This window comes from Perognathus longimembris, chromosome 11 (genome assembly GCF_023159225.1).
Source record: "Perognathus longimembris pacificus isolate PPM17 chromosome 11, ASM2315922v1, whole genome shotgun sequence".
NCBI classification, from domain to species: Eukaryota; Metazoa; Chordata; class Mammalia; order Rodentia; family Heteromyidae; genus Perognathus; species Perognathus longimembris.
The window spans coordinates 7,378,199-7,450,287 of NC_063171.1; the positions used below are offsets into that span (position 1 = coordinate 7,378,199).

Here is a 72,089-nt window from a genome sequence, read left to right on the forward strand (position 1 = left end):
GAAATTGAAAGAGAACATTCACTACCAGACACTTTCCATGAAGCCAGTATAACCCTCATCCCAAAACCAGGCAGGGACTCATCCAGGAAAGAGGACTATAGACCGATTTCCCTGATGAACATAGACACAAAAATTCTCAACAAAATTCTGGCCAATAGACTTCAACAGGTCATTAAAAAAATCATACACCACGATTAAACTGGATTCATCCCAGGGATGCAAAGTTGGTTCAACATACGCAAGTCAATTAATGCAACTCACCACATCAACTGGAGCAAGGTAAAGAACCACATGGTTATATCACTCGATGCGGAGAAAGCGTTTGATAAAATCCAGCACCCATTTATGCTAAAAGCCCTGGAAAAACTGGGATTCCAGGGAACATTCCTGAATATAATCAAGGCAGTTTATGACAAACCAACAGCAAGCATAACTCTAAATGGAGAAAAACTAAAGCGATTCCCTTTAAAATCAGGAACAAGACAGGGATGTCCACTCCCTCCCCTTCTCCTCAACATAGTACTAGAATTCCTAGCTAGAGCAAATAGGCAAGAAGAAAATATAAAGGGGATCCAAATAGGAAAAGATGTAGTTAAACTCTTTCTTTGCAGATGACATGATCCTATACCTAAAGAACCTCATAGACTCTACCCCCAAGCTACTAGAGCTGATCCAAAACTTTGGCAAAGTTGCAGGATATAAAATAAACCCTCAAAAATCAACAGCCTTTCTCTATGCTAACGACCCAAAGGCCGAGGCTGAAATCAGGAAAACAACTCCTTTTGCAACAGCCTCAAAAAGCATAAAGTACCTAGGAATAACCTTAACCAAAGAAGTGAAAGACCTCTTTGAGGAGAACTTTAAAAACAGGAAAAATGAAATTAAGTCAGAACTAAGGAAATGGAAAAACCTCCCATGATCCTGTATTGGGAGGATTAATATAATCAAAATGGCAATATTGCCAAAGGCTATCTATAAATTCAATGCTATACCCATTAATATCCCAACACCACTCTTTAATGAAATAGAGGAAGTAATCCTGAAATTCATATGGAACAATAAAAAAACTAGAATAGCAAAAACAATCCTAAGCAGAAAGAACGGTGCTGGAGGAATTACAATACCCAACTACAAGCTGTATTACAAAGCTATAGTAATAAAAACAGCTTGGTATTGGCACCGGAACAGGCCTGAAGAGCAATGGAACAGAATAGAAGACCCAAAAAAGAACCTACAGAACTACGCCTGCTTAATATTTGATAAAGGAGCTAAAACAATAGTTTGGAAGAAAGATACCCTCTTTAAGAAATGGTGCTGGCAAAACTGGTTCAACACATGCAACAAACTAAAACTACATCCTTATATATCACCCTGCAACAAAATCAATTCCAAATGGATGAAAGACCTAGAAATCAAAACAGACACCATGAAAACCCTAATCAAAGGAGTAGGAGAAACACTTGGGCTCCTTGGCACAGGACGGAACTTTCTTAACAAAGACCCAGAAAGGCAACAAATCAAAGAAAGGTTAGACAAATGGGACTGCATCAAACTGCAGAGCTTCTGCAGGGCAAAGGACATAGCTTTCAAGATAAACAGAAAGCCCACAGATTGGGAGAAGATGTTTACTGGCCATTCAACGGACAAAGGTCTCATATCTAAAATATCTGCAGAACTAAAAAAAATACCTTCCTCCAAAACAAAACCGCAAAGAACCAATAGCCCCTTCATCAAGTGGGCTAGAGACTTAAAAAGAGACTTCTCTGATGAGGAAATGAGAATGGCCAAGAAACATATGAAAAAGTGCTAAACAACACTGGCCATAAAAGAAATGCAAATCAAAACAACATTGAGATTCCATCTCACCCCAGTTAGAATGTCCTATACCAAGAAAACTAACAATAACAATTGTTGGAGGGGATATGGCCAAAAACGAACCCTACTTCATTGTTGGTGGGAATGTAAACTGGTTCAGCCACTCTGGCAAGCAGTATGGAGAATCCTCAGAAGGCTAAACATAGAACTCCCCTTTGACCCAGCAGCCCCACTTTTGCGTATCTATCCAAAAGACCACAAACATAATCACACTAAAGCCACTAGCACAACAATGTTCATTGCAGCACAATTTGTCATAGCTAGAATCTGGAACCAACCCAGATGCCCCTCAGTAGAAGAATGGATCAGGAAAATGTGGTACATATACACAATGGAATTTTATGCCTCTATCAGAAAGAATGACATTGCCCCATTGGTAAGGAAATGGAGGGACTTGGAAAACGTTATACTAAGTGAAGTGAGCCAGACCAAAGACACATGGACTCTATGATCTCCCTTATTGGGAATAATTAGCACAGGTTTAGGCAAGTCACAGCAGAGGATCACAGGAGCCCAATAGCTATACCCTTATGAACACATAAGATAATGCTAAGTGAAATGAACTCCATGTTATGGAAACAATTGTTATATCACAGTTGTAACTACTTTCAACATGCCATATGTAACTATAGCCTCTTTCATTGATGATCTTCTTGTATCACCATCCTGTGGTTGTACCTACACTTTCTCTGTTTCTTATCTGAGTATATTGGAAACCATGTATACTGGTATTAGAACTAGGAAATTGGAAGGGAATACCAAAATCGAGAGACACAGGGTAAAAAAAGACAAACAACTACAAAAGCAACACTTGCAAAACTGTTTGGTGTAAATGAAATGAACAACTCATGGGGGGGGGGGATAGGAAAGAGGGAGGTGGAGGGGGGAATGAGGGACGAGGGAACCAACAGTACAAGAAATGTATCCAATGCCTAATGTATGAAACTGTAACCTCTCTGTAATTCAGTTTGATAATAATAAAAATATATATAAAGAAGATATCATATAATAAGGATTTAAAACTATGACAGCTCAAGCAATAAAAGTCAACCCAAACTTTTAATTAAAATTTTTCATGCAGGTGTGTGTATGCGTGTGCACATGTGTGCCAGTACCTGGTCTTCATCTCAGGTCCTCTAGCTTGCGTGGCTTTTATTTATTTATTTTTTTTGGCATTTTACCATTTGAGCAACATCTCCACCTCCAGCTTTTTGGTGATTAATTTGTGATAATAGTCTCACAGACTTTTCTGCATGCACTGGCTTTGAACACTTATCCTCAGATCTCAGCCATCTGTGTTTTGAACTACAGGTGTGAGCCACCAGTGCCAGTTCATTTCTCATATTTTAATGGGTATGTAACTTGACAATATATTTATGTAAGATAGAAGGTTTGTGAGTTGATATTATATAGAAACTTACAAAAGAATTCTTTAATAAAGATATATAATCTTGCTATTTATACAATCTTTTGAAATGAAAGAAATTAAATTTACTGAAATTACAAAACAGTATTTTATTTTGTTGTAAATGTGCTGTACAAAGTGGTTACAGTTACATAAGTAAGGTACTGAGTACATTTCTTGTCGAACATTGTTACCCACTCCTTTGTTTTTCTCCCATTATCCCTCCCCCTTGACTCTCCTCCCCCAAGTTGTAAAGTTAATTTCCAACCTAGTGTCTTGTGAGTGTAACTAACAACTATTTGCCTTTGACCAGAGATTGTAAACTTTCAAGTGGATTTTAAAAATTAATGCTAATCGTAGCTGGCATATTACAACCATGAACATTTTCTCTTAGTTTTGTGAAATAATTATATTATGCAGAAAATATTTTCTTTCAGCTCAGAAATTATCCAAAACTATCATATGTTATTGTGAAGCTAAGTTGTGAAAAAGTTGAGATATTTAGATGTTAAGTGTGTACATATAACTTGTGGGATACAGGGATAATGGTGAAAATGCCACAGAGAAGCAATAAATTGCATAACTCCTTTCTTTTATGACAATATGGTAGCCAAAGAATGGGCTGGGGCTTGAAAAGGTATATTTGAAATGGAGATAGTAGATTAAAATGTTATACATGGATCTGGCCAAGTAAAGAAATCCACATCTAAATAGTGTAATGAGCAGTGAGTTCAGTTAGGGAAAGGTAGATATGATAAGAGGTGAAATAGCAGAGCAGTAGAGCTTTAAAGAAAGGGATGAAATTATAAGACAGTAATTCTAGATTTTTCTAGATTATAAAATTAATTTGTATTAATGAATAAATATGTCCAGAGAGTGACTCTGATGCAGGAAATGCCAAGCATAGAGAGGGATCAACTACCCAAGAGATGAAGAAGGTTTCTTTATTATAAATGAGGGAAGGAGGAACGACACAACAGAAGTAATCTCACTTTTGATAGTGTGTGGTTTTATCAGTGTTGTAAAACTATGATGGATTCTATTTCCTTTAGGAAGTAGGAAGGCTCATAGCTAAATTCAGGGAAGAAGGACTATATCACACTAGGGAAATGTATGTCTATTCTCCTTGGGTGGGACCCAGAAGTTAATCAGTTCATCAGCTAATTGCTTGGTAGGGATGTTGGCTTTCCCCAAAGAGTTATTAATCATGAACAAGTCATAACCTTCTCATGAGGTTGTTGATTTTCACACCAGTTTTACCTTCTCACAATTCACATAATTAATATAGGGTTTTATTTCTGGTCTGGCTCGTGTTAGAAATATGAGTCTTCAATAGATGCTGTATTTCAGCCAGCTGTCTTTTTTGTTCAGGAATTATTTAGACATAGGAACACAAAGCTAGAAAATGTTATTTAACATATTTTCTGAAGATATTAAAAGCTGAACACTTTTAACTATCCCTGAAAGTAAGTAAAATTAATTCTGCTTAACCTTAATCCAATGCTCTTGTGCTTTGATGGGATTTATAAAACTTGATGTAGAAACCTTATAATTCCTTTCACAGTTGAATATGATTTATCACCGAAGTAATGATCATGTTTGGTGAGACAGGTAAACTATTTGAAACTCAGGTTTTTCCTATTGTGTAGATGAATGAAACTTTCTTGATATTTTCCATAAGAAGAAGTTGGCAACATATGACTAATGAAATATCAACATGTTTGAATTCGATATTTTTATAAGAACATCACAGATGATAAGAGTGATGATGACTATGATAGTATTATAGATACACAGTTGCATAGATAGACATATAGACAGATATAATTCCAAAGCAAATCAATTGTGAGACTCAGTGGGTCTCTAAACAAATCCACATTTTAATCTCTCAAATCTCAGCTTGGTCAGGAGGAACAGGTGGGGCTTTACCATACAGGGAAACACTGCACACTTCTTCTTCTTCTTCTTTTTTTCCTTTCCTTTTTTATTGTCAAAGTGAAGTACAGAGGGGTTACAGTTTCATACATAAGGCAAGTACATTTCTTATTCAACTTGTTACCTCCTCTCTCATTTTTCCCCTGCCTCCCCATTTTCCTCTCTGCGTCCCCCCCCATGAGTTGTACAGTTGATTAACTCCAAGTGATTTTGTAAGTACTGCTTTTGTAATGGTTTGTCTTTTTATCCTTTGTCTCTCAATTTTGATATTCTTTTTCCCTTCCCTAGTTCCAATACACATTTATGCAATATCCAGGGCACTAAGGTCAGATATAGTGATAGCAGGGGTAAAACCACAGAAGGGAATACAAGAGAGAAAAATAGGATACAGTTTCACATGGCATGTTGAAAATAATAACAACAATGACATACTTCTTGTTTCCATAAATTGGAGCTCATTTTGCTTAGCATCATCTTATGTGTTCATATGGGCATAGATATTGGGCTATTGTGATCTTCTGCTATGACTGTCATAGACACTGCATACCTCTGAAATGAAGAACTCTAAGCTAGCTAAAATTGAGGTACAAGATTAACATAGCTAACCAGAATGACTGGGTGTTTAAGTGATCTGAGATTCTTTAGGTATATCAGCCAGGACTGTACTAATCAACACCTCTCAGTTAGCCAGTTCCATGGTAATCTGGACAATGCCAATGATTTTTAGTTTACTCAGAGTTAAAATTGGAGCAGTCTGTGTATAGAATTATCCAAGACTTATAAAGACAACCGATTATCATTATGAGACTGTTTTTAACACTTCCAGTGAAAAATTTAAAGGGGAAAGAAGACAAAAGGAGGAATCAAGGGAAATAGAACCTAAAATTTAACTGTATCACATCCAAGTCTTACTTGTTGTGTTACTCATTTGCCATTAGATCATTGGCATTACTGTTGCTGATGACCATTGCTCCTTCTGATGCTAAATCTTTCCGTAATGCCAAACAGAATACCTTCAAAACAAACAAATTCAATTCTGTTGCTGTGAAATGCATTCTTTTCTGTTAAAATTATAAACCCAAACTAATCACCTAGGAGCTCGACTGCCAGAGACTGAGTGGCTGTTGTGGGTGGGAAGGTCTAGAGGTCCTCTGGGCTGCTGACAACCCTTGCTCTTTTGATGAGTCTTCAGACTGTTCTATAGTTGTAAATATTCTTGATTTCCATTTAACTGGAATGTAGAAATACAAAGCCCTATCCCTAGTGAGCAATATAGTGAAAAAGAAATAGTTTGGACAAGCCAGCTTCCACAATCACCTCAGCCCTTGCATTTTGTTATTCTACAATAAACCATCTCAAAGGTACCTGTTCCATTCCTCCTTTTGTAGGCGCAGGAGGGATGGAATGGACCAATACAAGTTCACTGAAGGGTTTCATCCTTCTAGGCTTCTCAGATCACCCTCAACTGGAGTCTGTGCTCTTTATATTTGTCCTTTTCTTCTACCTCCTAACTCTTGTGGGGAACTTCACCATCATCATCCTCTCCTATCTGGATTCATCTCTCCACACCCCTATGTACTTCTTTCTCAGAAACCTCTCCTTACTGGACCTCTGTTTTACCACCAGCCTTGCCCCTCAGACTTTGGTTAATCTTCGAGGACCAGAGAAGACTATCACTTATGGTGGTTGTGTGGTGCAGCTGTACATTTCTCTGGCACTAGGTTCCACTGAATGTATCCTCTTGGCTGTTATGGCCTTGGATCGCTATGCTGCTGTCTGCAAGCCCCTCCACTACATTGTTATCATGAACCCTCGGGTCTGCCAACAGCTGGCTTCCCTCTCCTGGCTCAGTGGATTGGCCAATTCTTTGATCCATGCTACCTTTACCTTGCAGTTGCCTCTCTGTGGCAACCACATGCTGGATCATTTCATTTGTGAAGTCCCAGCTCTCCTCAAGTTGGCTTGCGTGGACACTACTGTGAATGAGCTGGTGCTTTTTATTGTTAGTATCTTGTTCCTCATCTTCCCACCCACCCTCATCCTTATCTCATATGGCTTCATTACTCAGGCAGTGCTGAGGATCAAGTCAGTGGATGCCAGACACAAAGCCTTCAGCACCTGCTCCTCCCATCTCACAGTGGTGGTCATTTTCTATGGCACCATCATCTACATGTACCTGCAACCCAGTGACAGTTATGCCCAGGACCAAGGAAAGTTCATCTCTCTCTTCTACACTATGGTGACTCCCACCTTAAATCCCATCATCTACACATTAAGGAACAAGGATGTGAAAGAAGCATTGAAGAAACTTTTCTCAGGAAAACTGTGCACCTTAAGGACATGATATGCAAAGAAGTGATTATGAGGTTCAGGGTCCCTCAGCTTCCATTTAGTCCAATTTAGTTCTAAATTTCACTTCAATAATGTTGCCACACATTTACTTTATCTTCCTTGTAGATCTTTCCCTCTTATGTCAAACTAAGAAGACTGTATGCATGTTCAGGGAAGAATATAGGACAGAGAAAAGAGATGGACATGTGTGTAATTGTGATATTCCCACAATGTCAAGTTTTACTTTTGATAGTTGAAAGGATTAAAAGAATTAAATTAGTAAATGTTTTCCAACTTTTTTTCTAAAAGAATTTTTTAAGTTTCAGAGAAAGCCTCAGTTTTTTCCCCAAAGAACAATCTTAGAAAACAGGCAATTGGGCATATACTTCCCTTATCAGTACACTTCATTGTTCTCATTTACTGATAAGGAAAATACTATCTTAAGTATTCTTTTCCATTAGTCATATCTTACTTTAAAAGACATTTCAAATTGGGAGTAGAAGTGTATGTCTGTAATCCCAGTCCTCGGAGAGCTGAGGCAGGAGGATTAAGAGTTTCAGGTCAGCCTAAGCTACATATCAAGTTCAGGGCCAGCCTGAGCTACATAGCTAGACCCCAGGTAAAAATGAACAAAAAATTCAAAATAAAGAAGGTAAAAGAGACAACATACAATGAACATGTTACTTTTCAAAACTTAGTAAGTACATCTCCTTTGTGGACCAGAAGACATTGTCAGCATGATAGGCACAAGCCTTTTGAAAGAAACATTTTTTGTTATTATTTAATGCCATTTCATTAGATCAGTAAGAATGAATAGAATTCAACAGATACTGCTAGCCTTTTTGAAAAGTTGCTGTATTGTGGTATAATTGACATACAACAATGGTATAAATGTTGTGAATGAGTTACTGTGTGTATACATATTCATGAAAAGACTCCTACAATAAAGGTAGTATGCATATCCATCTCTGTCTCTATGTCATTGTATTGTAAGAACCCAGCATGAGATCTGCCCTTATACTGAGTGTATATCTGTGAGCACAGTGTTGTTAGCTGTGAGCACATTGCTCAGCCATAGTACAACTCCTTCATCTCATACAGCTAAACTCTGTATGGAAAAACAACTTTGTGATCCATCCACGCCAATCAGCATTCTGTTTTCTACCTCTCTACTATGTCTAATTCAGATACACTATTTAAGAGAAATCATATGGTATTTTCAGTATCTATAGATCTTTCAGTTTTATCTGCATGGTCTGAAACAGAGGGATTTAGGCCACACATAGTGTTTGGATGACTACTTGGAATACCAGCCTTTGGTAGGCTGAGGCAGGAGGATAACAAGTTCCAGGATAGTCTGGTCTTGGTAGATCATCCAAGTCTTTAAGAAAAGGTATTAATGGCAGCATTTTCTTTTATGTTTTTTAAGGTAACATTTTGACCTGAAAATATATCACCTTTAGTTAATATATCTGCTTGTATGTATATATATATGTATATATATATATATATACGTACGTATATATGTACATATATATATCTTTAGTGAAAAAACTACAAAGAACACATGATTCTGAATTCATATCTTAGTAACTATCCACACACCCACATACAAAACGAAGCTAAGTTGTTTTTTTTTTTGGTCAGTCGTGGGGCTTGAACTCTGTGAAGTTAATTTTAAATGAGAAAATATCCGAAAAGCAACAGAAATGACAACAAAGGCCTCAATCAATGTATGGTAAGGAATGTCAGCAATTGACACAGCCAGCTAAATCAGAGTCAAGTCATTCAAGTGACAGCTAAATCAGAGTCAAGTCATTCAAGCGACACAAGTTTTACATTTTGTCAAAAAAAGTCCACTGACAGTTTTGAGGACAAGTGTAATAGGTGATTTTATATTTAGCACAGATTTTTATAGTATTCAATTGATTTCCTATCTTTTATTTTTAATTACAAAAGGAGATATTGTCTTATTTGCTCTCCATGGGGAATAATCAAAATTTTGCTTTATTTCTTTCTCTCAAGGAAAGTATTTTAAAACAGTAGACATCTTACCTCAGAGACTTTAGAACTGTGAAAATTTTCCCTCAGGAAACTTCAGCTATTACCCACATTGTTTTACAAACATAATCAGCTAAATCATGGGAAAATAAAAACCAGACGTGATGCTTACCAAATTTAGAAATATTTGCAGTCTTAACCTAAGGCTGAGGAGACACTTTGCAATTGGCTCTGATACACAATCAGATACTCTGAGATTCCTTCTCAGACAAAAATCCCCCAAGAGTTTGGAATTTGAACAACCAATATTTCTTCATGACTCACTTCAATAGAAATCAGCCCACATGCAGAAAGCATGATGCCATGTCCATAATTGTAGGGGATGGCTATTCCTTTAAGACCTGGGGCTGTGGCTAGCTGTCCCATCCCACCTCCTTCTGGTTCCGAAACCTGAAGAGAAGCCAAGCCAGCCCCCACCTCTCAGTGGCGAGCACATGTGTGTTGTGATGGTGCCCTTGACCCAGGAGGCGGAGCCAAGAGGTCTCCGCCTCTGCGGAAGGTCCGTGACATCACCGTGATTGACATGCTCATTAGTCTAACGTTAGCGCCTGGCCAGTTCCTCTCCCTTGCATGTCATACTGGTATAAGACTGTTAGCCCCTCCCTTGAATAAGCCAGAATGCTCATTGAAGCTTCTCCAGGAGCCTACACGTGCCTTGCTTCCTTGGCGGGGATAGGGAGGAGGCGGGCTTCCCACAACCACAGGCTGACGCTGACTGAGGCTACTCATGGACCTCGCCACCGCAGTCAATTCCTACTGGCCAGAGGATATGTGTGAGGGCGATAGGGGACCACACGGAGGAGGCAGATAGGCCCAGGATCTCTACACGGAAGGAGGTAGAGCTTAGCCTGGCAAAATGGCCGCCCAAATGTGGGGTGGGGTGGGAATCCCACAAGCAAGGTCCGGAGCTATCGGTAGCCCTCAGGAAATTGGAGTGGGTTCTCAGGGGCTTGCTCGTTCCCCCATTGGGCAACTAAGGCAGTGGGGCAGAATAGATTCATGTTCTAAGAGACTGGATTGGACTTTTGGGACATTCAGGCCAAGTGCCGAGGGATCTCTGCTGCCCACGGAGATGGGCGTGCAGGGGACCCGCCGTAGTGGCTGTGCAGTAGAGAAGCATGGAGGGCGTGCAGGGCAGGAGCAGCAGCATGTGAAACAGTTGCTGCTGCCCCGGGCCGGGTGGCCCTCCACCCGGGATTTCTAGGTCCCAATTTGCGAGCGGCAGTGGCTGCAGACGCTGGGCTCCCGCGAGTTCCACAGCGGTGCTTGGGGCATGGCGGGTGCGGAGGCGATGAGGCACTGGGGGATTCTGGAGCGGCTTGCCCTTGTGCTGGCCCCCTCCCTTCCCTTTCCACTTCTGGGGCCGCTGGAGTAAGGCGCCTGCGGCTGCTTCGCATAGGCGGTTTCTGGCCTGTGCCCTCTGTACCTCGCGCCGGCCCCCTCCTTCCCTTTCCGCCTCTGGGGCCACCGTCGCGTCGCGTGGCGGGGGCGGCAGTGGCGCCATGGAGCGCGGGGTTTTGGGGCTGAAACTGCCTTTGCACTGGCTCCCTCCCCCTGCCTCTGAGGCCTAGGAACTTACTGGGCTCGCTTACCTACCATCTAAGGCTGGCTAATCTGCTTTAAAGGAGACCAAAGGGTTCTCGGTTTTTGTCAGTGTTCGCTAGTTGGAGATTCGTTAAGCTCTGATGTTTTGGACTAAATCCTAAACTTGGTTAACAGATAAAATGGATTCTAACAAACAGCCCCAGGTGCCAAATTCCTGGAGGCTGGGCAGGGCTAGCAGCTTGTCTGCAGCCCCGAGGATGCTCTGTGAGAAAGGAGTCCTGCTGTGACCCTGCAGTCTTTCCTGTCATTTCCCTCTGTTAAACTTTCCCATGCAGCTTACAGGCAGAGTTAAAACAAGAGAAAGCCCCAGGTTTCCAACTCAAGTGGAGTATTTGGGAGACAAATGGTTCTGATGCAGCAATAAGTAACTTGAGTGGATTTTCTAGGCCTGCCCCTTCAGAGATACTAGAAATTAAAGGAGTTTTTCTTGATGGTTGGAAAGTTTGTCTGATGTGATTTGATCCCTGTGCTACTCTTACAATGTGGAGATATTGAAAAAGCGAGGTGCTGAGGCCAAATCTCTTGTGCTTTATAATTCTGGTAAACATGGTTGAAGGTACTATTGTCACAATTGTCTTGGATATCAGTCTAATGATTCGGTACTAAATTCTGTGTGAGACTCCTAACTATCTTAAGTTACATATAATCAGGCAAGTGTTTTAAAGTATGTATAACTAACTGGTGGGGAGAAAAGTAAATTCTCATTAACCCTGTAGGTAAAAAAGTATGGCAAAGCAAGCTAATGGTCCTCACTAATTTATTGGAAAGCAAAATGGATAAGTGTTTCTAAATTTGTAATTGTAATTCCTGCATTAAGAAAACAATTGTCATTTGAGTTCAGAGTCTTTCGGATGAAATTAAGGCTGAGGCAAGAGTTAGATTACATTCCTAGATGGAAATTTAAACAACCAGAGTGCTAACATTTTGCCAGATCAAAGGCATCGTAACTGTTGGAGGCCACAGAGTTATCTTGGGATTTTGTGACTAGGAAAATCTCTTAAAGTCATCACCCTGCTTGAGCCAAAAGGGCATCAGCCTACAAAAGCCAGAGAATACCAGAGCAACCAGCCAGGAAATGCTGTGGGATTTTAGATGTCTTTAACCAGTCTGTGCAGAATTTTGCAGGCAATCTTGCAGGAAGTGTCTCTGAGATCTTACTGCAGCCTTGCCCAGATCTCTCCTGCCTGACTCCATCACATGGCATGAAGCCTGCTAATTTGGGATGGAAGACACAGCCACTGCTAAAGCTGAGACTTTCACACTGTTTTAACCCTTTGCCCTCAATTGTCATTTAGCTATGCTCTTTTCCACCTGCCAGTAAGATCAAATGGTATGATTTGAATTGAAGGCACAGAGACCTCATGTTCTCTAAGTGTTACAGCAAAACTTTGACAAGTGGTTTTTAGTCAGTTCTCAACAAGTTACAGATGGGCTATTCCTGTTGCTTTCCTCATTGCTAATTGGACATAAAAAGGGCTTTTATATCTAAGACTCCTTGGATTACAGTTCAATGCCAGCCCGGGCAAAAGAAAATCTCTCTAAAACTCCATCTCCCAATTAACCAGCAAAGAGCCAGACTGGGAGCTTGGCTCAAGAGAACCAACAAAATGCTGAAAGCGGCAGCATGGCTCAAGTGGTAGAGCACTAGCCTCGAGCAGAAGTATTCAGGGACAGTGCTCAGGCCCTGAGTTCAAGCCCCGTGAATGCGGATGGGAGCATGCCATCCCAGCAACAAGTGCCTGAGCTCCTGGGACTCAGCCAGTCCAGGAGACAGGGATGTGGAGAGGAGTGAGAGGAGAATGGTGTCACATCCTAAACAGAGTTGCCTTGTCTCGCCCTTCCAAAACTAATGACCGGGAGGTCAAAAGGAATAATACCTGTCCATTTTCCTGTTTTTCTGCCAGTTGTATATATGTATACATATTTATCTTAGCCTCTGACTGGCCACTTCAAGCGGGACCACTAGCACTGGATACTTCCTTCAGTTATTTCTCCTTCTTTGTAATTAGCCACAATTGGGTTTATGCTCTAAGTGGAACTTTTCTGGCTTATGCCCAGGGTATCTTCTATGTCATTCATGCTAACTAGCTCTGAGAACTTGTCAGTCTTTTGCTTGATCTTTTCAAAAGTCTTTTAACAGAATAACACCTCTCACTGAGGTCATCACCTGAGAACTTGCGGTTCAAGGCTATCATTTCTCCATGCTGCTGTGCCAAGCTACAGAGGCTGGCCAGAGGAGACCATAGCACCCTCTGGCCCTAGTGACCATTCTTGTGGTAACAATAAGGACTTTTGCCAACCACACTGGATGGTACCAGGCCATATGGCAAATCAGGGGCCCCTGACTACCTCGCCCCCTTTTAGCAGGAAGTAGTTTCAGAAGAAATGACCTTTGCCCATACTCCCAGCCTGGTGCCCTCCTGTGTCATAATTTAAAAAAACTAAAAAACAAAAGAGGGGGGAGCAGCACCCATGACTAGTTAAGGATTGCTATGCTTACATTAAATATCTTAAGAAATATCTTAAGAAATTTTAAATCTTCCCAAATCAGTGCGGGAAGGAGCCTTGTATGTGCCTTTCCAGATTGGGAAATTAAGCCCAGAGCACTCGCTCTGGAGAAATGTCTTCTTGCTTTCTCTAGGAAAACAAGAACCGTGCCAGATTTCTTCTGCTCTTCCATGGGAATATGGAAAGCCTGCCTGCATGCAATAGCGGTAAACTACACCAAAGGCAGCCAGCTTCCCTTTCTTGCTTGCTTTCTAGACTCTTCCTTGAGCGTCTCTCATGGCGCAATGTTTTTTCATGGCGATATTGCCTGCGGCTTTGCACAGGGACTGAAATAGGGAATTGCGCTGTTTCCCTTTTGCCTCTCCCCCTGCTGCTTGGTTTAGGGAATCCCGTTGGAGGGAAATAAGAGCTGAGGGTTTTGACACCTTACCTCAATGTTTCATGATAAAAATGTTTTAAAAAGTAAGCGCAAGGGTTTAGTGCCTTGCCCTCAATGTTTATGAGAAAAATGTTCAAAAAATAGGCGTTAGGATAGTACTTCACCTCAATGTTTATGAAAAAAAATGTTTTATTAACTACATGTGTTAAGTTATCAGCTGCTGTGGACTACTAGGATTGCCAGAACTTAAACCTGCTTCTACCTCACCGCCAAAAGAGGGAATCATGTCTCCATTTATCCTGAGTGGAGTGGAAATGGACTAAGGACTCCAACTTCTCTGGACTGAGCCAAATGGATGGCCCCTTCATCTACCCCTTTTGTGGAAGAGGCCCCATATGTATCTTATGTCAACATTTGCCTTATGCCTACATATGCCATATGTTTACAACATCCCCTGCTAATTTAAAAAATAAAAGAGAGGGAGATGTAGGGGCAGCTGCTAGCCGGCCCATCCCACCTCCTTCCGGTTCCAAAACCGAAAGAGAAGCCAAACCAGCCCCCCGCCTCTCTGTGGCGAACACATGTGTCATGATGGTGCTGGTTGACCCAGGAGGTGGAGCCAAGAGGTCTCCGCCTCTGTGGGAAGTTCCGTGACATCATCGTGATGGACACACTCATTAGCCTATCGTTAGTACCTGGCCATTCCCTTTCCCTCACATGTCATTACTAGTATAAGACTGTTAGCCCCTCCCTTGAATAAACCAGAATGCTCATTGAAGCTTCTCCAGGAGCCTACATGTGCCTTGCTTTCTTGGTGGGGATAGGGAGGAGGAGGGCTTCCCACAACCACAGGCTGACTGAGGCTACTCATGGACCTCGCCCCCGCATTCAATTCCTACTGGCCAGAGGATATGCGTGAGGGCGATAGGGGACCACACAGAGGAGGCAGATAGGCCCAGGATCTCTACACGGAAGGAGGTAGAGCTTAGCCTGGCACATAATTCTGTGAAAAAGATTGAAAATATATTTAATTTTTTTTTTTTTTGGCCAGTCCTGGGCCTTGGACTCAGGGCCTGAGCACTGTCCCTGGCTTCTTCCCGCTCAAGGCTAGCACTCTACCACTTGAGCCACAGCGCCGCTTCTGGCCGTTTTCTGTATATGTGGTGCTGGGGAATCGAACCTAGGGCCTCGTGTATCCGAGGCAGGCATTCTTGCCACTAGGCTATATCCCCAGCCCTAATTTTAAAATTATTTTTTCAATTATCTTTAAATAGTTGTACAAAGTTGTTTCCATTGAACCTGTCAACTTATATGTACACTGGATCTTGATCAGTGTCATCCATTTGATATTTTGTTTTTAATGAATGAATTGTACTTATTAATTCCTCTATTTGAGATCTAGGAGTATGCAGTGAATTTGAATATGATGAAGGCATGAGGAAGAAAAAGTATTGTTGAATATTCATCTTTAATTATGAGTCTATTTTTTCAGTGGTAAAAGTTGATGTATATATGTGAGGGATGTTGGATAAAAATAATATTTTGTATGTACATTACAGCATTTGCACTGATTTATATTAAAATAATTGAGTGATGAAAGAATTGTTATTGATTAAGATGCATTGTAGCTATAAATTGAAATGCTGTAAGAAGTTATGGACATTTTAAAATTATTATGACAATTTCTTAATATATTTATATGTCTTGGATCCAAATCCCTTTGTAAAACTACTTGAGGATAAATAAAAAATTTAAAAAAATTAAAAAATAATATTGATAAAGCAGTTCCAATGATTTAGACCTCAACTCTTACATGTTAGCCCTGGGAGTGGAATCCTTACTATCTGTCTTGTTGAATCATGTCATAATGGAGTTAATTGTTTTGAGCAAAACAATTGTGCCTTGATGAGTTGCAATGAAAACAAACATGCAGAATGAGATTGTTTTTCCTGTTTAAGCAAGAATTTTATGTCCTTCTAACAATAGGTGAGTAGGCAATATAAGGAGCATGAAAACCCAAAAACTGTTAGAAATACAAGATTTCCATTTGAAAGACATTCCATTGATTTTTTGTTGGTTTTCTTTCCAATTTTGTCGTTGACTTGTTTAAAAAGGGAATGGAAATTGGCAGTTGAAAATATTACACACCAAGAAATTTAAGGGATATTTTGATAGAATGTAAACATTTTGTTCTAACTAGTGGTGCTAGACTGCTGGGATTGTACAATTGCTCAAGGCCTTAGAATTGCAGGGGATAAATTGATACTTATTCTCTCTAGATTTTTTTCTCTACAAACTTTGAAAGGTAAAAATTTATTTCTGAGCTTGGATTACTATGTTATACACATTTAAGAACTAAATTCAGATACACATTTATAGAATTAAATCAAAGCAAAGAAAAACAATAAAATAAAGAAAACAGACACTAGAAAAATAACTATAACAATTTCTCTGTCTGTTTAGATGTCCTGGATATAATTAATACTCTGGTAATGCTAGTGTTGGAAGTACAGTCTGAATTCCAAATCCATATCTATATTCTAATAATAGAATACATACTTTTTCTTAATGTCTTTATTTTCTGTGGATTCTAAAATCACCAATCCAAAAAAATCATTGTGTAATGCATATCTCAATATCTAGCACTAATATAGTCTTTATGTTTCCTCTGATTGACAATACCAACAAAACCAACCATTCTCTGATGCAAACAACTGTGATTTTCTCATCCCTTTTGGTGTGTGTGTGTGTGTGTGTGTGTGTGTGTGTGTGTTTGTGTGCAGGTATTAATACTTGAACTCAGGGCCAGAGTGCTGACTCTTAGGGTTTCTTTTTTGTTGTAGTTTTTTGTTTTGTTCAAGGCTAACACTCTTCCACTTGAGTACAACAACACTTTTGACTTGTATTTTTTTTATTTTTTTGCTGGTCAGAGGCTTGAACTCAGGGCCTGGGTACTGACCCGGATTCTCTTTGTGCTCAAGGCAGAGCTCTAGGACTTGAATCTTTTTTTTTTTTTTTTTTTTGGTAGGTAATTGGCAGTTAACAGTCGAATGGATTTTCCTGCATGGGATGGATTTGAATTGTATCCCCATATCTCAGCCTCCTGAGTAACTAGGCTTACGGATTTGAGCCACCTGCACCTGGCATTTTTGACTTTTTGGTAGTCAATTGATAAGTCCCAGAGACTTTCCTCCCTGGGGATGGCTTTGAACTTTGATCTGCAGATTAATGCATGAATAGCTGGGATTACAGGCATAATCAATCTGTGCCTGGTTCCTTCCATTCTTGTTAACCAGTCTCTGCTGATTACTCGGTTGTCATTAACTTGCATAAATTTCTACTTATTGCTCCTTTGGAACCATTCAAACCCAAGGTCATGTCAATATGTTACTATATGAAATATGTAATTGATGTCTTGGTATTTTTTGAGTTTGTGACTCTGATCTCACTGAATAGTTGTGAAGTAACGAATGTTCATAGATTTTTATACTACTTTTTCTTTGCTGTAAAACTGAGAACAGTTACAAATGATTTGCCATTCTAGAGATTAACATAGAAATTAACAATAAAATTCACAATAAATTTATATGAAAATAGGAATAATATTTAGATTTTCTTCAAGTTGGAGTGCATCAAGTTGATGTTATACATTTTTTTGTAATTATTAACTTTTGTATATACAAGAATATCTTATATACATATCATTGAAATTTGAGAAAGATAGCTTTCACATTTGTGTATGTACAATATTGATTTAATTATTATAAGTTTAAGTGCTTCAGGTAGGTCTGTTGGGCATAAGTATAATCTATTCCCCTCTATTCTTAGGTAGAAATGGAATGGTTTCAAATGATTGGAACTGAACTGATGCTGTTGAGTTCTTCCTCATGGGATTCTCAAACTCCTGGAAGGTTCAGATCATACATGGCATTTTATTTTTGCTAGTTTATCTGGCAGCTCTCATAGGAAACCTGCTCATCATTGTGCTCACCATGCTGGATGTCCATCTGCAAACCCCTATGTACTTCTTTTTAAAGAGCTTGTTTTTCTTAGATTTTTGCTATGTCTCTGTTACTGTTCCTAAATCGATTGTCAATTCCTTTACTCATAATACTTTCATTTCTTTCTTTGAATGTGTTCTGTCAGTATTCTTTTTCATGCACTTGGCATCTGCTGTGAAAGTCATTCTTGCAGTATATCCTATGACCACTGTGTGGCCACCTGCTGGCCGTTGCACTGTGAGGTCATCATGAACCAAGGTGCCTGTGTCAATATGATGGTCATGTCATGGCTCAGTGGGGGCGATCTCTGGGTTCTTACATGTGACAGCCACCTTCTCATTACCATTCTGTGGGTCCTAAAGAATTTATGATTTTTTTTTTCTGTGATATTCCATGCTGTTAAGCCTCTTGGGCTCCAAAGTAATAATCAGTGAGATTAGAGTCATGGTTTTTGTAACTAGTCTCATGATAATCTGCTCTGTTTCTATTACTGTTTCCTATGTATACATTTTCTCCACCATCATGAGGATTCTATCCAAGGTGAGTAGATCGAAAACATTTTCTACCTGCATTCCACACCTTGTGGTGGTGACACTCTAGTATCTGGTAGCATTGCCTATATGAAGCCAATTTCAAATTCCTCTTCCTTTCTAGACCTCCTCATGCCTGTGTTCTACACAGTTGTTTCCCCCCACCCCTCACTGAATCCTGTCATCTACAGTTTGAGGAATAAGGACATAAAGGCAGCCCTGAGAAGGCAGTTTGGTAAAGGAAATTTGATCAGGGACTCATATTCATGATATTTTGTTCTAACCAGGCACTTGGAAAGCTTCCTGAGCTTATATTTCCAATATATTGCCAAACCCTTTCCTCATTGTTAATTGGACATTTTCTGTAATCTAGAAATACTCTCTATATTGGCATAAGTCCAGTCCTGTATTAGAGTAGAAAACAATTTGGATTATGAAAAATATTAGATCTTATGAACAAATATTCATCTTTATCTGTTATGAACTTAAACATTTTATTAATTGCAAATTTCCTCTTTAAGTATTTTAATTAGACTAAAATTATACTTGCATTAATTTTGAGTTATTTATATATATATATTAATCAAGTAAAATAAAATCACATATATATGTATGTAATAAAAACATCCAAAAAACCTAATTTTAGTATGTTCTCAGTTATTTTCCTTCTTTGGAAAGTGTGATCAAATAGGCTAGAACCAATACTTTTAAGCTCAATTATTACACTTACATAGTAGGAGAATTTTATCTTCAATAGTCTGATAAAGAATAAGTATAAAGGTTTGTGTACAATGAAGGTTCAGGTGAAAAATATTTGTTTTGATTTTTAATGAACATAATATTGTGTTCAGGTAAGATGTTCTCTATATTTCTTAGCATTTTATTTTTTTAGAAAAGAAGTACTGTTGTTGTCACTCCTAAAATGCTTTAATGTACCGGTATTTGTTCACTCATACAATAAACAAAAGCATTGTATGAATTAATATGTACAAGTTTATATGATTAGTGTTCCTATTGTCTCAGTTAAACTATTTTAAATTTTATTTCTAATATACAAATAATTGTATATATTTATGGAGTATGGTATAATGTTTTAACAGATACTTAACCATTTCCATAGTTTCAAATATTTATTATTTTTTTCTAGCGAAAGTATTTGCAATTCAATTTTATATATTTTTGAAAGATACATTTGTATGAACTAATATTGCTAAGAAATGCAATAGGTCATCACAAATTTACCTTCTTACTTAACTAAATGCTATAACATTAAGAAAAATCTTATTTTTCTCTCCATCCTCTGGTTATCAATACTCTATGTTCTTTTTGTGAGTTTTAATTTTTATAATTCCATATACATATGAGAGTGGGATTCTTCCCTCTATGCCTGGTTTATTTCTGCCAATACAATGTCCTGTGGAGTCACACATTTATGTCATAAATTTCAGAATCCCCCACCTCTTCAAAGCTAAGTGGTATTCCACTGTATATGTATTCCACTTTATTTGTGCAACTCACCTCTCAGTAGGCTCCATAGATTGGTTCTATACCTGAGACATTGCATACAAAGTTGCAATGGACAAGAAAATTTATGTATCTGTTGGATGTACTGATTTCAATTCCTTTGGTTATATGCCCAGAGTGGGATTCCCACTTTTAGCTTTTTTGGCTTTATGATTTATATACATACTAACACGTTTTTCCATCTCTTCACCAATGCTGTTAGCTTGAATATTTTTGATAATAGCCACTAGAATAGGTATGAAGTAATATTGTGCTTTCAGTTTGGACCTTGCTGATGAGATTAGAGATGATGGAAATTTGTTCACAAATATGCATATATTTAATTTTATTTCTATCTTTAAGTAGTTGTACAAACAAGTTGCCATTCAATAAAGTAGTATATGAATGCATATACTTTCCTCTTCCATCCCTCTAAAACCCAACCTTTCCTTCAATTTTCTTAATTTTGTAGAATATGCATTGATTTATTTTTTATTTTTATTTTTTGCCATTCCTGTGTCTTGGTCTCAGGGCCTGAGCACTGTCCCTAGCTTCTTTTTGCTCAAGGCTAGCACTCTGCTGTTTGAGCCACAGAACCACTTCTGGCCTTTTCTGTTTATGTGGTGCTAAGGAATTGAACTCAGGGCTTCATCAATGCAAGGCAAGCACTCTACCGCTAAGCCATATTTCCAACCCCAGGATATGCACTGAAATTTATGACCATTTTCCCTCCTGCCTCTCTTCATTCATCTACCTTTCTTCTCTTGATCCTACCTCCCCTACCTTCTAGTAACTAATTCCAGGTGTTTTGTTGTTGTTTGTTTGTTGTTTTGAACTGTGAGTTAGCCTTTCTAAGGAAACATGTTGCTTAGAAGTCCGCCATGAATCTATCATATTTCCATTAATACATTTATTTACATTTTGGCTACGATCCCAAAGTGTGTATTTATTTATTTACAGATTAATTCTGACTTTCACATATGAGATAAAACATTTGTTCTTTGTCTCTTTGGGCTTGACTTATTTTACTTAACATGATTTTTCCCCAAGTTGTTCATATATTATTGGCCATTTGTAACAACTTTCTTCCTTCCTTCCTTCCTTCCTTCCTTCCTTCCTTCTTTCTTTCTTTCTTTCCTTTCTTTCTTTCTTTCTTTCTTTCTTTCTTTCTTTCTTTCTTTCTTTCTTTCTTTTTCTCTCTCTCTCTTTCTTTCTTTCTCTCTTTCTTTCTTTCTGCCTGTCTTTCTGCCTGTCTTTCTTTCTTTCTTTCTTTCTTTCTTTCTTTCTTTCTTTCTTTCTTTCTTTCTTTCTTTCTTTCTTTCTTTCTTTCTTTCTTTCTTTCTGCCTGTCTTTCTGTCTTTTTTTTTTGCCAGTCCTGGGTCTTGAACTTGGGGCCAGGACTCTGTCCCTGAGCTTGATAGCGCCACTTCTGACATTTTCTGTTTATGTGGTACTTGGGCTCAGGGCTTCATGCATGCTAGGCAAGTACTTTACTACTAAGCCACATTCCCATCCCTATTTGTACCAATTTCTAAAAGTAAGTTTTCTGATTTATTTTGCCTATTTGCAGCAGGATGCTTATTTCCTTGTTTTACAGTATTTTGATTTCCTTACCGGCTTTGATATTAGCCACTTCACTTGTTCCCCTTTTATCCTTAATGCAGTGGGCCCTGCCCTTCTGCTAAGACTGGCTGAGCTCAGATTCACAATCTGCAACACCATGGTTTTAATCAACAGGTACAAGGTTTCTTAATCAAAGTGTAAAAGGAACATTATATAACAAAGCACAACCAACTAAACCAAACCATCTGACCAAAGCAGAAGCTTTTCATAAAAACAATCCTCACAAGACTGACAGAAAGCAATATGCTTTGATAGAAAAGATGGCTTTTCTCACATAATAAACCTTAATGGCTTGAATATTCAGAATTGTTACCATCCAAAGTGTATAGTAATTCCTGCAATTTTGACTTTTGAAAATTCATTGTGTTTTATTCTTTCCTAAACCTCATTTTCTTGTCTACTCATCTGGTGATGATTAGCTCTTCATATTTTCACAGTGTTTGCCTCTGCTTCCCCATATAGAATCCTTTCAGCATATTCTACAGTGTTTGCTTAGTGGTCATAAATTCCTTTTATTTGTTTATTACATAGATTTTTAAAAATTTCTTTTTCAATTATGAAGGATAGGTTTTGTGTGTGTTAACATGTAGATGGGAAGAATTTTTCTTTGTTTCAGGCCTGGTCTCATTGTTCATTTTTATATCTATTTTTGAATCATTTGAAATTTCATCCCCTACACTATTGTTGATGTCCTTTACTGTACAGTTGTTGATTTTTGGGTCATGTTGTCTAGATTTTTCATATTTCTTGTGCTTATGCACTAGGACTTGTGCTTCTGTATTCACATTTTGAGGAAAGTGTTTAGTGTTCTGGGCAAGGCTGTGTAGTGGAAGAGTTAATGTGTAGTCTCTCACCACTGGACTAAGGGGTAGCTCAGTAGCTGAACTTTCCCATTCAAAGAGGAAAACTAACTGGAGAGTTTCTTGTAGCTCTTAGTGTATGATTTGGTGTGGTATGTGGGTTGGAGATGGGGCCAGTCCAGGGTCAGTTTCTGCTTCCATGCTTTTTCTCCTTAGAAATTTCCCATAGTTTATTGGCATTCAAAGTGGACCACAAAGCAGTTTTGAAGTCTGTGCACTAGACAAGTTCCTACATGATGCATAGACCCCCATGTCTGTACCTTCAGTGTCATTGACGCTTAGGGGTATCCCTTGAATGTACTAGATAGTAGGGGAGTAGAGCATTGAGTTCTGCCCTGGTGGTAGATAATTGAGGGACTTAGGCAATCTGACTGATCTGTCTAGCATTTCACTGCTCTGTGGGATGGAGGGGGATAGAGAAAATCATGTGATTCCTCAAGTCCTGTGCTTACAGCCCTCATCCTCACATAGGAACAATCATCCACAGCTGAACTCCAGTTCCTGGGGGCTGGGCATCTGCCCACATCTGGAGACCTTGAATTTTTCTTGCTGCAATCTTCAGGCAGTAAGGCCACAAAACAGATTTTCACTGTTTCTAGTGTTTCTCAGCGGGAATGCATTAGATAATCTATTTGTCCATGGCTACCTTTTAAGGCCATCTCCTGGCAGACACTATAGCCACCGTCGGCTGAGGTTGATCCTATTTTCAAGTCTTCCAGTTTATTCCTTAACCTAACTACTATAAGCACCCTGCAGCCAGTTGGCTGTAGGAACTGGAGAATTCTGACAGCCATTGTTCATTGTTCTGTTTCCATGACGATCCTTAGCCAGAGTTGTTCTTTTCCAGGAAGGAAATAGCAATTGGCTACCTCATGCTCACTGCCTATGATTTCCTCCCCCTTAAACTTCTCAGCAAGCCCATATCAGATTCATTTCTTCTCCAGGATAGTCTCATGTAGCTGCCTTTTTTTTTTTTTAATTTGTTGTGAGGTGATGAATGGAACTTACAGTTACATAAGTAAGGTAATGAGTACATTTCTTTTTTTCTCTTTTTCTTTTTTCTGCCAGTCCTGGGCCTTGGACTCAGAGCCTGAGCACTGTCCCTGGCTTCTTTTTGCTCAAGGCTAGTACTCTGCCACTTGAGCCACAGCGTCACTTCTGGCCGTTTTCTATATATGTGGTGCTGGGGAATCGAACCCAGGGCTTCATGTATACAAAGCAAGCACTCTTGCCACTAGGACATATTCCCAGCCCCAGTACATTTCTTTTAATGTGATAACCAGCGGGGCAGGACGTTCCCCCCCTCCCCCGTCACTGTGACAGTTGGCATTACTATCACAGTGACACTTCCAAGTGGGCTTGTAAGGGGTGGGGCATTAGAATGCCAGGGCATCAGGAGTGGGGGCAGCAGCTGTTTGTACAGAGGAGAATAGAGGGAGAGAAGCGAGTGGTGGAGAGGTGCTTGCCAGAACTGAAGTGGAGCTGAGTTGAGCTGTGCCTGAGCCTACGTAGAGGCCTAAGGCCTGAGGCCTGAGGCCTGTAGTGGTGCCTGAGTCCTTGACAGGCTTGAGGCCTGAGGAGAGGCCTAGAGGCCTGAGGACTGACTGAGGAGGTGCCTGAGGCCTGAGGAGAGGCCTAGAGGCCTGCCGGAGTAGAAAGAGTCTGGCTCCTTTGAAAGTCTGGAGTTTGAGGCTACTCTGGTTTCTGGGTTCTGGGTTTGGGGACAAGGTAGTCACAGGCCAGTATTTGAAGGTGGAGGCTGTTCTGATTCTGAGTTTGGGGTTGAAGTACAACTCCTTGGCCACCTTTTGCTGTGCCTCCTGGATTTTTCTTGTTCTCAGGACATTACATTAGACACGATTACTGCTTTCTGGACACTGTAACTAGGCATCTCATGGATCCTTGAGTCAGGTTTGTTTTCAGATCTTTCAAGGCCTCAGACTCAAATAGATCCTTTCTCACCATGGTACCTTTCTATAGCTCTGTGAAATATGGGGATCAAAATAAAGTATCTCTTGTGATTCCCTAGTTTGTCAAACAAGGAGAGTCACTTTCCACCAAGTCCCTCAATGGGCATATATCTTGTAGGAGATTCGGAATTGTCTCAGTCTCGGCCTAGAGCTGCACACTTTTTGCTAATTTATCATGTCACTTTTCTGTTTCGTAACACTTTTTGGTTCTGCTATTTCTCAATTGTAATTTGGTGCCTCTATAAGAGGGAGCAGATTCAGACCTTATTATTTCTGACATTTACTACTACAACTATAAAGTTGTCTGTGTGTGTGTATGTGTGTGTGTAGTACTGGGGCTTGAACTCAAGGGACATGCTTCTTTGCTCCAGGCTGGCACTTTGTACTTGAACCACAGCTCCACTTCTGTCTTTTTGGTGGTTAATTGGAGATAAAAATCTTCCTGCCTGGGCTGGTTTCAAAATATGTACCTCAGATCTCACCCTCTTGGCTTGTCCATAAAATCTTGAGTCAAATATTTATTTTTTGAAACAAAGCTGATCAGATTTTCATTATATCTGAGTAATATATATATGCTAATTTGAAGAGACATATGATATTAACAATTTTGAGGCACTCAACACAAGAAAACAATCTTAAATTTCAATATATTCACATCTTATGTAATTTTCTGCTTCTCTTTTTTTTGTTTTTCAGTTAGTTAAGGTTGTAAAGCTGGGACCGATTGTTACACTTCACAATAAATCTGAAAGAAAGCAGTTCAAAACTAATTGCGCTTTCTCTTTTAAATGTGAACACATCAAAGTCTTTCCATCTTACAATTTCTTTTTTGATTTCTTCAGTGTTTTATAGTTTTCATTATAGAGGTTTTTCACCTTGATGAAAGTTTATTTCTAGGTGCTAATGGTTTTTGAATGGGGTTGTTTCTCTTGATTTCAATTTCATCTTGCTTCTTGTTAGTGAACAAAAAAAGTACTGAATTTTGTGTGTTGTTATGTATGTGGATATAACAAGAGAATATGTTGGCACATGCAGAATATATTTTTTAATTTAATTATATATGGGCATATATAGCTTATATTACATTTACATATGAGTATTACTTTTGATACAGGATTTTCTTATGTAGCCATGTTGCCCTTGGACTCACTATCTTCCTATTTCATTTACCATAGTGCTGAGATTATAGGATTATGCTATCAGATCTGGCTTAATTTATTGTTTTGCTAGTTGTTAAGAAGAAAAAGAGCAAATAGCATAATTTTTTTTTGAGTAATGGGAGATTTACTGGAATAATTCAGAGCTTTGCCATTTTTAAATGTTGTGGGATTTATTGGATAGGAACATATAACTTCTGAAATAAAGAAAATAATAAAAACAGGTTGGATGTTCCCTTAAAATAAGTTAGCCACCCTATATGTAGGTGTTTATCCAGGAGAAACTAAATCAAGATTACTTTTTATTTTTTGTGAGTACTTGTGATTAAAATGAGGGCCTAGTGCTTCCTAAAGAAGTTCTCTATCACTTAAGCCTTTCAGGTCTATTTTTCTTGTTTTGGTTTGTATACCAAAATGGTTTTCTAGTTGTCTTCCTCTGATTTTCCCCTGATCTTCCACTTTTGCACAGATGGGCCTCAAATCAAGATTACAGAATAGCTAAGATTACAGGGTAATATTACAATTCCCAGCTTGAAATCAGGATATTGAAGAGATATTAGTACTCCTAATGCTCATTGAATCATTATTCACAATAGTCCTATTAGTATTTTAGCATTCATAGAAGTAACTTCATTTCTCATACTTATTTTGAAAATTCTTAAAGTAATAAAAATAATGAATCTTTATAACAAATTATTTTCTTATTTAAATAGTTATCAAGCATAAAATTCAGCATTAATTGATTTATGTACCTTGAAATAATGAACACACTTCATGTTGAACATGAAGAGAGAACATAAAGACAACAAAATTAGAAGAGTTTATTTCAGAAAATTATTTTAAATATATTGAATATTTTCTTTAATTGTGAACTACTTGTGAACCATATCAATACTTCACTTGGGAAAGCAGAGATCAAACTGCAGCAATTTAAAATGCACCTTCTTGAATCATTGCACAAGCACTCAAATAAGAACAAACAATTTAGTCATGTAGACAGCCCGATTTTAAGTTCTATGTTAGTACCATTTAACTTCTCTTCCAACAACAAAGAGGCATTTAATGTGGGTTTTTATGCACATATGGGTTGAACTACTAACTACTGGATATTTTGAGTGAACTAATTAGAGAAGGCCTTGTAGGAATTCTTTCAAAAATTAGGTCCAGAGGGAACTACTCTAGCCACTCTGGCTGGTCTAGAATCTAGAGAATAATCTGTAGTCTCTCTCTTAGGATTACCATTTTTTAGCCCTCTACTAATTTAAATAGCAGAGATTAAATTATAAATGCCATCCATGTAGGTAAATGGTGGTTTAATCTATATTGCTGTTGCATATGAAGGAAAGTATTAGAGCATTTTTAGGGTGATTAAGCAGTTTTTCAGAGTGAATCTTTGGATATTCATCTTAGACAAAGTTCTGTCAATTTAAGAAAGGTCTGAGTGAGTTGATTTCAGCACTGAATTCTTTCTGCTGTTATATTCAAATCTGTGCTTCCAGGTCTAACCAATGTCTCTAACTTTTGTCCATGGTTTATTTTTAATCCCTGGAAATGTCCTTGATCTGATCCACAGCTCTATCTCTATCCATCCTTGAATGTATTTTTTCTGTTTTAATGTTTTGATTTCCCTGTTCATTTTAGTCTTTTTTCCTAAGTATATTTACAGATAAATTAGCACAGTGATTAAAATAAATCACCTAGGTAACATTCCCATTTTAGTAAAGAAAATGTAGATTGAAAATTGCTTCATCTCTGCAAATGTTGACATTTTGTGAAGCAAAAGTATAACAATATAGGTTTAGCAGTATCTGCATTTATATTCAGATTTTTGAGAAATACAAAAGGTAAGTTCATTTCATAACATCCAGAATCCATTTTAGTGTGGATATTCATGTTATAATATTTTAAATTCAAATATCCATTTACACTAATATTTTTCAAGAAATAAGTTTTGATTAATAAAATTGATTTTGTTACTGTTTTGCTGTGTGTGTGTGAGAGGAGAGAGACAGAGGAGAGGAGGAGAAGACACTGCAAAACTGAATTAATTCAATTGATAAATTTTAAACTTTATTTTTTTTACATGTAGTTCTAACTTATAACAAAATTATAGGTACTTGTTTGCTTATTTTCCTTTTCAGAAGTTAGTAATGATGCTTTTGGATGATATGTAAAAATACAACAAAATAAAGTTAATGCTATGAAAATAATATAGAACAAGCATGAATAAGGTGGTCTGACTCAAGATGAACACAGGAGAACATTGTTATCAGTGGGCCACACATAAAAAATATATGTAGTTATTAATGAGAGCTATAATGAATATTATATAATTTGTTGCATTCTTTGCAGAGTTTCTCCAAATACCATACTTATTTGGCTATGTACATAGAGTTTTCATAAACCTGCATGTTTTCTCCAGCTATAGTCTGTAACCTATCAATCCATGACAGTCCTTCCAATTCTGAGAAATTTACCTCATCAGTACCTTTCTTCAAATATTTTCACTGTTCCTTTCATTTGCTCGGAACCTATATGGCACAATAACCTCTGAGAGAAGTGTGTTTGTGGGGGGGCGTTATTCTTGGTGCTTAAAATAAGTCTGTTTGTCTCTATATATGTATCTCAAAGGCGGACATGTAATAACTGCACATTTGTTATATACATATGAATATATAGATATTTTTGTGGGATGTATGTACAATATGTAAAGTCTTATTTTGTTATCCATTGAAGATCTGACCCAGAACCTTTTGAAAACACCAAATCTAAGGATACTAGGGTCTGTAATGTAAAGTGGCATTACACTTACCATATTCTCTGTGCATATCTTTCTATATATTATATATTATCTTTAGATTATTTGTAATACTTAATGCAGTGAAAATGGTATGTAAATGGTTGTTATTGTTTAGGTACACTGATGTGGAAAAGTATATTGTCAGTGCTGACACAATTTAAAAACATTTTTAAAAGAATGTGTATATACACATATTGTGTACGTATTTGTGTATATACTATATGTCTATAATAAGCTTCAAGAATTGGAGAGATTTATATATGATAATTTAATATATCATTGAAATATATTATAAACACTTGAAACTACATTATCATCACCTATTTACTTCTATATTTACAATAGTACATTTTCTTAGTAAATGATATAAAAGGCAAAATGTTCTTACTAATTACTTATGATATGATATTTGTCTTCAGGGAAACTAATTTATTCACAATGAACAAAATGATATAAGCAACAAAGAACATAAAGGGTAAACTTGAAGGGAGAGAGTGGTAATTATGCCCTTATAACTTACCTGGATTTAGTTGTTGGCAATCAGCAGGTGCATAATAAGAAGTTGTGCAATAATAAGTCCATAAAGATATATTATTTTGTATATGTAATTAAAAGCTAGAGATTGAACTGGGAGCTTTCCATATTGTGGGTAAACACTCTGTCAATTGAACCACAGCCTAAGCCTTTTGTTTTAATTTTGGTTTTGAGATACGGCCTTTTGTCTTTGCATCAGATGGCCTGGAACTCTTGGTTTTCCTATCTCTGCCTCCTGAGTAGCTGAAATTATAGGTGTAAGCCACAACTTCCATAAGAAGTAATTTTTCTAGCAGTAAAAAAAGATTTATGTTATCTTCTGTTGTCTATATTTGGTATCATACGATTTTTATTTACATTAAATAGTAATTTTATGACATGTTTTTCTACATTATTGATTCTCTTATAATAAAGCACTCAAGACAAAGAAAACGATTTCTACCTGGAAGTTAAGAAGTTGAAGGTTAGAAAGTTTAAGATACTTTTCTCATATCTGGCCCATGGCAATGTAGAACAAGTACTGATTTAGTGGGCAGTGGGCATTGTACTCTTCCTCATTGATTTCATGGTGTGGAAAGCTAATCATATATTTATTAATTCAGTTAGCACTAAGTCTAAAGCAGAAGAATACAGTTCTACTCCCAATAGTCTCAGAAATAATTAATTTAAAGCTCTACTCTATAGGTGTGAATCTAAGTGGATATTAGAGTCAGGCAACAAATAGGCTGTCAGCATACAATAATAAAATCATCCCCAGTATTACACAAATGCACAGGTTCACTTAATGTTTAAGTTGTCCTGCTTGTCAAATTGTTTCTTATCTTTTTTTTTTTTTTTTTTTTGCCAGTCCTGGGCCTTGGACTCAGGGCCTGAGCACTGTCCCTGGCTTCTTTTTGCTCAAGGCTAGCACTCTGCCACTTGAGCCACAGCACCACTTCTGGCCGTTTTCTATATATGTGGTGCTGGGGAATCGAACCCAGGGCTTCATGTATATGAGGCAAGCACTTTTGCCACTAGGCCATATTCCCAGCCCCTGTTTCTTATCTTATTCTTTTTTTTTTTTTTGGCCAGTCCTGGGGCTTGGACTCAGGGCCTGAGCACTGTCCCTGGCTTCTTCCCGCTCAAGGCTAGCACTCTGCCACTTGAGCCACAGCGCCGCTTCTGGCCGTTTTCTGTATATGTGGTGCTGGGGAATCGAACCTAGGGCCTCGTGTATCCGAGGCAGGCACTCTTGCCACTAGGCTATATCCCCAGCCCTCTTATCTTATTCTTAAACCATAATTTGTTAATAACTAAAATGGTTGGTTTAGAGGTGAATGTTAACTGATAAGGATTCTGTTCTAAATCTACTTTCACCATATTGACATGGGTGAAAAGATTTTACGTTATCTTATTTAAACTTCTTCGTTAGGTAAGTGAGCCAAATGTATTAACTCTAGATACCAGTATAATTTATTTTCTTAAGAAATGAAACTGCTTCTAAGTGGAACAACCTACTAAGTTTTTTTTTTCCAATTTCTTTATTGTCAGAGTGAAGTACAGAGGAGTTAGTTTCATATGTAAGGCAGTGAGTACATTGCTTATCCTAATCTGAGTTTTCATGGAGGCTTCTCAGTGATCACAGTTCTTTGACTTATAGAGCACAATGGTTCAATCATTCTGAGTGGACACTGGCTAATCAAAGAAGGTTAACTGTTGTAACTATTACAACACCACATTGGTGTTGAGGATGGATAGAAGTAAATATGACTGAGTCACTGCTTAGACTTTCCACCACTGGTCACTATTACAAAGACCAAGAATCCTCCTTTTTTGTCCTTGATAGTACTTAGGTATCATATTCTTCAAAGACAAAACTGTAATATGCTTTGTTTCTTACGGACTCTAATGGATTGAATTGTGTCTCCACCTCCCTCGCCCACTGCAGAGTGTGCCTGTATTTGAGATAGGACTCTTAGAGAAGTCATTAAATCAAAGTGAGAAAGTGAGATTATTGTTGTGGACCTGTAAACCATCATAACCCAGTCCTTATCATAAAAACAAATCTACATACTGATAGGCATAGAAGTTATTTACACAACTATCTACAGTTGCCCGAGGGAAAGCTAGAATGTATCCCTCCCTCACAGCTCTTGAGAAGAATGGCCCCTGCCCCACACTTGGTGTTTGGACATCTGGGTTCAAAGCTGTAAGAAAATATATTTGTATTGTTTTCTACCAACCATTATGGGCTATGTTGTTATGGAAGCCTTGCCAAAGTAATCCAATGACATTTCCTAAAACTCATAACTTGTAGTACTTTATAAATCCTATGTGGATTAGAACAGTAGAATTTGTTAGCTTTTGACCATACAATATCTTAGGAAATGTGAATATATGGTCAGAGATGAGATCTCAAGTCTTAACTCCCAGCTACTCATGAGATAGATATCAGTTGGATCTCAATTCTTTAGCCTGTGCAAAATGTTAGCAATACCCTATCTATACCAATGGGCCATGGTGGTGGTGAAGGAGGCTATGGAAAGCAGGATATAGTTCTTGATGCCAGCCCACCAAAATGTAAGGGCTTATCTGAAAAATAAGTAAAGCAAATAATAGCATGGAATGGAGTTTAAGTGGTAGAACAACAGCCTAGCAAGTAGATAGTCCTTAATTGAAGTGTAGTGCTGTTTCTCTCTCTCTCTCTCTCCACATATATCTCTATATATCTCTATATATCTATACATATCTATCTTCATATACATGAAACTGTAATTTCAAAATTTAAGTATGTTCATTTGATTTTTTTAACATTACTATTTTCTCTTTCATAGAATAATCACATACACATAATATTAGAGGCCAGTTGAGATGAAGTTAGTGAGATTATCTATACCTCATAAACAATATAAGAAAAAATAGTAAAAATTTGAAAAAAAATAAGAAAAAATAGATCTGGTGGCTCATGCCTGAAGAGATATCAGGAGGCTAAGATCTGAAGACCCCAGTTTAAAGAGTCTTATCTCTAATTAACCAGCAAAACCTCAAAAGTAGAGGTGTGGCTCAAGTACCACAAGTGGTAGAGCACTACCCTTGAGCAGAAAAAGCCAAGCAAGATTGCAAGACCCTGCATCCAAGCCCCACAGCTGGCACACAAATAAGAAAATAAGAAAGAAAATAAGGAGAAATAAATTAGGAGGGTGAACATTCCAATTACAATCAACTCCCTGTCCCATCTCCTGAGCAACATCAATATAGTGACTGTAACATTTAATTTGTAGATAATTTTCATATGAATAAGACCATTCATCTTTGACATTCAATATGAATAGTATTCAAAATTTGTGTACCTAGCCATTTTGTTAAATAATCTGTTTATTCATTGATCTAGAATCTGTTATCTCTCAGTGAAGCAGCAAGAGAAAAAGAAGAGCAAAACAAGGCCCAAATGCGTGAGAATGGTGAATTATGATTGGGACATATGCTCCCATATGTCCTCTATGCTCCTCTATGGACCACCTTGTGACTTTCTTTTACACCACATTTCTCAAATACCCTTAATCCTTTTGACTGCTATTTGATTCTATATATGATTTAGAAAGGAAAATGAAAAATGAGACCACTGTAACCGAATTTATTCTTAAGGGCTTCTCAGACATGCCTGAAATGAAGCTTATTAGCACCTTGTTTTTCCTTTTTATCTACCTCTTTGCTCTCTTGGGGAACATCTCCATCATTGCAGCTGTGACCATAGACATTCGCCTCCATACACCAATGTACTTCTTTCTAAAAAATCTGTCCTTCTTGGACATGTGCTACACCTCAGTCACTGTCCCCAAGGCATTGGCCAATTCTCTAATTGGCACTGAGGCCATTTCCTTTGGGGAGTGTGTGACTCAGCTCTTTTTGTTTGTTATGATGTGTGCCTCTGAGTGCTTCTTGCTCACATCTATGGCATATGACCGCTGTTTAGCCATCCACAGGCCTCTTGTTTATGGGGTCATTATGAGTAGGAAGCTGTGCACAGAGCTTGTTATTATAGCCTGGTTGAGTGGAGCTCTCTATGCCATCTTCCACACTGTCAACACCTTCTCTGTCATTTTCTGTGGGCCCAATATCATCGACCACTTCTTCTGTGACAGCACCCCCATCATGAGACTCTCTTGCAGTGACTATCACATGAATGAGGAGGTTGGATTTGCTGTGGGTGGCTGCATTATCCTCAGTGCTTTCACCCTCACCATCATCTCCTATGTTCTCATCATCTCTACTATTGCTCAGATTCATTCAGCCAATGGCCGTCAGAAGGCATTCTCCACCTGCTCTTCTCACCTTGCTACCGTTGTCCTATTTTATGTCACTGGAAGCTTTACTTACCTCAGACCTACTTCTCAGTACTCTCCCACTCAAGGACGAGTACTATCTGTATTTTACTCTATTCTCACACCCAGCCTGAATCCCCTTGTTTACTGTCTGAGGAACAGAGACATGCATATGGCACTGAAGAAGTTGTTTGGTCCATCCAAGTAGATATGTTTTCTTGTACTGAGTACATGGCTCTGTATGGTACCTGAACTAGTATGTTTATACAAATTTGTCTTTTGATGACTAGACCACATAGTGCATCTTGTAAAATTATAAACTATGAATTGTCATCTACTGTGGAACTTCTTTAATCAGTTGTATGTAGGCATTTTCATAACTTCTGTTCCATGACTAGTTTGAGACAAAGATAGTGAGGAGCCATACTTATTTAGTCTATTTTGATTTTCCTAGTAGACCTGACAGTCTGAGAAAAGCAACTTTTGTTCTTTTTGTCGATTGCCTCACTATCTCTGTATAGACAGAGGAAAGGCACTCTTTCTATAAGTCTTATTTGAGAGGGCTAAAGATTTCTTGATGGCTGGTTCCTGGAGAAGCATGTAGACACAGTCATTACTTGATACTAGAGGCTAAGACTTTTGTTACTTAAAGACATAATTACTGTCCAAAACTAATATATACTTCTGTTTTGGATATTCATTGAACATCAAATGTGCTTCTGCATTAACCAAGTTGATGGGATGAAAAATGTAGGGAAGCTTCCTAGCATATAACCATGAAAATGAAAGAATTAGAATATTTTAAAGAGTCTAGGGCCAAACAAATATTACCGTTGTTTAGGTAGATATAGATTTGTTATTATGTTTATTTTAAGTAAATAATGTATTTAATTTTTTCACATTTGCAAAATAAAATTTAGACATACAATGTACAAGATTTTGAAGCTGTAGAAATCAGGTTTTTTTTGCCTGCTTTTGATATGACACACATGTTACATACCAATACATAAACCCATACATGTGCAGATTTTGCTATTCAAATACACCTCAGAGAAACTGGCATAAAGACTGTTTACTTATGGTAAAAATAACAGTAATTTTCAGGGAAATTGAATTTAGAAGACCTGTGAGGAATGCATTTACTTTTCAGAAAAGCACAATACATATTATTTTCTCAAGTGCAAATGGAACATACTCCATGATAAATAATGTTAGACCACAAAAGTCTTAGTAAACTAAAAGAATTCAAATAATAAAAACTATCCCTTAAATAATAATAGAATAAAACTAGAAATTAATAGATGAAATACGGAAATTCTGAAAATATATGGAAATTCAATAGTACTTAGAAAAATGAGTCAAGAAGAAATTGTAAGGGACCTGGTAAGATGCTGAGATGAATTAGTAACCATAGAGGTCTTCACTTCTTTGATTAAGGTAATTCATAGATATATTTTTTGAGGCTATTGCAAAAAGGAGTTGCTTTCCTCATTTCAGCTCCATTCTTTTTTTCATTGTTGGCCTACAGGAAAGTTACTGATTTTTGTGGATTAATTTTATACCGTAATACTTTGCCAAAGTTTTAGATCAGTTCAGGGAACATAGGAGTCTGTGGGGTTCTTTAAGTACAGGATCATGTCATCTGTAAAGAAGAAGAGTTTTACTTCTTTCCCTATTTGGACCCCATTAAAATTGTCTCTTGGCTTATTGCCCTGGATAGGAATTCCAACAGCATATGGAAGAGGAGTAGAGAGAACAGACATCCTTGTATTGTTCCTGATTTTAGAGGAAATGATTTTAATTTTTCACCATTAAGTATAATGCTGGCCATAGGTTTGTCAGTACAGATTTTATTATATTGAGGAATGGTCCATGGATTCCTAGTTTCTCTCGAGCTTTCATCATAAAGGGGTGTTGGATCTTGGCAAATGATTTTTTTGCATCTTTTGAGATGATGATGTGGTTCTTGTCCTTGTTCCTATTAATATGTTGAATTACATTAATGTACTCATGTATATTTTTCAAAATGAAAAAAAAGAAATGTTCTTGAGCTATTAAGGATGAAAATATTATATATTTTATGAAGAATAGTAAAAAATAATTAGCCCAAATGTTATGACTAAGTTTGGAGAGAAAAATGTTTTCTGGATGAACATGAATATATTATATATTATATATTATATATATATATATACATGTGTCTAGATGTATAAGTATATTATATATATATGTTCTAAAATACATTACTTTGTTAAATTTGGAGCACATTACTATTTTTAAAAATTTATTATTATCTTTGAGTTTTTTATAAAGTAGTTGCCATTTAACAAAGAGGTTTGTGACTATAATATATCTTGATAAATGCCATGTGATTCAGCTACTGTTAACTTCTTTAAAAGTTCTATAAATATTATTATTGTATGGTAAAGGTGATTTACAGAGGGGTTGTATTTTCATATGCAATATAATGAGTACATTTCATTTTTAAATGTCAGTTTCTTCACTCATTTTCAGCTTTCCCTAATGACTGCTTCCCCATAAGTTGTATAGTTCATTTTCAATACAGTGTTAAGTATCATTATTGCATTTAATCACCCTTTGTCCCACCATTGCTGTGTCACTCTTTACCCTTCCCCCAAAAGATTAGCATACATACAAGACAAAAGGTACAGAAAGTCAAAACATGGACAAAAGAGAACCAAAAAGAAGGAGAAGGAGGAACGAGGAAGAGGAAAGAGGAAGAGGAGGAGGTGGATGAAGAGGTGGAGGAGAGCAGGAGGAGGCAAAGAGGAGGAGGAGGAGGAGGAGAAGAAGAAGAAGAAGAGGAAGCAGCAAAGTAACATAAAACCACTTTTATCCATTTCTTCTACTTTTTGGAATTTATTTCTATTGAAATATTTTATATGATCATATAATCATAGCGATTAGCTTTTGTGATCCTTTCCTAAGAATATACTACTTGGATCTCACTGTGTCAATCTCTAGACTCCTATGTAATTTATCATGTCCAAGTGTATTCTTTGTCACTTATACTCCAGTGTAATTTATAGGTACTTTCCAGTTATGACATATGAGGGAAATCAGGCACCCTATGATTTCTTGGGTCTGGCTTGCTTTGCTTAATATTTTTTCCAAGTCTTTCCAATTCCTTATGAAAAGGGCAATAGTGTTCCATTGTGTATACATACCATATTTTCTTGACCCATTCATCTGTTGAGGGGTATCACCCTTTGCACCACATCTTGGCTTTGGTAAACAATGCTGCAATGAACATGGTTGTGCTGGTGCCTTTAGTGTAGCCTTATGTGTGGTCATTTGGGTAAATGTTCAGGAGTGAGATTGTTGGGTAGTAGGGAAGTCTTTGGGGATCCTCCATACTGCTTTCCAGACTGGCTGTACAGCTTTACATTTCCACCAACAATATAATAGCATTTCCTGTGGTCCACATCCTCTCAAGCATCTGTAATTTTAAGTTTTCTTGATAATGACCCTTCTAACTAGGATGAGGTGGAATCTCAATGTTTTCAGTTGCATTTCTTTTTTTTTTCTATTTTTCTATTTTTATTTTTTTCTTCTTTAGTGTCAAAGTAATGTACAGAGGTGTTACAGTTTCATATGTAAGGGAAGAACATTACTTATCCAACTTGTTAACTCCTCCTTCATTTTTCCTGCATCTCCCCCCACCTATCCTCCCCGCCTCCATGAGTTGTACAGTTGGTTACTACCAATTGGTTTTGTGAGTATCGCTATTGAAATATTAGTCTTTTTGCCCTTGTCTCTCGATTTTGGTATTCCCTTTCCCTTCTCTAGTTCCCATACACATATATACAGTATCCTGGGTATTAAAATCAGTGACAGTAATAGCAGGACTAAAACCATAGGAAGGGAATATGAGAGGAAACAAGGCATGTTGAAATTAACTACAACAATGATATGCCACTTATTTCCATAAAGAGTTCATTTCATTTAGCATTATCTTGTGTGTTCATACAAGCATAGCTATTGTGATTTTCTGCTATGTCTATCCTAGAAGTGTACTAATTATTCCCTATGAGGGAGACTATAGAGTTCATGGTATCTTGGGGTAGTTTGGCTCATTTCACTTAGTATGATTTCTCCAAGTCCTTCCATTTTCTTAAGAATGGGGCACTATCATTCTTTCTAATGGAGGCATAGAATTCCATTGTGTATATGTACCACATTATATTGATCCACTCATCTACTGAAGGGCATCTGGGATGGCTCCATATTTTAGCAATGACAAATTATGCTGTGATGAACATTGGTGTGCTGGTGGCTTTGGTGTGTTCTTGCTTGTAATCTTTTGGGTAGATGCCCAAAAGTGGGACTGCTAGGTTGTAGGGGAGCTCTATGTTTAGCCTTCTTAGGAACCTCCACACTGCTTTCCAGAGGGTTTGAACAAGTTTACATTCCCACCAACAGTGTAGTAGGGTTCCCTTTTGGCCACATCCATTCCAGCATTTGTTATTATTAGTTTTCCTGATAATGGACATTCTTACTGGGGTGAGGTGGAATCCCAGTGTTGCTTTGATTTACATATTTTTTATAGCCAGTAATGTAGAGTACTTCATGTGTCTCTTGGCCATTCTCATTTCCTCTTCAGAGAAGTCTCATTTTAGATCTTTGGCCCATTTGTTGAGGGGGGCCATTGGCTCTTTGAAGATTTGTTTTAGAGGAATTTAGTTTTTTGAGTTCTGCATATATTTTAGATATGAGGCCTTTGCCCACTATATGGCAGGTAAAGATCTTCTCCCAATCTGTAAGCTTTCTGTTTATTTTGCAAGCTATGCCCTTTGCTGTGCAGAAGTTCTGCAGTTTGATGCAGTCCCATTTGTCCAACCTTTCTTTGATTTGTTGTGTTGCTGGGCCTTTATTAAGGAAGTTTTGTCCTGTGCCAAGGAGCCCAAGCATTTCTCCTTCCTTCTTGTACTGTTTTCAGGGTATCTGATTTTACTTTGAGGTCTTTGATCCATTTAGAATTGATTTTTGTGCAGGGTGATATATAGGAATCTAGTTTTAGCTTGTTACAGGTATTGCACCAGTTTTGCCAGCATGATTTGTTGAAGAGGCTGTCTTGCTTCCACCCTATTTTTTAGCTCCTTTATCAAAGATTAAGTACCCATAGTTCTGTGGATTCATTTCTGGATCATCAGATGTGTTCCATTGGTCCTCAGGCCTGTTCTGTGCCAATATCTAGCTGTTTTTATTACTATAGCTTTGTAATATAGCTTGATGTTTGGTGTTGAAATTCCTCCAACATTGTTCTTTCTCCTTAGGATTGTTTCTGTTATTCGTGGTCTTTTACTGTTCCAAATAAATTTCTGGATTGTTTCCTTTATTTCATTAAAGAATGGTGATGGCAATTTGTCATAGCTAAAATATGGAACCAACCCAGGTGCCCCTCAGTAGATGAATGGATCAGAAAAATGTGCTACATATACACAATGGAATTTTATACCTCTATCAGAAAGAATGACACAATTGAACAACTCATGAGGGGAGAGGGAAAGGGGAAGGAGGAATGCGGGAGGAGTATTTTATGTTTTTTGAGGCTATTGCAAAAGGTGTTGCTTTCCTGATTTCAGCCTCGCTCTTCAGGTTGTTGGTGTATAGAAACACCATTGATTTTTGAGGATTTATTTCATATCCCGCTACTTTGCCAAAGTTTTGGGTCAGTTCAAGTAACTTGGGAGTAGAGTCTATGGGGTTCTTTAGATACAGGATCATGTCATCTGCAAAGAGAGACAGTTTAACTTCATCTTTTCCTATTTGGATCTCCTTTATGTCTTCCTCTTGCCTTATTGCTCTGACTAAAAATTCTAGTATTATGTTGAAGAGGAGAGGAGTGGACAAAGCCATAGTCATAAAAAACAGCATGGTACTGGCACAAGACTAGACCTGAGGGCCAATGGAACAGAATATAAGACATAGAAATTAACCCACAGACCTATAACTACCTTATTCTCATTAGGTTAGCCAAAAACACAGGATAGAAGAAAGACAGCCTCTTCAACAAATGGTGTTGGCAGAATTAGCTATCCATATGCAGAAAACTGAAGCTAGATCCTTCCATAACACCCTGCACCAGACTATGACTTTGTAATAAAGTTGGAAGTTTGGTATTGACATTCCATCAGCACTACTCTTCCAGCTAAGGATTATTCTTACTATTCAGGGTTGTTTATTATTCTATGTGAATTTGTTCTGGTCCTGGAGTTTGAGACTGAGTACTGTCTTTGAGCTTTTATTTTCAAATTCTTAAAATACATAGACAACTAACTACCAAGATTACATATAACCTAAAGCCTAAACAGAAGGACACTATAAAGATATGGATACGTGAAGAAATCTTAAAACAAAAGCTTAAGCTTATTGGGTGAATTCTCCCAAATATTTAAAGGAAAATTAATGACATACTAGAAATGATCCCTGCCAGGTAAGGAAGTCTCAAAACTGGTGCCGGGCACAGGTGGTTCACACTTGTAATCCTAGCTACTCAGGCCACTGAGATATGAATATCATGTTTCAAAGCCAACTTGGGCAGGAAAGTCTGTGAGACACATCTCCAATTAACCAGCAAAAATCTGAAAATGGAGTTTTGGTTCAAGTGGTAGAGCACTGGCCTTGAAAATAAAAGCTCAGGGACAGTACTCAGGCTCAAGCACCAGGAAGAGAACAACAACAACAACAAAAGAAATCCACTTGTATTATATACCACATTAACAAAATGAGAAAAAATAGTTACATGGACTTGAACTTCTTCACAGATACAGCAAAAATATTTGTCAAAATTCAGCCCATCTTGAACATAAAATATCTTCTTTTCTTCTAAGGGATTACCCTAGTAAAGGCATTAAACCCAGTGAGGTAAATCACTTTCATTTAAGATGTAAAAGAGAAAGGATACTGCCTTTAGTTATTTCTACCTAAATAGGATATACAGAACAATTAAACAATTAAAGAAACATAAGACAACCAAATTGGAATTATAATAGCAATATTATCTCTATTTGCTGATGACTTTATAAGAAACAATCCCCCCCGTAGAAAATTGCTAGAATTCACAAATGGACTCAATAAAGTTGAAAGATATGAAAGTCAATACTGAAAAAATAAGCCATGTTTAAGTCACCAACAACGTACCCTCAAAAGTACAGAAATAGAAATATGTTATTTATAACAGCACTAAAAACAAAATATTTAAAATAACTTTAACCAAGTTTAAAAAGTTAAAAGTTCCTTCACACACATAATATGAAGTAAACACTGATTCCAGAAACTAGATTTGTAAATCAATTTTAAGAATTAGAAGAATTAAAATTTTTATCACACTATACTAATTGACAAACACAATTAATGGCAATTTCCATCAAAATCTCAATGTCTTTATTACTTGAAATAGAAAGAATATAATGAAATTCTGTGGAAAGATAGAAAACCTAAAGTAAGCAAATCAACCCTGAGCAAAAGCAACTCTACACTCAACATTATTTCTCACTTTGAAATAAACTACAAAGATACCACAAACAGTATGGCTCTGGTATACAAAGACCTATACAACCTTGTAAAACAGAATGAGAGCCTAAAAATCAACTGATATATGTGTAGGTGTTTTTCAACAATGCTGCCAAGAATATAAAACCGGGAAAAATAATTTCTGTAGCACACGCTCCTGCAAAAATTATATTCAAGACAAAGAAATTGGATCTTCATTCTACTCCATACACCAAGATTAACTCAACATTGGTTATGTAAGTGTAATAAGACCTGAAATTATAAAGTCATAGTAGAAAACAGAAGAAAAGCTTCCCAGGCCCATTGTAAATGATTAGCAAGATGTAACAACAAATCCCCAGGCAATGAAAGAAATTACAGAGTATATCAAACTACAAATCTGCCAAGCAAATGAATCCAGTAAGAAAATGAAAACAAAACTACAGTAAGAGAGAAAATATTTTGAAATCATACATCTGATAAGTTAATCTAAAATATATGCAAGAAACCCCTACAACTCACCAACAAAAATGTCATGTCACAAAAAATGGACAAAGAATTTGCCTTGATATTCTCTAAATAAGATTTATAAACAGTCAATAGACATGAGAAATGTTCATAGCAAACACTCATCAAGTAAACACACATCCAAGTCACAAAGACAAATCAGTTCACACTTCTCAGGATGGCAAGAGAAGTTAAAAATATGAGCGACTTTGTAGGCTTATTGGAACTTTGGACTCTGGTAAGGAATGCAACTTGTGATAAACTTCCATAGGGTCTGGTAATGCAACATCTGAGAATATAACCATGGAAGGGTCTGGTAATGCAACATCTGAGAATATAACCATGGACATTCAAATCAGCATTAAGTTTAAATTAGGATTCAGCTATTCTGTGACATTTTTCTAACAGCTAATATATGGAAGCATTCAAATGTCTATCGGCAATGATTAGATAGGGAAATTAATGAAGCTATAAGTCTCCAAATATTCTTCTCTCACTATTTATTATGGGCAAATTCAGGAACTAAGTGAAATGTGCCTGTAATCAGGTGACCTTGAAACCACATTTAGTAGAACAGGTAACAGCATGCAGGACACCCTTTGTCTGTGTTCCTTGTCTCCATAGCATTGCTTTATCAGAAAGAAATCACTTACTTGCCAGTTTCTCTAAGGAAAGGACTTGGGCTGATTGATTTATCCAGTGCCTAGCACTTAGAATGGCTTGTAATTTCAGTCTTGGAATTCAGACTTGTTCATCAAGAGCATTTTCTCAGCTGCTGAAAGGGAGAGACTTGGAAAATCAAGCCTTTCTGTTTTCCACACTTAGCTTGCATTTTTGAAAGTTATTGTACATTTTTTAAAATTAGAGATGGTAACTTTGAAGCTTTCCCACGCACTTTTAGTTTGTTAATTTAGATTTGAGAATTAAGTACTCAATTCTTTCACTTACATATTATGTTATCTTTCACATACACACAAACACACACACACTTTTAGATTTATTTACTGATTTGCCACTGACTCAGAAATGTTTGTGATGAATGTGTACAACCTCACATTTTATAAATTCCTATCCTATGGTTAGCTTTTCAAAATGACTATCATCATAACACAGTGAACTTTAGATCTAATTTCCACATATCCAGGAGAACAAATACACTGGGATGTGATAAATTATACAGGATTCTAGATACTCACATGAGACCAAAAGAGCATACTCTTAGGAGATAAACACAAAGGCATAATATGTAAGTGTCTCTTCATATTTACATAAAATGGCGTAACATATTAGAATGACCTCCAAGATATGAACAAGATATCTCTCTCTTAGTTTTTGATGATTCTGTCTGCTTCAACTTATATATAGAGTATTCAAATGTACATCTTCAGAAGTGTTTGTGGGAAAGTACAGAATTCAAGAAAAAAAGGGTGAAAAATGCAGCGGAAAAGCCCACTGTACACTGATGAATGGAAACTATACAAAGTGTGGAGGCAGGAACTGGGAGAGAGTGAGGGAACAGAAGACATTGTATGAAAGGAAATGCACTCATTACTTGGCTCATATAATTGTCATCCTTCTGTTCATCACTTCTAAAATAACAATACAATAATAATAAAAAGACTATCATCGAGGGACAAGGTAACAAACAGTACAACAAATGTATCCAATGCCTGACGTATGAAACTGTAACCTCTCTGTACATCAGTTTTATAATAAAAACTTAAAAAAAAGATTATCATCAATCTAATTAGTCTCAATGGGCTGGTCAAAAGAAGACTGTGGAGACAAGTCATTAAAGGACGTTCAGATTTTCAGAAGACTCTGATCACAAATCCCATAGGCTTTGCAAAGATCCAGGTACAATAGTGCCTTCAAAAACAAGTCACAAAGCAAAGGGCAAAGACCGAATCATGCTTCCTTATGCAGTGAATAAAAATACTGCTCTGAGACAGGCCTTTCTGGATCATGCTATGTGAAGAGAAATAAGAGTAAATTTACTGGCCTCAGAGTGGTGTTCCTTGTGGAAGATCCTGACATACAGAGCAATGTCAGATCTCCACCTTCAGGTATGTCTGTTTTTTATCTTGTGCATTCCTTTATGAAAATTATTTTTAATTTCTCATTGAAAAATTCTCTAAATTTTCCAAGGTATACTAATAATATTCGATATTGCTAGCATTTTCATGTTTTCCTATATCATGATTCTTTTTTATAATTTTTTTTGCAGCCCTGAGACCTTGTACATTCTGTGCTAGCACTTTTAAGCCTACTAGTCAGCCACACACCCGCCATCTTTTTTATTTCAGTTTGTTCATTTGTTTTATTAGTAAATATTTTATTGTTATTATAAAGGAGATGTACGGGGTGGGTGCGATTCTCTACATCAGGTAATGAGTACATTTCTTTTTTTATAATGTCATTCCTTACTTCGCTCTTTCCTAATTTTTCCCTCCCCTCCCACTCACTCCGCCATTTTGATTCTTCATAAGAATATTGCATTCAATTACAGTTATATAAGAGATCTACCCATCTTTACTCAATAAACTGATTTGAATCCAGTTTTTATTTCATACAGAATAGTACTGCTTTCTCTCTGTTTTTTTTTTTTTTTCAGTGTCATCTTGGTCCATGGACCATAGCATGTTAGCAAATATGGAAAATATCACTATCATCACAGAATTTCTCCTCATGGATATCACAAGCTTCCGGGGAGCTTCAAATCTTGCAAGGTTTCCTATTCTTAATGATTTATATGGGAGCCCTAGCTGGGAATCTTCTGACCATTTTAATCATTGTGCTGGACCCACGACTTCATTTCCAATGTTCATTTTCATAAGTAATTTATCCCTCATAGATTTTGATTATATTTCTGTTACTGTTCCCAAATCAATCATAAATTCACTAACAGGAAAGAAATGGATTTCTCTCCCAGAATGTGCCATGCAAACTTTCCTATTTATCTTCTTTGGATCCACAGAGTTGTTTTTCCTAGTGGTCATGTCCTATGAACGTTATGTGGCCATTTGCCACCCTTTGCGCTACGGTCTCACCATGACCTCACTTTGGTGCATGCAGGCAGCAGGTGGATCATGGGACGGTGGCCTAGTATATTCTGCTCTCCACACAGGCACCATATTCAGACTTCCCTTCACAAAGTCCAATGTAATCCATCAATATTTCTGTGATGTACCTCAAGTCATGAACATCTCATCCCAGGCGGTACAAGTTTCTGAATTTGTAGCCCTGGGTGTGAGTGCTTGTATTGTTTTATTCTTTTCTATCATCTCAGTTATGTCATATGTAAATATTTTTTCAACTGTGATCCAGATGTGTTCATCAGAAGCCAGAAGCAAAGCCCTGTCAACCTGTTCACCCCAAATAGCTACTTTTATTCTATTTGTGATTTCTTCACTGTTTGCTTGTTTGAGTCCCATCTCACACACATCTACAATTCAGTTCCTTCTCATAGCCATGTTTTTCACTATGGTGCCCCCTTTCATTAACCTCATCATCTTTAGTCTGAGGAACAGGGAGATTAAAAATGCTATGGGCAGAATGTTTAATAGAGCATTCTAAATGTGCTGAAGAACTTTTGTTGTTTGATTTCAAATTAGTGCATCAATGTAGAAAGAAAAATTTTACATTAAGTGATTACAAAATGGAGAGATAGTCATTTGGTCATAGTCATAGTTAATGATTTAAACAAAATCTAGTTTGAATAAAGAGTTATGTCTTGTACTCACCTTTTTAGGATAATATGTGTTTTATACTGAATATATTTTTTTGATTTCTATTATGTTTTAATTAGAAAAAGTCTTGAAAGATAACTATTTGTTCCCTATGCAAACTAATTGGATACAGGTATGGGATTAAAGTACAATTATATATAACCCTAAAGATATGCATTAGCTTCTTTTTAACACATAACTAACTTTTTGTTCTTTAATGCTTATATTTGGATTATATGAACAGTAATTTATGTGTGCGCCTATTACACATAGTATCATATGCATGACCTTTTATTTCATTATTTCTACACATTATCTCTCTGATACACAAGATACAGTTATATTAGATAATCACAGGGAAAAACTTTATGAACAAATTCATCTGTATCCACATCAAACATAACATAAACTCTATTACAGAAGTGTGCCTTAGCCAGAGTTATAAGTACAGAGAAAGCAGAGAACTGATTGCATACATATGTAGACAGATATCTGTCCCACAGTCATTTTAAAAACAAGTATAAATAATATATAACCAACACCAAAGAGTAACAGATATGAAGTTGTAACATTTCAGATGAACAAAAATAATAAAGATAAACTCTGTAAAATCATAATGAAATCAAGGTGGTGGAATTACTGAAGTCCCTAAACTAGAATATGGATAGGATATGACAGGAGAGATAAAAGGCATCCCCAAGTTGGGATACTGGAATCTAATAATAAAGGCAGAGAGGGAAAGAAAAAAATTGATTAGACACAGTATGATTCCTATCAGAGAGAAAATATATTTTACTCACCTGACTCTCAGAACACCTTATGCAATTATAGTTTGAATAATGCTGACTTGATACACATTTTCACATTTACATCTCAGTGGGGGGAATATATACTCCCAAAAGACTTTGCATTATGTTTACAGATTATATATAATAAATACAGTTCTATGCCTATAAGTTCTCCAGTTCCTGTAATCATTAAACACTAATAACTATGATAGTCAAGGTTTGAGAATCTCATTGAACAAAATTCACAAACACTCTACATCAAATACAATTGTTTCATAAAGCTCAATTCACATGGAATATAACTATGTGTTTATACGGATTTATGTTTTCAATTCCTTCCAATAAAAAAGCTAACTTCTTTTGTCGTTTTGTCTGACTCAAATGGAACACTAAAATGGAACATTCTCTTGAAAGTGAATACTGTATGGTCTCCCTCATAGGTAATAATTAGCACAGGTTTAGTCTAGTCACAGCAGAGGATCACAAGAGCCCAACAGCTATGTCCTTATGAACACATAAGATGATGCTAAGTGAAATGAACTCCATGTTATGGAAACGACTGTTATATCATTGTTGTAATTACTTTCTATGTGCCATGTGAAACTGTAGCTTCTATTGTTGATGATCCTCTTGTATCCCCTTCCTGTGGTTGTACCTACACTATCACTGTATCTTATCTAAGTATATTGGAAACTGTGTATACTGGTATTAGAACTAGGAAAGTGAAAGGGAATACCAAAATTGAGAGACACAGCATAAAAAGACAAACCACTACAAAAGTAATACTTGCAAAACTGTTTCATGTAAACCAACTGAACAACTCATAGGGAGAGAGGGAAAGGAGGAGGGGGGAGGGGGAATTAGGGAGGAGGTAACAAACAGTATAAGAAATGTATCCAATGCCTAACATATGAAAATGTACATCAGTTTGACAATAAAAAAGAAAAAAAGTGAATATTTGTTGTAACTATTTCATTTTATCTACACACTACATATCATTTATTTATTCTCTAAGTCATGGATAACCAAAGCAGTTCCAAATCACAGCTTATTAAAGAAATTTTTTTATTGTTATTATAAAGGTGATTTACAGAGGGGTTACAGTTACAGAAGTAAGGAAATAAGTGTATTTTTTTAACAGTATCTTCCCTCATTTGAACATCCTCCCTCATTTTCACCCCGTTTTTCCCGCCTAACCCCTGTCCAAAACAAGTTGTATAGTTAATTTTCAACCTATTGCCAAGTGAGTATCACTCACTTGTTTGTTTACCCTTTGTCTCACCATTTCTGTGCTCCCCCTACATTTCCCAAAACAGCTAAACTTACATATGAAACAAAAGGTACAGAAATTTAAAACAGTGACAAAGGAGAAGAATGCAAAATAATGAAAAGCTTCTTGTTTCCATTTCTTTGAGTTTTTGCGAAGAAATAATTATATTAAACAAAGTAAGCCAGACCCAAAGAAAATATAGTTGCATAGTTTCCCTCATTTGCTGTAATTAGAATGTGCCTATAAGTCTACAAGTAAACACACTAATGACAAAAGAAAAAAATACACTTTAACATGACAAATTATACAGGACTCTATACATTTACACAGTGAGATCAAAGAAGGATATTCTTAGGAGAGGATCACAAAGGTTCAGTACCTATTTGCATATGATAGTATAAAATTATGTTTATTGAAGAGAGAAGACTTAAAGTAAATTTTAGGGTGGATATTTGAGGAATGCCATGAGAACTTATAGGCTACAGATAGACAGTGAATGGCTACCAGTGAAGCAAATTAAGATATTTACCATCAGACTTAGTTTATTAAGAAAATTGTATTGAATCAGGAGTATTTAGTAAATAAGTGGTTTTTTAAGCTACTTATATATTACACACATACAAACACAGCATTTATATATAAAAATACTATCGTTAAAATATCTTCAGTTATTTACACTCTCACAGTGACCAACACCGAACTTATACCAGATCTTTGCCATAACACTCAGCTTTCTAATTGTTGTCATCTTCTCTTCAATGAGTTGCATCTCATTATACCTAATATGCATTTTTCCATTACTACTAAATCTGGAGTTTCTCATAATCGACAGAAGTGATAATTCTTTTAGTGGTATTAAAATATTCTGTTCTTATTTGGTAATGTTTCTGATCCTATTTATTCCTTATCACTTTGGAGCAAGAGAAGCAATCTCCTGTTTTTCTACTTAAATTTTCCACTTGTCTATTGTCCTTTGTTGAAGAGAATAATTTTAATTCAATATAGAAAATTATTTTATCTATATCTTCTATATTTTGATCTTATTGTTGACATTTATGCTAACCAAAGATAAAGTTCTTTTCTACTCTTTATGTGTTAACTTTCATTTTTCAAATATTAACTTTTTATCTACCTTCAGTCAAATAATAATCAACAAAAAAGATGAGTTGTTTCTCCTTAGATATTTCTATTTTCCTGTCAGCATCTATCAATCTGTTTTTCTTTTTGCTTTGAGAAAATCCTTTTTCAATAAAGATCCATAAAACTCTTATCTTTATTTAACTACCAGAGAACAGGAAGTGGTACTGTGGATTAAATGAGTAGGGCATTAGCCTTGAGCAAAGGAGCTCAGCAACAGCATCTAGTCCCTGAGTTCAAGCCCCAGGACCAACACACACACACACACACACACACACACACACACACACACACACACACCCTTTCATCATATTTTAAGCAGACAATACAGTATTATTCAGCACATGCACTATGTTGCATAGGGCAATGTTACATAGGACATATCCAGAACTTATTTATAATGCAAAAATAAACAAGGTATCTTTTATCTGTATTTAATCCAATTCCCTTACAAAATCATGTGCAGTCCTAGGCATCCACTATTTTATTCCTTACTTCTGGGAGTTTGTCTACTTCAAATTCCAAAATTGTGAGATCACATAGTGTTCGTCCCAACCCATTGCAACCAGAGACAAGGCAGTAAAAGAGACCTGACCAGTGGGGTTTGGGATAATGGGACCTGCAGCCTTCCACCAGCTTCAGATCCTGATGTTCCTGTCATCAAGGTTTTTGTTGTCTTTTGTATAGGGAAGTATGTGCAGAAAGTAAGGTGTAAACATCAACAAGTGACATCTTTTGTATACAAGTGGTAGATGACTTCCTCTTTGGAACTAGAGCTATACAGTAAACCGCTTACATTTGCATAAACTTTAGTCTACTCCCGGGCTCCCTGGAAATCTGACTTCCTGTAAAGCCAGGACTGATGAACCTCTCCAGGGAGCCTTAGGCATTCTGAGCGTTTTTAGGGGGAAAAGGGCCTTCCAGACTCCCAATCCTTTAGGGTCTCATGGCTCAGCTTTTTGGGCTTTCACACTTGTCAGTGTCTCGTTTGTTCATTATTATTACTATACTGAGTATAATTCCCTCTAAGTCCATTCATGTTGATATAAATGCTAGGAATAATTTCATTTTATTTTCAGGATGACTAATATTTTGTTCATGGAGTTATATGTTCTTAATACATTCATCCCTAGATGTACACTTAAATATAAGCTGTGCCTGCTGTGAATGATGTTGAAAGAATGTGGGAACACATACTTCATATAGATAACAATTTCCTCTTACATGCATATATTTAGAACAAAACCTACTGAATTATGTGATAAAAAGATTTACCTGTAACAATAATAATTTTAATTTTATATGTTATATTCTTAATTTTTAAGGAAATATTCTTTTCTATAATGTCTGAATTAATTTCAACAAACATCATGTTCGGTGGGCACCATCAATACTTATTAATAACTATAAAGGTATACATAATATATAATGTAATACATACTATCTAATATAAATCATATTATAATACCATATATTATATTATACAGTATAAATTATATATTAACATATTGTATTTTCAGGAGTTATTAAAGCAGGAAGCTATGATTGAGAACAACACACAGCACTCAGGTAGGAGGCAGAACTTTACTTTGCCAAACTGCTGGCCTGCTGCGAAGTCCAAGGCGGAAGTAGCAGGCAAGAGAGAGAGTCAACCCCTCATGATGCCTTATCTGGAGCAGGGGCAGGCAGGAAGTGTGGCCCGGGGATTAGAATGTGATATCAAGAAGGGGGAGGTATCTACTTCCAGGTGTGACAGTTACTTAGGTAATTTAAAGAGGCAGAGCACATCTTCATGGAGCCCTCTGAGGGGTGGACTTTACAGTACTGACATTTCAACATATATTAATATAGTATAAATATATGTCATATTCAATAAATATAACTATATTGTATATGACTATATGGATATATAATATATTGATTATATAGTTTAGCTATTTATAATATATTATAATTTATTAATTAAATATTTATTAACATAAAAGTTGGTATATGGTATTGATTACATTTATTAATACATCATATTTTGTGTATTATAATACATTATAACATATTACAATGTATATTATTGATATGTGTACACATTTACATTTATTAATACCCATATTAAAAGATAAAAATAATTATATCTGGTTGATATATTTCCAGTTTGTTTATTCTCTCTACATGTATTCGATGGTACATGTTTGTTATAAATTATATATAATATATTACAATTAACTATATTAACTATATTAATAATATATATTATGCATAACATGTCAAAAGTATATAATAAAATGTATTTTATATATTATCTAATATATACTAGTATATAATTAATATATAAGAATATTAATGTACAATGTAATATATAGAATATAATTAATTTTACCAACATATAATTACATATGTTATTAATATAATTAGTATCAATACAATTATGTATTAAAATATATGGATATAATTATATATGTTACAATTATATCATATATTAGGTTATGATATATAGTTACATTATATGATTATGTTACATATTATATATTGTTTTATATATTATGTTATTATATATTATATTATCTATTATACATTGTAGTTACATATAATTATATTATAACATATAATGTTAAATATTTATATAATTATATATTAATAAAATACCGTAATTGTATTTATATATAATAATAGTTGCATTAATATAATTAACATGTAATATATGCATATATTTTTTGTTGGTGGTGATTGTCTTGGGGCTTGAACTCTGGACCTGACCACTATCCTTGAGCCTTTCTGTGCTCAAGGCTAGTATTCTACCACTTTGGCCACAGTTCCACTTCTAGTTTTTAGAGTTTCAGAGGGACTTTCCAAGTCATAATCCTTAAATCTCAGCCTCCTGAGTGGAATTACAGACATGATCCACTGGAGCCTGACTAATATATGTATTGTGTGATATACATGGTACGTAATTAATATATTACTTATAATATGTTTATTGGTATATAATATTAATGTAATCTTAATTAATCATACATTTATTTTTATAATTATTAATATATTGATTATATATTGTACATATAATTATAATGCATTATATAGCACATATTAGTATATATGAATATAGTACATATAATACATAACATATAACACATATTTAAATAATATATATTATTTGACTATAAACACATATGTAATTAATAATACTCATACTAAATGATATAAGTAATTATGTCTTTTTCATACATGCGTGTTCTCATCATTTGCTTTTTCTTTTATCGTATTTTTATTTCTATTTAGTTGAAAGCACTCCTTCAGTATTGTGAATACCATATACTTTTTAAATAAATAGTTTCTAAATATGTCCTTTCTAAATATGTTACTTGTCTTTTTTCATCATTGATAATTTCCCTTTCTGCAAAGGAAGTTTTTATTTTAACATAATCTTATTTCTGATTTTTTTGCTTATGTTACTAGTGCTTTCCATTTGTATAAGAACTTGTAAGATTTCAAATCCATTTTCACTAATTTTCTGCATGGTACAATATAACCAATTTTAGTATTTTGCATGTGTGTATCCCATGGTGGTAGATCAATATTTAAAATTTTTCAATAATTTCCATAATGTCCAACTGTAATTTAAAATGAAAAACTTGAACTGTAGGTAATTCTTTCCCCATGTGTGGGCTTGACACTCTTGTCTAAATAATTTGACCAAATGTAGGAGGATATTTATCTGGTTTTTTACTGCATTCTTGTTCTATATTCCTATGTTTGTGTTAGTATCATATGACTTTAGCTCTCATACTCTTGAACTATTTGAGAATCCAGTTACATAGAGTATCATCCTCTTCTTTTTAGAAATGTTTTATTTAAAATCCCTCAAGGACATTAGGCTGCTACATTGAAATATTTTTTTTTTACAAGCCTTTACAACTTTGACTTCCCTCTTAATCCTACTTCATTTGTAAACTGTTGGTTTGCATTTATGTTGTTTACTTTAGAGGTAAAAACCTGGCAAGTGAAATTAAGACAGATTTAAGGAAGTGGAAAAACCTCCCATGCTCCTGGATTGGGAGGACTGACATCATGAAAATGGCAATACTGCCACAGGCTATCTACAAACTCGATGCAATGGCCATCAATATCCCAACACCATTCTTTAATGAAATAGAAGAAGCAATCCAAAAATTCATGTGGAATATTGAAAGACCACAAATAGCAAAAACAATCCAGGAAATAGCAGGAAAAACAGTGTTGGAGGAATATCAATACCAAACTTCAAACTCTATTACAAACCTATAGTAAAAAAAACAAAACCAAAAAAACAACAACAAACAAACCAGAAAAACAGCTTGGTAATGTTACAAGAACAGGCCTCAGTACCAGTGGAAAAGAACTGAAGACCAAGAATGAACTCACAGACCCATGGACACCCAATCTTTGATAAGGGAGCCACAAAATAGGATGGAAGAAAGACAACCTCTTCAACAAATGGTGCAGGCAGAACTGGATAAACAGTTGTACAAAACTAAAGATAGATCCCAATATATCACCCTGCACCGGACTCAATTCCAAATAATATGGAAAATTGTGAAGGTTCTAAAGAAAATGAAAACTAGTATTTTGGGAAGGTATGTTACACTAAAAGCAATATGATCACATTAAATGTAAAAGCTATAATACAGGGGCAGAAAAATTAATACAGTAAACAATTAAGAGGAAATATTATATGAGATTGACACAAACTGTCATCATCCAATGTACGGTGAAGATAATATGATATGAATATATAACGGGACAATTTAGAAGGAAGAAATACTGTCATTAAAAGCAACTTTAACCCACTTGGAGGACATTATGCTGAGTGAAATTAAACAGATTTAACATGTGATAAAAGGCTAGTAACTATAATAAATAATGAGCCCAACAACTCTCAGGAAATAATTCAATAATTAAGCAAAGGGCTCAAGTTGACAATTTCCATATATTCAAGTGACTAGCAAAAACATGAAAAACTATCATTACTGATAATAGATTAAATGCAAATTAAAACCACAATAAAATAATACTTGTTGGTACTATTATTATCAAAGTGAGTAATAAAAAGGCATAGGTAAAAGGATACTCTGAAAATCACTTGAACTTCTTCTTAAGACATGGACAGGAGACTAAAATATATGTTACCAGGAGTGTATGTGTCACCAGGAGTGTAAACTATCTATCCACACTCCTGGTAACATATGTTCAGTTTGCTGTCAGTGTCTTGAAAACTGTAATGAGAATATAACTGAATAGTTATAATGAAAACCAATTTGGAGGTCTCTGCAAAATCTAAAAGTACAGCCACAATATGATCCATGCCACTGAAGAGGTGTCTGCATTGCTGTATTGCATTATAGCATTAGACCTAACAGTTATTAATCATAACAGCTAAGGTATGAAATTAACTTAAATGGTCCTCATCAGATGCATGAGTAAAGGTAACATGATATGAATATATAACATAGAAAAAGTTTAAAAGGAAGGAAATCCTGTCATTAGAAAACTTTGACCAACCTGGAAGACATGCTGAGTGAAATTAAACAGACTAAGAATGAAACAAACTTGCATTGAATCACTTGTATTTGGAATTGAAGAAAGGAAAATTCACAGAAGGGTATAGAATGATGAGCTAAACATTGTGTTTGAGTATAATCTTTAAGCATTGTTTTAGGCAAGATTTTCAAACAAATGCACATGAAACTTGAAAATAAGCAATTCTGTAGCCAATACACCAGCCAGATTTTTCTGCCAAATGCTAGTATCTCAAAACTAAAGGTAAATTAATGAGATGAAAAATATTATTTTATTCTTTTGGAAATGTCTTTAGGGCTGGGAATATGGCAAGAGTGCTCGCCTTGTATACATGAAGCCCTGGGTTTGCTTCCTCAGCACCACATATATAGAAAAAGGCTAGAAGTGGCGCTGTGGCACAAGGGCTGAGTGCTAGCCTTGAGGAAAAAAAAAAAAGCCAGGGACAGTGATCAGGCCCTCAGTCAAAGGCCCAGGACTGGCAAAAAAAAATTAAAAAAAAAAAATAAAAAAATAAAAAAAGAAGAAGAAGAGATTACCACAATGAGAGCTGATCTGGCAGCCATAAACAGCTCACTCGTCTCAATGCAAACCACACTCAAAGCCACATCACAAAGAATTGATCATCTTGAATCTTGAATCTCTCTCTTGGACAACGATGCAACTGATAAGGATCAGAAGATTACCACACGCCAAGAAACTGTAAAACTCCAGGGCATACTGATCCAGGAGATAGTGGACAGGGAGAAGAGATATTTGTGTATAATCGGAATAGATGAAGGAGAGTAGTATCAGAGCAGAGGAATACAACACATATTCAATAGAGTTATTGTAGAGAATTTCCCCAGTCTCACAAGGGATAACCTCACCCAAATATCGGAAGCATATAGGACACGTGGCCGACCAGACCCTAGAAAATCCTCACCTAGGTACTTAATTATCTGTACAGAGTTTTTCACCATACAGAGACCCAATACATATTCTTCTCAGCAGCGCATGGAACATACTCCAAAATAGATCATGTCATAGTCCACACAAAGAATCTCAGCAAATACAAGAGTATTGACATTATCCCATGTATTATATCTGATCACAGTGGAATCAAGGTAGCTCAACATAGACCTATCCTATGACCCAGTCATACCACTCCTAGGCATCTATCCTGAACAACAGGTCCCAAGATATCAAAAAGACATCTGCACTTCCATGTTTATCGCTGCACAATTCACAATAGCCAAAATATGGAAACAACCCAGATGCCCCTCCACACATGAATGGATCCAAAAAATATGGTACCTATACACAGTGGAATACTACATAGCGATTAGAAATGATAAAATATAGGGCTGGGGATATGGCCTAGTGGCAAGAGTGCTTGCCTCGTATACATGAGGCCCTGGGTTCGATTCCCCAGCACCACATATACACAAAATGGCCAGAAGGGGCGCTGTGGCTCAAGTGGCAGAGTTTGCTAGCCTTGAGCAAGAAGAAGCCAGGGACAGTGCTCAGGCCCTGAGTCCAAGCCCCAGGACTGGCCAAAAAAAAAAAAAAAAAAAAAAAAAAAAAGATAAAATATTGGTATTCACCGGGAAATGGTCAGAACTTGAACAAATAATGTTGAGCGAGACAAGCCTAGAACACAGGGGCATGATCTCTTGATATATGACTGTTAAGGTGGGTGAGGGACAGTAGAGACCAGGTCTGCAAAACAAAAAGCTTCTTGTCAAATGGTATTTCCCACAGGTTTGGGTCAGTGACCTTACATTATGTATCTAAAACGAAACAGCTACTAAACATAAAAGGTCTAAAGTAGACCTCTCAGGGGATCACAATAGCTCAAAAGCTGTGTATGTATGATCATATAAGACAAGGATAAGCAAACTCTATTGTTGATGTTATATTTAAAGTTCTAGGTAAATTTCCTTTGGTGTATGCCACGTGGCTACTGTATGTGTTTTTGGTACACTGGGTAATGTATATATGCCTACCTGATCTAGGGAAGGGAAAGAAAAATGAGGTGTAAGATATCACAAGAAATGTAGTCACTGCCCTATTATGTAACTGCACCCCTTTTGCACAACACCTTTTCAACAAAATTTAATAAAAAAAGACATAAAACTAAATGTTTCTATAAATAAACAACTCCGAGCCTACAAATTTACTCACAATTAAGACCACAATCTGGTGGTACACAGGAAATTTATTTGAGGAAATTCCTGAAAGGAATCAGTTAAATATAACAAATGGAGCTGAAAGCCCAAGTGACTTAAATCTGTAATTATAGTTATTCAGAATGCTGAAATCTGAGGGCCACTGTTCAAAGCCAGTTAGGCAGGAAGATCCTTTGAAACAAAACAAACAAACAGAAAAACTCCAAAAGTTCCCTTTGGTGGAGGAGCTGGGAGACCCTAGGCGTTGCCACGGGGATATAGTGGGCGCCCGCCTGGCAGGACCGAGCGGTGGTGGCCCAGTTCCCGCTCTGCTCCGCGAGCTAATGGATGATCTCTCCCCCGCGGGGTGGACGAGCCCTGCAGCTTCTCCAGGGGTCAGGGTCCAAAGGCTCAGGCAGGGACTCACCTGTCGCTCCCACATGATTGCCCGGCTGCCCTTGCTGACGTCGCTGCCGAGGATCTCGCTGAGGGCCATGGCCGGATATAATTGGTGATTACATCTGCCCTCTATAAGTTAATTTTTGTCAACTCTTTAGGATTTGAAAATAAAATGCCTGGTGTCATACCTAGTGACAGCAGCAGGCTTTCAAGAGGTAGTCCATCCAAGAAAAACAGACTTTCTCTGAAGTTTTTTCAGAAAAAAAGAAATGAAGAGAGCCTAAGATTTCACATTCTCAAGAAAATGAAGGAAAAAATTCTGACTACAGAGGATCTGAAATAGATCAAGTTGTTCCTGCAGCACAGTCCTCACCTATAAACTGTGAGAAGAGAGAAAACTTGTTACCATTTGTAGGACTGAATAATCTCGGCAATACTTGTTATCTTAATAGTATACTTCAGGTATTATATTTTTATCCTGGTTTTAAATCTGGAGTAAAGCACTTACTTAATATTATTTCAAGGAAGAAAGAAGCTCTAAAAGATGAATCCAATCAAAAAGATAAGGAAAACTGCAAAGCAGATCCTTTGGCAAGTTATGAACTTAGATGTAGTTTACAGTCTTTAATCATCCTGTTGAACAGCTTCAAGCTAGTTTTTTCTTAAATCCAGACAAATATACTGATGAACTTGCTACTCAGTGAAGGCAACTGTTTAACACACTCAGGGAACTCAACCCTATGTATGAAGGATATCTACAGCATGATGCACAGGAAATGTTACAGTGTATTTTGGGAAACATTCAAGAAACATGTCAATTTCTAAACAAAGAAGAAATATACAATGTGTCAGAGTCTACTAAGATAGAAGAAAATTCTCATCAGAAAGAGGAAATGTGTGGAATTAACAACGTTGAGACTGACAGCATGAGGAATTCTGAGGACTATACTGAAAAAATCCCAAAAGGGAAAGGGAAAAGAAAAATTGACAGTGAATTTGGTAACATGAAGAAAAAAGTTAAAATATCCAAGGAATTCCAGTCATTGGAAGAGAACCAGAGACAAACTAGTTCAAAGAGAACAGCTACTGGTGATACATTAGAGATTCCTCCTAAAATAATCTCCAAGTGCATTTCTGAAAATGAGAGTACAAGACCCTCACAAAAGAAATCAAGAGTTAAAATAAATTGGTTAAAGTTTGAATCTAAACAACCCAGCATTATTTCTAAATTCTGTAGTCTGGGAAAACTAACAACCAACCATAGACCAAAAGGACAATTTAAAGAAAATGAGTATGATCTTGAAGAAGACTTGGGAAAATACGAAAGTGATAACACAACTTGTGGTTGTGGACCTGAATCTTCAGGAAATGTTACACCTGTAAATGTCAAAGAAGTTAAGCCCATAAACAAAGGTTCAGAGCAAATTGGCTTTGAGCTAGTGGAGAAATTATTTCAAGGTCAGTTGGTATTAAGGACTCGATGTTTGGAATGTGAAAGTTTAACAGAAAGAAGAGAAGATTTCCAGGACATCACTGTGCCAGTACAATAAGATGAGCTTTCCAAAGTAGAGGAGAGTTCTGAAATTTCTTCAGAGGCAAAAACAGAAATGAACACCTTGAGATGGGCAATTTTACAATTTGCTTTAGTGGATAGGATTGTAGGAGAAGATAAATATTTTTGTGAAAATTGCCATCATTATACTGAAGCAGAGAAAAGTCTTCTATTTGATAAAATGCCTGCAGTTATAACTATTCATCTGAAGTGCTTTGCTGCTAGTGGCTTGGAGTTTGATTATTATGGTGGTGGACTTTCCAAGATCAATACTCGTTTAATTGTCTTAAATACTCTTAAATTGTCACTGGAAGAATGGAGCACAAAACCAAGTAATGATAGATATGGATTATTTGCAGTGGTGATGCATAGGGCATTACAATTAGTAGTGGGCATTACAATTAGTAGTGGGCATTACACTGCTTTTGTTAAAGTCACTGACCTTAACAGTCTAGAACTAAATAAGGAAGACTTTTGTGGTTGACCAGCTGTGTGAAATAGGTAAGCCAGAACTACTGAATGAGGAGGAAGCAAGAGGTGTGGCTGAAAATTATGATGATGAATAAGTGTCTATTAGAGTCAGTGGAAATACACAGCCAAGTAAGTTTTGAACAAAAAAAATGTGGAAACTGTTGAACTTCTTGGAGGACAAAAAAGCAAAGCAGATTATGAGCTACACAACAAAGCATCTAATCCTGATAAGGTTGCTGGTGCAGCGTTTGCTGAAAATAAAAATTCTGAGATTAACAATACTAATACTAATGGGACCCATGAATCTGATAGAAACAAGGAATCCAGTGACCAAACAGATATTAATATTAGTGGGTTTGAGAACAAAATTTCGTATATAGTGCAAAGCTTAAAGGAGTATGAGGGGAAGTGGTTGCTTTTTGATATTTTGAAGTGAAAGTTACAGAACACAAGGTCTTCCTGAATTCTCTTTCCCCATCTACATCTCCTACTCCTTACTTGCTATTTTCTACTAAGTGAAGTGAGCCAGACCCAAAGAAAGATGCACTCTATGGTCTCCCTCATAGGGAATAATTAGCACAGATTTAGGCTAGTCACAGCAGAGGAACACAAGAGCCTAATAGCTATGCCTTTATGTATGCATAAGATGATGCTAAGTGAAATGAACTCCATGTTATGGAAATGACTGTAATATCACTGTTGTAATTATTTCCAACATGCCATGTGAAACTGTAGCTTCTATTGCTGATGATCCTCTTGTATCTCCTTCCTGTGGTTGTACCGGCACTATCACTGTATCTTCTCTGAGTACATTGGAAACTGTGTATACTGGTATTAGAACTAGGAAATAAAAGGGAATATCAAAATCGAGAGAAAAAGGATAAAAAGACAAATGACTCCAAAAGCAATACTTGCAAAACCATTTGGTGTAAACCAACTTATGGGAGGAGAGGGAAAGGGGGAGGGGGAGGGGAATGAGGAAGGAGGTAACAAACAGTACAAGAAATGTACCCAAGGCCTAACGTATGAAACTGTAACCTCTCTGTACATCACTCTGACAATAAATAAGAAAAAAAAGAAAAAAAAAAAGAAATTATAGAGTGTATTTTCCTTGTGTATAAAACAGACCTCGACAGACATTGGTAAAGTTGATTACATCAAAGTCTTTAGCTATCTTTTGAAGCTATTGGATATTGTTGGTCTCTTTAGGTTTTTATATAGTGAAATTTGAAATACTTTGAAAACCATGTTAATTTTTAGAATTCATTTTCCTTAGCAAAGACCAGTGATGCATTAGCTTCAGGGAACAGACTTGTATAGGTTCTTAATTATCCAAAATGAAAACATTTAAACACTTTTGGATATACACCATTCTTTTGTGTTTGCTTTTTAAAAGTGCTGCATTTGAAATCTCCATATTTTGGAGCTGTTACCTACATGATGTTTATAGGCCTGTGGTTTTTCACTCAAACAGAATCTCATTCAGTACATTTAGTTTTATAAGTCATGAAGCCAAATCTTTGATGGGCTGTATCAGAGGCACAAAGTCTAGAGCGTGTATATTCACCATGATGTACTTTTTGTGCTTTGAATCACTTTGGAAAGTGTCTAGGAAAACCTGGACAGTCTCTCTGTCTTAGTAAGAATTTATATGTGTATTTCTGAAGATGATTCTGTACTCTGATAAACTTTTTTGGGGCATGGACAAAACAACAACTCCATACTTATAATTCAGAACCAGACGTACTCATATAGTACTTATATACCCAAGCTATGATAAGAAGTAATTCTTTGTGTTCTATTTCCCAAAGAAAGAAATAAGACCAAGGATTATTCAAGTTTCTTTAAATTTTGCAAAGTAATATTCATGTTAGTGAACTTATACTCATTTCCTCACTTCTCAGGTAACTTTGAATTTATTAACTTATATATTCTTCCAATACTAGTAATAAGTAAATCAAATAAATGCTTAATTATTTATGACATTTATTGGATAAACTTATAGTTTCAAATTTGAGTTTTTAAGTAATATTTACTTTAAAAATTATATATTTATTATCTTTAAGTAGTTGTACAAGAGTTACCATTCAACAAATCAGTTTATAAACTGAATTTTGAAACTCTGGATATCTGTTTTCATATATAATCCAGGTCAAAAGATTGAAACCATCAAGACTGAAATATTTCCTTGGAACTGAACAACAGGTCCAATGAATTAAGTATTTCTTGAGCTGGACCTGAAAAGCTAATTAAGAAATCTAGAAACAGAAGAAAATTACAGTGACATTTCATGGAAATCAAAAGAAGTTGTGTTTGTTTACTCTTTGTCTCACTTTTTGTGTGCCGCTCCCTTACTCTCCTCATTATCTTGAGTGTCAAAACTCAGCTTTATTTTACTTTGTATTTTGATGAAAGTAAATAAAAGCCCAGTACTACCAAATGTAAAAAAGGAGCAACAAGTTGACATTTCTAGTATGGCCATTATTATGGACAAATACTGATAATAGATGAATTTCATGAAGCATTAAAGTGATAATGCTATCTCTGTGCATTGTCTTATTTTAATGATAAGGAATTTCACAATCCACTCATTATGGTGCATTAAAAAAATTTAGAGTGCCTGGCATAATTGTTGGAAATGGGAGGAAATAAGAAAACAATTCCATGATGAGTTTATGTACATTCACTGGATTTCAGTTTATCCACTTATTCTATCCTGAGATTCTAATGAGAAGTCAAATACGGACACAGTGTCTGCATTTTGTTTGTAGATGTTATGAATTGTCTGCATTCTTCTTGCCATCACTCTAAAACAGGGGGACCATAGCACATAGACAGACATGAACAATCTCACCTTTTTCACAGAATGCCTCCTTATGGATGTCTCCAGCTCCTAGAAGCTACAAGTATTACAAAGTCTGGTGTTCTTAGCAATTTATCTAGGGACATTAACTGGGAATCTAATAACCATTACTGTAATTGTGACAGACACTCATCTTCATTCTCCAATGTACTTTTTTTTATAAGCAATTTATCCCTCTTAGACTTATGTAGCATCTCAGTCATTTTTCTCAAATCCATTGTGAATTCCATGACAGGCAGAAAGAAAATCTCCCTGATAGAATGTGCTGCTCAGAATTTTCTCTATGTATTTTTGTCATTGTGGAGTTTGCTTTTCTTGTAGTCATGACCTACGATCCCTATATTGCCATCTGCTACCCTCCGCAACAAGAGGCTTTTTATAATGTACAGTTTACAGTTCTGTCTTTCTTTTTTCCTTTGGTTTATGCCCTGCTGTTTATGCCTTCTTGCTGGCAATTTCTTTAACATCTAGCTATAAATTTGGACTCATGTGTCCTTTATATACACTGTATACAGAACAAAATAAAAATGCCACTAATGCAAGGGACACTGGTCAATCTTCCATCATGAGTAGAAATTCCTCAGTACTTCCCCTCCTTCCCTCCCTGAGCCAGTACCAACAGCTTATGTTCTGCTTAGAAGTGGTTCCATCATTCTCTTTACAAAAGAAAATTCCATTATGAATTTTAACAAATGATATCTACAAAATGAATTATGTACTACTTCTACTTTTAACATACTCTGTGCTCTTTAAAACATCTAGAAGAACAAGATATTTCAAATAAGGACTTAGTTGTCCACTATATACACAGTAGTGATCAATAAATTATACACATGTAACAATGGTTTTATATGAAAGAATCTTCTAAGTGGTAGCATTCTAGCTTGGGATCTTTCATCCCTGCCAGCTCTTCTCCAGCATCATACTTGATACAGGTCCACAATCACTTGCAGGTGTTACAATTTTGCTTCTAAAGTCTCTTTCAGAAGATAGACTCTCTATGAATTTTAACACATAGTATACAACATGTTATTTTACTAAGTTTACTTTTGTCACAGAATGGACAATTCTTCAATACCTAGAGACTACATAGAAAATTAGGACTCCTTTGTCCAATCTATATAAAAAATATACAGCACAGCAAAGTGTACATAAACATAGTGCACATAATATATAGGGTAAGGGATAAGCCAAAATTTTCTCACACACACTAACAAAATACCTGTTTGTGGCAGTTCCTTTTCCAATTCCTGCTTCAACTTGTGAACAAGTATAGACAATACACTTCTCAGAGAGGTGGTTTAAAAACTCCATTTCCAAACACAGTATTTCACAAGAGGTGCAAAGCTATTTACAGAGTTATTCTGCTTCTATGTACATAAAGAACTTCTCAATACCTAGGACCATCTGTTTCATATGTAAACTTGCCACCTGTACTCACAACAGGGTAAATAAAACTGTACATGCAGCAGTGGTTATGATCCAAGGAATCTTCTAAATATGGCTATTTTTCCTCTGGGCCATTTCCTCCTTAATTCCTTGCTCCTGCCTTCAAACCACTGGATATGTATAGGCAATGTAATTCTTAGAGATAGTTGAACAAATTCATACCTAAATGCCATTTGCAGAAGAAAAGCTTCCTATGACATTTCAACACAAAGTACATAATGTGCAACTCCTTTAACACATAGAAACTAGATGCTGCAAAATTTGTACTTCATTTGTCTGCTACAAATACACTATATATTCAGCAAACCAATATGCACAATAAAGAAAAATATGAAGATGTCCAGGTATGTACATACAGCATATTACCTTTGCAATTGCTCCCCTCCCACCTCCTTCAAACTGCTGAATGAATACAGGCAATACCTGCCACTCTAGTCATAGGTGGTTCCCCATTCAATTTCCTAAAGGCATTATTTCATATGAATGTAAACAAAATGATATCTAAAAAGTAATATTTTGAGTCTGGCTTATTTTACTTAATTAATTTTTTCCAAGTCTTTTCATTTCCTTACAAATGGGGCAATGCCATTCTTTCTGATGGAAGAGTAGAATTCCTTTGGCTGCATGGCTTCCCTCATTTGTAACAACTAGAATATGTCTTTAAATCTCCAAATTAATCTAATGGGTAGTAAAAGACAATTACAGTTAGACATGATTAAACAACACTTTAAACATTCCCACAGTGTGAACAAAGGAGGATATTCTTTGGAGTGAATCACAATGACCCAATAACTGCATATATGACTACGTATGTGACCTCCAAAAATGGAAACAGAAGGCTTTTATATGCACTTTGCAGTGATTTCTTTTTTCATCCTTTTTTTCCTTTGATTTAGTCCCCTTGTCATTGTTTTTTATTTCTGTACCCTTTGCTTTATATATAAGTTTGTCTGATTTGGGGAGAGGAAGGGGAATCACAGAAATGGTGAGAAAAGGGTGAGCTGATTCAGAGTGATACTTACTAGACACTATGTTGGGAATGAACTTTACAGCTTGGGGGAGTAGGGGCTTGGGAGGGGAAATTTGGGATAAAATGAGGAAGGGGGTAACACTGTTCAAAAAGAAATGTCCTTATTATCTAACTTATGTAACTCTAACTCCTCTTTATGTCACCTGTATAATAATTTTTGTTTTTTTTGCCAGTCCTGGGGCTTGGACTCAGGGCCTGAGCACTGTCCCTGGCTTCTTTTTTGCTCAAGGCTAGCACTCTGCCACTTGAGCCACAGAGCCACTTCTGGCCATTTTCTGTATATGTGGTGCTGGGGAATCGAACCCAGGGCCTCATGTATATGAGGCAGGCACTCTTGCCACTAGGCCATATCCCCAGCCCAATAGATTTTTAAACAGTGATATTTTACTAACTCTATATTTAATATACGTTGAGCACTTCTAAACTCGTAGACTAGATATTTTCATGTAAGGACTTAAATAGTCTGCTATCTACACAGCAGTCTTCATTGACTGCATACATGTAACAAATTATAATCTGAAAAATATCTCCAAAATATGAGCATTTTTGTCCACCTATCCAGTGGGGTAGAGTTTAGATTTTCAGAAGACCTTTTCTAAGAATTTTAACATAAAACTTATAAGTTTATTAGCCTACTAGTTCTATTTTTGTCATGCACTGGCAACCTTTTTAACATCTGGAAAGATGAGATGTAAGTTAGGATTCCTTTGTCCTTTATATACAGTGCGCACACAAGAAAGTAGAACAAAAAGGAATAATATTACTCTTCACTGTAAGCACTGTGGCCCTCTGAATTTGTTTTTCCTGGAAAGTAGGGCACAAGAACCATTCCTAAAATTCAAGGGAATTAGCCACTTTCCTCCAATACATTTCATTTGAATTTTAGGAAAAAGACATTTACAAAATGTGTTATTTTCCTACTCCTACTTAAAAAGTACATGAGGCACTTCAGAACATTAACGGTATGTAGGACAATCAACTCTATACACAGCAAGGGGAATGAGATGCACACAGATCGATGGCTGTCATTCAAAAATGTATTCGCTGGTTCCCCCCTCTTCTTTCTCACAGGTCTTCTGTTCTACGTCCTCCAACCCATGGAACTCATGGGGATGATTGTCACTCAGGCTGTCTCACCTGGAAGTGGTCTAACACTGGCATTCATAGCTACTTCCACAAGACGTTTCTATGGTTTGTACAAACAAATGGGCACCTACAAGGGTGACTTTCTACCTCTACTTTAGCGTACATTGGCAGCATCTTCACATCTGGAATGTGGACCCAAAGTCATGTTTTAGAAGGCTAGAAGAAGTTGACAGCAGCATTTTATAATACACACAGACCTGGCAGCAGCCAGCAAATCCTCAGGGCTTCTGGTGGGCACGTGTTGGGGTCACTCTACCAGTTCTCTGCTGGCACCTGCCCAACCATCCCAGGTTCGCCCAAGATTGTAGCCACCATTATTCGGGGCTCTGCTCACATTCCAAGACAGTTAGGACCTTTGTCTGTCTTTGTCATGGCATGCAATGTAGTGACTACAAGCTTAGGCTATATATAATGAATGAATGAATTACAACAAGAAGTAAAAAAAGAACTGAAATGTTTTGTTTGCTCATGACATCGTCAGGAAATTCTGAATACTCCAACAAGAAATGCTTAGACAAGGTAAATTCTGCAAGATACAAATAAATATACAGATATCAGTAATATTTCTCGCTCTAAATACAAGCTATCTTAAAAGAATGTAGATATATACCCCCATTGAAAGTAGAATTAAAATAAAGGCAAACCAATGCAACAGCAATACGTACAAGACAATATGCCTTAAACCAATTCTACAACTGGAAGTGGGGGTGGGATAGGGGAGGAGGGAGGGTAGAAAAATGAGGGAGGAAGTAACAAGTTTGATAAGAAATGTACTCACTGTCTTATGTATGAAACTGTAACCCCTCTGTATATCACTTTGACAATAAAAAACAAAAATTATTATAGTTATGAAGTTCAATTCAGTCGGTAAAAGATCTGGTATGTGTAAAACAGGTAAAAATCATGGGTAAATATTGTAAAAGACAAATAGATAAAAAGGTATCCACCAAACACTGGAATAATTAAGGTTGTGATATATCCATATTACTTGAAGCATCTATAGACTCAGTGCAATAATCTTTAAAATTCTAGGGCTATCTTTAATGAAATTAGAAAACAAATACTAGCATTTGTATGGAACCAGAGAAGACTTCAAATATCCCAAGTGATCTGAAGGAAAAATGAGAAGGTGGAAGGCCTCATACTACCTGACTGCAAGTTCTATAGCAACGTCATTCATGGTGTCCAATAAAGTCTGCTAGTCGTACAAAATAGGCCACAGATATAGGATGCCTTTCCATTTTTGGCAATGCAAGTGGACCTAGAGGACTTTAAGGGCATAATAAGCCAGACAAAGGATAAATACCCTAAGGTCCCACTCATGTGGAATCTCAAAATATTAGATAGATGTATCTAGGGACCCAAATGATTGTTAACAGTATCTGACAGATGGGGTATGTGGATGATGGAGGGATCTTAATTAGCGTATAAAATTTCATTTAGCAAGAAATTATACAATGATTATAATAACCAGAGGGGCCGTGAAATGCTGCCACTTGTGCCCTGTCACCGCCTCAGACTGTAGGAGGGGGTGTGGCTTTAGGCTGCATCAGGAGTGAGGGAGGGGCAGCCTAGGAAGTCACACCCCATGCTGGCATCACTGCCACCGGTCCCACTTCTAAGTGGATCCTGCGACTGCTCCCCTCCCCCCCCCCCCGTGTGTGTATATATAGGGTGCCTGCCTGGAGGTAAAGGAAGAGGGAGGACAGAGAGAGAGAAGCACTGGTGCCTGTTGGTGGGGCAGGGTAGCGCACAGCTGAGCCGACAGAGAGCAGAGCAGAGCCTAGCTGAGCTTGAGGCCTGCGGAGAAGTCCAAAGCCTGAGGCCTGAGGAGAAGCCTGAGGCCTAAGGCCTGTGGGGAGGCTTGAGGCTTGGGGCCTGAGAAGAGGCAAGGCCTGCAGGAAGGAAGCTTGCTCTTCTGGAGGTTTGGGGGTTTGGAGGTTGAGTTGGTTGGAGGTTAAGGAGTAGAGGTTCGGAGGTCAGGTCAAGTCAGGTCAGGTCAGTTCTGAGTTCTGGGTAACTAGCCCAGGACAAGGTAGTCATGGGCCAGCATTTGGAGGTGGAGGGCTGCTCTGGTTCTGGATTTTAGGTTGTAAATAAAACTCTTTCCCATCTTAATTTGTGCCTCCGTGGATTATTCTTGCTCTCAGAATACAACGATTACACATGGTATATAGTACAACAATTTCTGTATTGGGCTAGGAATGTGGCTTAGTGGTAGAGTATTTGCCTAGCATGCATGAAGACCTGGGTTCAGTTCCAGGGTACCACATAAACAAAAAATAAAATTACTGTCTTAAATGTGTTTAAATTGTTAAATGAGTAAATGCTACATGATTTATTCCTAAAAATGGTAAGTTTGTGATGTGACATATTTTAACTTAGTTCCATATAAACATTCCACTTTGTGAAACAATATGAAAACATAACATTGTCTCCAAAATTATAAAAGTGCTATTTGTGAATTAATATTAATAAAGAAAATTGACTTCCAAATCATTGGAAAAAATCCTTTCTTGATTGAAGAAATAATTCAGTTGATACTTTAATTGGTTTATTAGTGTGATATTACATAAATCTGCTAATAGAAATAATAGCGTGTCCTTAGGAGAAAAATCCAAAGGAAAAGGAATCAGAAAGATATATTTTTCTAATATTACTGGAAATTAGAAATAATATACTTGTATATTCATGTATCTGGAGTACAACAGCCTGGAGCAAAAGCAAGCATATAAATTGATGGAGAAAGGAAACTGGGCAAAATAAATACATAATTACACATGTAACAATTTAGAAATGTGGCATTCATTCTGTTAGTGTTACTTAAATGTAAAATTACATGTATACATTTTCTGTTAAAACAAATATAAAGATAAACTAAGTATGGTCAAATACATTTTATAAAAATGTGGCAAATACTTCATAGTATAGACATGAATCATCAAGTATACATGCCCTACATACAAACAATTATTAATTTTTATTTTATTTTTTGTGACTGAAAGGTGTTTATTTAAATATTTATATATTCACAACATAAGAATATTTTAGGGCTGGGGATATAGCCTAGTGGCAAGAGTGCCTGCCTCGGATACACGAGGCCCTAGGTTCGGTTCCCCAGCACCACATATACAGAAAACGGCCAGAAGCGGCGCTGTGGCTCAAGTGGCAGAGTGCTAGCCTTGAGCAAAAGGAAGCCAGGGACAGTGCTCAGGCCCTGAGTCCAAGGCCCAGGACTGGCCAAAAAAAAAAAAAAAAATTAACTAGTCTTATTTTATGTTGAAACTGTTTGAAATTTTTTCACATATTCACTCAGGCAAGCCTCTCCAACACATTATGAAATTCTCTTTTGTCATTAATGCCATTAGCATGTATTTAAAGAAGAAGAACACATGGTTATCAATTCTTAGTGACTATATTTATGGGGTTGTGTGGTAATACTGGACCCACTGACTATGCTCACTTAACACAACAATCATTTGGGACTTCCTGTGCCCAAAGATTTACAAACATGCTTCAAAGAATGAGATACAGCATGGTGACCACTTCTTTGAACATCAAAGTTATTTCCTCAAAGGCTTCCTCAGTCTCTGTTCCCATTTTTGAGACATCATAGCTCACTCATTGCTTCAAAATTATCCCCATCCTTAATCATAACTTGGATCACACTATCTGTTTCAAATAGCTTGAGTTTTATTTACAATTTGTAGAAAGCAACACATTTCAATCTTGGATGCTGTTTTCTTAGACATAAACTAAATTCCTCCCCTGTTAGAGTTTCAGTTCTCAAGTTTTACTTAGTCACCTCCTTCAAGCACAAGTGCTGTATAAAGGATTGCTTTGTTGAATGCTAATATCTCTATGAATTGATGATACAGTCCTCTATTTTTGTCTATTTTCTGTATTTGTTTTTATTCTATATCTTGTAAATAACATTTTTCACTATGCATACAAGAAGAAAAGGGGTTATCAATAACAAGAAAAGAGGATCCATCATACCTCCCATTATCCTAAGTTCTCACCCATCATCCAACACCTATACAAAGCTCAGCCTTGCATATGAGCACTCTTCCTATCACTGATAATTCAACAACTTGTTTCTTTTTTTTTTTCAAATTTTTATTATCAAACTGATGTACAGAGAGGTTACAGTTTCATACGTTAGGTGTTGGATACATTTCTTGTACTGTTTGTTACCTTGTCCCTCGTATCCCCCTCCCTCCCCCCCCTTTCCGTTCCTCCCCCCCTCCCCCCGGAGGTGTTCAGTTCACTTACACCAAACAGTTTTGCAAGTATTGCTTTTGTAGTTGTTTCTCTTTTTTTACCCTGTGTCTCTCAATTTTGGTATTCCCTTTCAATTTCCTAGTTCCAATACCAGTATACACGGTTTCCAATATACTCAGATAAGATTACAGAGATAGTGTAGGTACAACCCAGGAAGGTGATACAAGAACATCATCAATAATAGAAGCTACAGATACACATGGGACGTTGAAAGTAGTTACAACTGTGATATAACAATTCAAACAATTATTAATTTTTAAAGGAAAACCAATGTGAGACAATCTCCAATTATTGAAAACATTGGGCATCTTTGGAGGAAGGTGATCAGAGATCAAAAGATTCTAAGAGTACTAGCTCTGGATGGCATGAGATTCACACAAATAGGAAGACACTATTTTCTGAGTCCTAATTATGCATGCTGTAACATCATGTTGTAACACCAGGTCCAGCTGATGCTAAATGAGCAGGAATGAGTTTGTATATGTACAGCTTTTTCAAGACAGGAATTCTTACTAAGAGGCAGACAGTTTGAGAGTCAGTTAAAAGATTCAAAAGGGTAATGTATATAATCAGAAAAATGATACAATTACTATTTGGAAGGAATTCATTTGTATGCCCCAGATGCTAGTGCAAATATCACACAGTACAAACATCTATTTTAATTTAGTTAAATTTCAAGGCAATGATATTTCTTCTGTTTCCATTCTATAATCTGATTCGTTCATCAATACTGACCAAAATTTGAACAAATCAAATGTGGTATACATTACTTCACATGTAGCTCATGGAGAAACCAAGTGTTCTACCCACAGTTTGTGTTGAAGGGTAGTTGTTTTGTACATTGCTTTCTACAGAATGAAGCAACAGGAGTTTCAGGACCTTGCGAGATAGCATTCAATGACCCAGAGTCTGGGTCTGAGGAAGGTCTCAGGTTAATCTCCGTTCTGTATCCTTAGTTACTTAGTTTTCTCCCTGTAGTAATTGCTTTGATAATTACTCCAGTCCTTGTACAAAGAGTCAATGTAAAGGAACAATGCAATCAGTAGGATTCTTAAAAAAAACAAAATGCCGGTTCATCCAAGGTAGCAAAATCCAGGGTCCTAAAGTTCTTATAAAACTAGAGGCACCTGATAAGGTAAGAATGAACAAAGCATGGACTTTTTCTCACTTACGTTTTCCTTTTTAATTATTTTTGTCACTCATGGGGCTTGAACTCAGGGCCTGGGCACTGTTCTTGAGCTTTTTTTTGCTCAAGGCTAGCACTCTACCACTTTCAGCCACAGTGCCATTTCTGGGTTTCTGGTACTTAACTAGAGATGAGTCTTACAGACTTTCCTTCCTGGGCTGGCTTTGACCTAGTTCCTCAGATCTAAGACAACTGAGTAGTTAGGATTGTAGGCATGAGACACCAGCACCCAGTTCTTTTTTCCTTTTTAGATTAAATCACCCCCCTCTAAATTTTTTAAAAACATTTTCCAGTGTTGACTAGGTTTCTCTAGTGGTGTGTGAAAATGTTCATGAACTATGCCAATACAGGAAAGGACTTTAGACAGGTTGCTGCAGTTCACTATCAAAAGTGCTGACAATATCTACATTGAACAATATAAGATACAAATCACAGGCACAGATGAAAATTTGAGTACACATCAGTTTGATAATAAAAATTTGAAAAACAAAAAGAAAATTAGAGTACATATATCAATTGAAAATTAAGTTATTTTCAAATAGATTTTTTATCACTTTTTACTAAAAAAAATCCTTGACCAGAAATTGAGAATATTTAGACAGCATTTTTCCCAGAGCAGAGTTAATCTCCTTGTTCTGGAGACTGCAGATGATGGTATTCGTGAATGTGGGCATCATGGTGTAGAATATGGCTGTCAGTAGATTTTTAAGGGATGTTTTATTTGCAGTGGGACCTAAGGAAGCCACAGACACAGAAATTACAAACAAAGGAGAAATACAAGCTGTGGGGAACATGTGGAGAAGGCTTTGTTCCACAGAATGTATCTTCAGCACAGTTGAAAATATACTGATGTATGATGTAAGCATAAAGACCAAACATCCTAAGACAAGACCAACACTAACAGCAGTGATTATAGAGTCAGAAAACAGAACACATGAAGATGATATCCTTAAAATTTGAGGTATATCACAGAAAAATTGTTGGATCACATTGGTCTTTGTAAAGAGGAGCCTGAACATGGCACAGGTGTGGACAGAATAGACCAGACCACCTGCTGCTTGGGCCTCCATCCTTGTGGAGACAATAAGTCCATAATGCAGAGGGTGGCAGATGGCAATATAGCGATCATAGGCCATGGCCACAAGAAAAGCAAGCTCTGTACATGCAATGAACATAAACAGGTAAACCTGGGCAGCACATTCTGTCAGGGAGATTGTCTTGCTGCCTGTCATGGAATTTACAATGGATTTGGGAGCAATAACTGAGATGCTACAAAGGTCTTTGAGAGACAAATTACTTATAAAAAATAGTACATTGGAGACTTCTGGGAAGATGGCAGAGGAGCAGCAGAGCCCTAGCTAAGCTCCCTCCCACATCACAGTTTTACCACTCCAGAGAAACTTTTACTCCTAGAAAGACAGCCCAAGTAAGTTAGAACAGTACAGGGATTCTGGCCAAGAAGGAAAAATCGACTTTGTGGGCCTGAAAACACAGATTTGAGCTCCAGGTGGCATCCCGCTGTCACACCAGTTCCAGCACTGGCACAGTGCCCCGAACTCCGAGCACCTAAATTTTAGCACACAACGGTGAATAAGGAGAAATCCTCCAGATGGCGACAGATAGATGCGGATCACAGGCTGAGCACAGACGGGCTGAAATTGCAGAGAAAGTGTTCGTACCCCACAAAAG

At 36.7% G+C, this 72,089-nt stretch overlaps 3 protein-coding genes and 1 pseudogene across 3 annotated transcripts; all 4 read left to right on the forward strand.

Annotated features, from left to right (window-relative positions):
* Nucleotides 1-6,614: 6,614 nt before the first annotated feature.
* On the forward strand, nt 6,615-7,559 carry LOC125359816 (olfactory receptor 2G3). The gene has a single exon (XM_048357698.1). The coding sequence runs from the start codon at nt 6,615-6,617 to the stop codon at nt 7,557-7,559; it is 945 nt and encodes a 314-aa protein (XP_048213655.1).
* Nucleotides 7,560-11,758: 4,199 nt separating this feature from the next.
* Nucleotides 11,759-18,900, forward strand: LOC125359818 (putative olfactory receptor 14L1). The gene is given in 5 exon segments (XM_048357700.1): nt 11,759-11,768; nt 17,928-18,293; nt 18,296-18,396; nt 18,398-18,695; nt 18,698-18,900. Coding segments are annotated over 5 exon segments (978 nt in total).
* Nucleotides 18,901-32,662: 13,762 nt separating this feature from the next.
* LOC125359819 (olfactory receptor 1038-like) lies at nt 32,663-33,586 on the forward strand. Its single transcript, XM_048357701.1, has one exon. It carries the CDS (start codon nt 32,663-32,665, stop codon nt 33,584-33,586), a length of 924 nt encoding a protein of 307 aa, XP_048213658.1.
* A 23,005-nt stretch (nt 33,587-56,591) lies between these two features.
* On the forward strand, nt 56,592-58,961 carry LOC125359820 (annotated as a pseudogene).
* The last annotated feature ends 13,128 nt before the right edge of the window (nt 58,962-72,089 follow it).

Bases quoted from the DNA above. Each gene is read 5' to 3' on its own strand.
- LOC125359816 (XM_048357698.1), top strand. From the start codon at position 6,615: ATGGAATGGACCAATACAAGTTCACTGAAGGGTTTCATCCTTCTAGGC.
- LOC125359819 (XM_048357701.1), top strand. From the start codon at position 32,663: ATGAAAAATGAGACCACTGTAACCGAATTTATTCTTAAGGGCTTCTCA.